A 72,089-nucleotide genomic window follows, 5' to 3' on the forward strand; every position below is an offset into this window, starting at 1 on the left:
AGACCACCACTACAGTATGTAAATTCTTGTTGGAAGAAATATTTTGCAGGTATGGATGTATAGGCAAGATTACAGCTGATCGTGGAGAGCTAGATGCAGATGAAGCTAGAGAATTTTTCTCATGGCTTGGGATTAAATTGGCTCTTACTACTGCCTATAATCCAGAGGGAAATGGCAAGAGTGAAAGAGGACATCCGCCGATAGTTAAAGCATTGGCAAAAGCTTGTAGAGGTCGGATTGGGGATTGGCCGAGATTACTACCTTTTACGTTGTGGGCTGATCGCTCTACACATAGCGTGACTACTGGATACATGCCTGCAGAGTTGATGAATGGGCAAAAACCTGTCATGCCTACAGAAATTTGTGCTCTCACTTGGAGTGTTCTTCCGTGGCATGAGAATTTATCAAGGAAAGAGCTTCTAGCTCTTCGGATTCGTCAACTAGAGAGAAGGATAGAAGATGTGCAGCTAGCAGTTGATCGTTTGAAGGCAACCCGACTCAGAAACAAGGACAGGTTTGATTTAAGGCATCGCTTGAGGCCTAGAGCCATAAAAGGAGATTGGGTTCTAGTCTACGATAGTAGTCTAGAGAATCAGCATAGTAGCATGAGAAAAATGGTTCAAAGATGGTTTGGACCGTATAGGTGAAACAGATTTTTGACAATGGTACCTATGAGTTGGCTGAATTAGATGGAACAGTATTGAGGGTGCCCATTGCTGGAAAACGAGTCAAGATTTTCAAGAGAAGAGAAGATGAAGAATATGCACTTGAAGAGTTGACAGAAGAAGAGCAAGTAGAAGAAAGACAAGCAGAAGAAGTAGAGAATATAGATGATGAAGCTGATGGAGGAACAGGTCTACTAGAAATAGAAGATGGACTTGACCTGTTTGTGGATTTGAATGATCTTGGATAGTTGGCACATCCGGAGGATGCGTAGGTTTAGAGGGGGTGGATGTCATGCTGTTGCGCATCCGAGTCGTATACACCCCCATTTCTTTTATTGTGCATTTGTGTTATTTTGTGCGTGTGACTCATTGTGTGTGTGATGCATTATGATAATCCGCATCCAATGTATATATTCCGTTAGTGCATGTATATGATTTTGTTTGGATGCATGATGTGTGTGTGTTAGAAAAATATGAAAAACTGATGCCAAAGGACATTATCAAGCTGATAATTTCAATGATGATCTCTAAGAAAAGTGCAGGGAATTATGGAATCAAAGGAAGGTTTGTGGAAGCGATCATCTAAGTTCAAAAGTTCCCATGACATAGAGTTGAAGGAAGTCTCTCAAAAGCTGCTTAAGCGAGCAAAGCGCTAGTGAAGCACCGAGGGAGTATTTTGCCATCCAATCTTCAAGGCCGAAGTCGAAGTTTATGCGCAGATTACTCATTGTAAAGCTGACTGACAAAGGGGCAATGCATGACTTCAAAGATAAACCTCAAAGTCTAAATCAATGCTGGTGCTTAAATCTTGTCCAGTATACGTTTGTAGAATCGGAGCGAGTAATGGCTTCATAGGCATAGGACTGGTTATGGCTACTGTGGGACAGCTTAAAGTGTTGTAATTATTGGTCTCTGTTTTGGATTTCATGGTTTGGGTCTCATGTGTATATGCAGTCACACATTCGAGAGATGGATGCACTTCACTATTTGTGTTTTACTCATTCATAAGAGGGGGAAACTAATTTGTGGGGTTTTGAATCGCTTTTGGAGGGAAAAAAGCAAGATAAAAGCAGGTTGTTTTGGGGGACAAGGAAGGACGGCATGACGGAAAAATTACAGGGGAATCAGTATTTTTGGGCTTTGATATGTCATTGGCCTCAGGGATTCATGGGAAAAAACCTATCGGGCCTGCCGGCTAATTTATGGAGAAAAGGTCTAAATGTTAAAGGATGGAGAGAAGATTCATGGGGGAAGGAGTTATCACCATCTGGACAATTCTGAAGCCTGAGCCTTAACAACCGAGCTGAATTTCGCCGCCTTATTAGGACCTGATGTGGATGCTGTGGAGGGCCATAACCGTGATAAATGGCCGATAAAAGAAGCTAGAACACTGACTTATCATGGTTGCCGCTGCATCTTCACGAACCATACAAAAGGGTTCAAGAGCTTTGACAGGCATTGACGGAAACGTAAGGAGAAGGATGGAAGCAAGAGTTTAGCTGGATGCGTGATAAAGCCAATAATATGTCTTCCAGTTTGCCCAGTGCTCAAGGTGTTCTTCCGCGGACCCACCAGTTATTCACAGAGATGTGAAGCCCAGCAATATTCTTGTGGATCAAAATCTAGTAGCAAAGGAATCGAACTTTGGATTGACGAAGGTTAGCCCTCGTTTTGAGATTCATCTTTCAACCGTTCTAGCTGGAATAGCAGGATACATTGATCCTGAATATTTTCTGAGGCGACAGTTGACTACAGCAAGACATCAATCGGTGAAAAAGGTAGTGCGAAAAATGGAGGATCATCATGTTAGACGGCACGAGTTGACGTAGAGCTGCAGTGCCGATGAAAATTGCGGACGATGAGATGACAAGGAAGCTACATTCGATGCTCTGATTATAAAGATGGAGAAGACGAAGGACAAGGACCAGACCAAGAAGAAGAAAATGACAACAAATAGGAGATAAGCGAGCTACTACTTGCCGGTGACGAAATCGATAGAAGACTTTAACGACAATGCAGAAGGCCTGATTATTACTTCTACTTGTGAAGGAAGGAAGGATCAACGAAAAGCCCACAGGCAGCGGCCTCTCTGGTAACTAGAAGCAGAAACGAAATTTGGGTGGCAGCTCCCATTTTCAGAATCACAGCCGATCACGATCTAATTCGGCTGAAAAGCATGGTTTTTTAGCATCCTTATTCCACTTCGGCAGCAGCTTCATCTTGGCATCTGTCAGTCAGACATTCATCACCAGTAACCTCCCAGGCAATAATGCCAGCAGCAGCTGAAGCAAGGAGGGGCCTTATGGATTATGGAAACCTTGTTTTGGTTCAGCCATGGATGCTTGGTGCACCATCCAGGCTGGGAAAAACAGAATGGAATAAAAGATGCCTCTGAACAGGGTTGCAGAATCATGCCTTGATTTCCCCATGTTAACAATTGCGGCTCAAAATTTGTACCTGTACTGGTTGTGTTGGATGAAGCATACATTGAATTTTCTGGAGAGCCTTCACGCTGTTGAATGAAGCATACATTGAATTTTTTGGAGAGCTTCACAAATTACATGCGTAAAGGAGCATGAAAATCTTATTGTGCTTCGCATTTTCATCAAACGTGCAGGATCAGAAGGCCTCCGTGTTTGTTATGGTGGCTTCTCGTTGAGCATTAACAATTACTTGTGGAGAGTTAAACAGCCATATAATGTTTCTGTAGCTGCAGAATTGGCTGCATGCGCTACTTTAAGCAATCCAGGCTACCTCAAGAATGTGAAAGAGGCTCTAGTTGCTGAAAGAGAGCGGTTATTTAAGCTGTTCAGACTTTTCCTGTTTTCACACCTTATCCAAGACATGCAAATTTCATCCTCTGTGGAGTTAAAGGTGGTCACAGTGCAGGACAGTTGAAGGCGGATCTTGCTAAGGAGGATGTAATGATACATCACAGACTAGTGGAGCTCAGATAGTGTGATTGCAAGGATAATGACAGTGAAAACTACAACAGATGATTCTCTGCACTAAGGGACATGTTTGTCTGGATTACTTGATAATGTCCATTCTTTTGTTCAATGTAACTGTCACCAGAATTTTCTGATCATAAATTTCTTGTAACACTCTTGACAAGAAATACAGTGAAATTTGGCATCAAATATTTGAATTCTTCTTGTTAGCCTCTTCTCTTGCTGTATCTTGAACCCTGTGTTCTGCAGCCTTTCCGTGAACTTTACGACAGCGTAGATAGATGCAGGCATAGACGTGTATTTAGCACTCTTGCGTTTTTATCATAAGTTTTTGTATTTAAGATAAGTTTTGATAGTAAGTTTTTATGTATTTATGATAAGTTTTGTGTATTTAAAATTGAATATGTTAGAATAATTAATACGCCTTGAAGTTTTTAAGTAAACATATAAATTACAAATTTGATGTTGTCATGAATTAGGTTTAATCATGTCATTGTCATCACCTAGTGTGGTGCATGCTGATGAGTCAACGAGCACATCCTCAAGTGAGGATGAAACATTACGTTTTCATAATCGAGATGCATGGCTACGATGAAAAATTAAATGCATGTGTGATCATTGTCGAGGGTGTATTTTTTTAGCACGTCGAGTTGCAATGCCACACCTCAGCACGTAAGGAGAATGGGACCGAGAAAAATCACCGGTATTCATTGTTTTTAACACTAAGATTGCTATTCTATGTTTGAAATATATATCAGCGTACATGTAACTCCCTTTTGTGGTTGAGCAGAATGCAGTGCCACATCCTCAGATGCTCCCTCCCCACTGTCGAGAGGTTGCAAAACGTCGACGTGAGGACGCAGAGTCTTCAAGAAGAGTGGAGACTGATGACCATGATAGTAGCCCTCATGAAATGCCCCATCAAGTTGTAGAGGATGAGATTTTGGACAAAATGGTGCACGATCTATTTTCGCAACTGGTTCGGGGAGAAGGTCACTCGATGAAGCCAGATGACCCACTATATGTAGCGTCATCTACTCCGTTGTATGAAGGTTGTATGTACTCCATTCTTCATGCGTCCCTCGAGATACTTAACTTGCAAACAATTTGTGGATGGAGTAATGTTAGTTTGAATGCGTTATTGAAGTAGGTATCAATTTAGTTTGGCTTATGAATCATAATATTAATTGTTCTATTTTGAAATCAGACACAAATATATGTTGGTGGTTTTTTAACTCACTTTTAAAAATATATGTAGGTTATTATCACAAATGCTTCTAAAAGGAAACAAATTGCCAACTAAGAGAGAGCAAGCAAGACATTACTTGACATCTTTGGGAGGCCTGTATTATGTCAAGATCCATGCATGTGTCAATGATTGTGTCTTATTTTGTGGGATTCATGAGTTCGCACGAGAGTGTCCTGTTTGTGGTGAATCAAGATACGAAGTGGAGATGAAGTCAATGGATGAAGTCTATTGGAAAGCTCATGTCATGGCATTCTAGTTATCATTTAAGTGATGGAAAATGGAGGATCCTTGTGAACACAACGGCATGGCAACATATAGACAATTTGTGGCCCATTTTCAAAGAAGAGCCAAGAAATTTAAGATTTGTATTAGGTATGGATGGAATCAATCCATTTGGCATCAAAAGCACATCATACAGTGTATGGCCAGTGGTATTGGTGAACTATAATATTCCTCCATCCATGGCAATTAAAAAGGGACATGTAATATTGTCCCTTCTGATTCTTGGAAAGCACAAGGTAAAAAACATGGACATTTACTTAGAGCCTTTGATTGAAGAGTTAGAAATGTTATGGGAAGGTATTGAGGTACAAGATACAAGCGCATTTGCATTATCTAGGGATTTCACTTTGAAGACTATGTTGTTGTGGACCATGCATGACTTTCTAGGATATGGAGAGTGTTCATGTACATGTATATAACTCTATATTTGAAATTCAAGACTTGAATCAATTGCATGTTATTCATTCACTTATTTGTTCAGGTTTAACCACATCAGGATATCATTCATGTCCTATTTGTGGTCCCTCTCTAGTTTCCTCAAGGTTGGCACGTTTAAAGAAGGTTATCTATGACAATCATCATCGATTTCTTCCTATTGACCATCCCAAATATGTTCTCCCTAATAATTGAATGACTCCACAATCTCTAACCTTTCGAGATTAGAAGGAGAGATGGATTAATGCCAATAACCACCCTCCACTCGGCATGAGTCAGTAAGAAGTATATTTCTCTCGATTGACTTTAAAGTATTTAGCATGATGAATTGTTTATATAATATATTATTTGTTTGTTAGGTTCTCTATATTTTTTCATCTTTCGTATTGGACTGAACTCAAGAACAATCACCTATTGGACCCCATGCACATATTCAAAAATGTTGTATCTACATTATGGGATCACTTGATAGGGGCTCGTGATTCAGTCAATGTAAGGGAGGATTTACATAACATTGGTCGCATGAGACGAGCCTGGCCAAGCATTGGACCCAGAGGAAAAATTGAGCTACCCCCCCATGCACCTTGGATGGTATCAAAGAACGAGGAAAAAATAGTGAAGGAACAGATATGTAGCTTTCGAACATGTACAGGATGTATGAGATGTCTCAAGGGAGCCTTCATAAAGAAAAAGAAAAGAGGTATAGAGCAACTATCTGGTTTGAAGTCCCATAATTGGCACAAAATGATTCAAGTAAGGGTATCTCTAACCATGAATATAGTAATTAGTGAAGTAACTATGTGTAAACTTTGGGGTATAATGAACTTTTCCTCAACTAATCATTTGATCTATGAATATTATTTACATTGAGTTCGTACTTCCTACTAGCATATCCCATTGTATATCAAAGATGTACGTGATATCATTTACAAGATGGGAGAGCTTTTGAGGTGTGTATACATTGTATTTTTTCATTATATATTGCATACATCATGTAGTGAATCTCTTTGAATTTCTACACAAAAATAAACAATTATCAAATACATCCTGACAGATACGTGAGCTCGAAGGAAATTGATCCTAACACATTGCAAGATACTTGAGTATTGTCTATTGAGGTGGTTTGTTCGGTGGATAAAATTTCTCCTTGCTCCATTTTGACTACTCAGTTACATTTACTCGTACATTTTATTGATGAGATCGCACTGTGTGGGGAAGTTCATGCAAAGCGGATGTTTTTTCTTGAGTGCTTCATGAAAACCTTGAAAGATTTTGTGAGGCAAAAAGCACGGCCTGAGGGAAGCATGGTTGAGGGTTGGTTAGTGCAATCACCCCTTGTTTATATATCTGAATATCTTACTAAAGTGGACCCCTCTCAACTACGACTATGGAAAAATGATGAAGACTTGAGGATGATCTCTATAATACCTCAAGGAAAAGGAAGGAGTAAAGTGCTAACAAAAGAAGAACTTCGTAAGTTAAATATTTTTTATGTGCTCAATAGTGATGTAATGAGCAAATGGGTGACACTATATAATGGAGCAAGGAAGAAAAAGCGAAAGACAAGTATTTTGCACCAGATATGGATGTAGTGTCTCATTTTCAGATCATCTAAATGCACTCCTACGTCATATTGATATAGATTGGTTACATGAGAAAATGGAGAGAATGGAAAAAGAGGAGGGAATTAATATATCTCAAGAAGAGTGGGAATATGTTGCTTATTAAAGGTGAGACACTATCAATTAAATTGTTTCTAGTTATATTTTATATAATAAATTGACATGTTTAATCTTAATCTTTTACTACTAGTCCACATTATTCAATGCTATTTGGTATGAGGGTAAACATCTTCGAACTCAACGTATAGATGAAAAGAGAAATACCCAAGATTGTGGTGTCCTTGCTCACTTCGAGGATGCCAATGGTACCATGGAAGGTTATTGTGGCTTGATCCAAGATATTCTGAAGCTTGACTTCAGACGATTATTTATATATATACTGGATGTGAAATGGTTTAAAGAAGTGGTAACAAATGGTGAGCATTGCACAATCAAACATCATCCAAGTGGTTTTGTAATCATTGACTCTACAAAATTTCACCAAAACAAGAATGACACATTAGTGCTACCTCAACAATGCGAGTAGGTATATATGTAAAAGCTAATTTTTTTATATGTATGCATGTGATACATATACACAATATAATAAGTATTTATGTCATCCCTATATCGAATCGTTCAAAACCAATATATGGTAACATTACCAACATAGAGATAGCAGATGGCAATCCAACAATTAATGATGATGTACATGATGACACCACAATGGATGTTATGTGTGATATAGTACAAGATGAACCTCGCCAGAATGTTCAAGGAAACCTGGAAGAGGACAATAATCTGATTGGTGATGATGAAGTTATTGGGCAATATAGCAATACATCTGATAGTGGGATAGACTTATTTGTTTTGTTACCTCTTGGTAACATAGACCTAGAAGTAGATAGTTTAGCAAGGGCTGATCTCATTGAAGATGAGATGGATCATTCACTCTAACATACTTAATTCGCTTAATGATTCAATGTGTATTCTTAATTCTATGGAAAATATCATACACACATGTGCATACTCAAGAATCAATAGTCAAATTTAAAGCTAAATTGAATTTTCCATAATAAAAAGGAAGTATTTTTTATCTTCTTCTGTAACGTGTCCCCTAGTATCATCCAGGACACGTCTTAGCAGTCCATCGGAAAGGATGTCTAGAAAGCTCTGCCCGGCACTCCCATGAAATGTTACGGGTTTTGCGATCTAGTTCTTCCCGCGTCTGCCACGTAGCGGAAGTATCCTGGCCGTTCCCACATAGGATCGACCGGAATTATCTCCAGATGAGAAGCAGGGTTTAGGGTGTCTTCTTACCCAGCACATTCCTAATTACACTAGGCCAACAACGTTTGGTCCTAGGAATTCCAACTCAATCCGAGTTTCATCATTTGAACGAGTGATTCTTAGGGTAGAAACCTTAGATTGTTTTATGCATGAGCGTCCAATTGTGCCCTACATTCCGTGAATGTGGGTAGGACCTTTGGTTTAAGGGTTCGTCTTGGTAACAGATGCGTGAAACTAGGTCAAGTCCTTAATGTGCTAAACCCTAGCTAGCACTTGGAGTATATTGTATCGATTTAACCATCCTAAATGAGTCCTTTGTGGTTTAGGTGTTTTGGGTAAACCCATTTACTTGTCTTACGACAAGGACGAGCCATTCCTAAAGATATTGTCTTGATCTAATTAAGAGGGGAAAAACTAGTTGCATTACGTCATAACTCACGTAAGCACGCGATTCATTTCCTCTAGATTCACAATCCCTAACTACTCTTGTTAAGACCAAGCACTTGCTAAAATTCACATAACTTCCATTGATCCTACTAGGACCTGGATTCACAATTCATGCTACTAAGCTTTTAGGGTTTTATGTCAAAATGAACCGTGCAGCCTTTCCCTAACTACATTTCTGAAAGAAATATTCGTACACTGAATGAATGAAATTCTTACGTGCGATGAGTGTGCAACATGCAATCCTTTCCTAACTACACGTAGTTAAATGAGATTTATGCCAATTGAAGCTAGAGTTAACCTATTAATGCATCCCTTAGAATTATTCCCATGCTTTGCTATTTCCTACGGGTGATAACGACTTCCTGAATGAATCATTACCAAGAAGATTTATCTAAAAATGTGACATGCCATTAATCTTTCCATGCCTAGTAAAAAAAAGTGTACCTCAATAATTTCAACCTTGTAATGAGGCAACAGTTGACCTAGGCTCGTCACTTTTGAATGCACAAAAGGAAACTTATTGGTAAGGTCCTAAAAATGCATAGACACCTTATGTTCTTTTCATTCATTCCATTGAATGTACCAATGACCAATTTTCATATTTTGAGCTAATCCTAGTAAATTGTTCAAATAGCCAATTCATTTTCCAATTGCATTTAACTTGACTAGGTGAATTCAAACATGCATGGGTGCTTCCTGGAATTGATTGTGCTTGTAACAGTTTAGAAAGCACTGTTTGCATTGTTTGCTCAAAGAACTAAAGGATGAAATGATATCTAATGCTTCAGGTTGAAGGCCTGAAGGGAGAGGCAGCTTCAGTTACCCCCGACTGCCTGCCTGACCCTAACCAAGGGGGTTGTTGACCGCGCCGGGAACGTGGACCGAACCCGCCGCGAGAGGTCTTTTCGTTGAGCTCTACTTGGAGCAGGAGGATGCTTGGGTGCCACGGGGGGCTCTAGCCATAAATCCCTCGCCTTCCGGGTCCTGCACAAGAGGCTAACGTGACTCGGGATTGGATCTCGAGGCCCGCATACTAGTCTACGGGCGGAAGCTTGGAATAGTGATCCCTGGCGGATTGCTGGATAGCCTTCGGGCAGATTATGGACAAGCCTATGGGCGGAACTCCTTGTATTTCAAAGATAAAATGATGAAATGATAATAAAGAATTTGTCTGATATTGTTTTTCTATGTCATGTGATAAGATTACGTGAAGGAACCTGTGCTTAACAAGATTAATTAAAGAAGCTGATTGTTATATGTCAAATTAATGTGTTAGTTAATTAGATAATTAAAACAAACCAAGGAAAGTGCGGAGGATGGACCATGGGTCCGTCCTATGGTTGGGTGGTCCCGGTTAGCCGAGAACTTTTCTCAAAAATCTCGAAGAACAGCGGGAGGATCATCGAAAGCAATGACCTAGAGTTATGTTTTACGCTGTTTTAGGGGAACGGAATGGGACTATGCCTTATGGCAGAGAGGTTGAGTTTTACATCCCTCTCGTTTCCCATTCTCCTTGAACCAAGTGCAGCGTGAATCTGCTTCGGACATGGCATTTCTGCGTAAAGTAGTTCGCTCGGGTCTGACGCTAGTTGCTGTTAGCTAATGACCAAACAGGAAAACCCAAATTCAGGTCGATCCTAAGTGGGAACGGCCAGGATACTTCCGCTACGTGGCAGACGCGGGAAGACCTAGATCGCAAGCCCCGTAACATTCCATGGGAATGCCGGGCGGAGCTTTCTAGACATCCTTTCCGATGGACTGCTAAGACGTGTCCTGGATGATTCTAGTGGACACGTTACATCTTCAAGTAGAGAAATTACGAGATACATGCAATGCTTGCTACTAATTGTATAATTATATCAGGCTTGTCAACTGGAGGAGTTGCCATTCATTAGAGAGCAATGCAAAAATAATTATTAACTCTGGTTTTTTTATTATATTAAGTCCAATTTTAGGTGGTTTAATAATTACGCATCTGAAATTGCCTCTATATTCGCGTCTATGTTTGTGTTTATCTGCATGGATATATAGATGCAAAATTCGTGTCTATTTACATGCTCTTTTACACGCGCATATAGACGCAATGATAGACGCGCCCAACTTTGCGCATCTATGACTTGTTTCCCCCTTCTCTTCTTCTCTTCTCTTCTCTTTTCTTTCTCATGCACAGCTGTGGTGGATGGAGCTTGAAGGAGGAGCCTTGAGGATGCTTGAGCTAGCATTTAGGATCGTGGAGCTACCGGTGTGTGTGAGGAAGGAGGCAACTCATTTCTGCATTGAGGTAAGCTCACTACATTCATAGGTTTGGAGGTGCGTCGGCTAGGTGAGAGGTAGCCATTAGAGCTTGCTTGGAACGCTTAAAACAATAAGCGGTCTGGGGGTCTTGGCAGTCCAGCGAGAGCTCCCACAATTACTTTCTTGAGTGCATGCCTACCTTAATAGTCTAGGAAATATGGAAAATTTTTATCTTGAGCTTCACTTCAGTGGTCACATTAACCACTCCACTAGATGACTAATGATGAGCAAACAAATCCTCCAATTGATGTTTTCCAAACTAGGTGACTTAATGGATGAGAATTTGATAAACTAGAAAAGGAGCTTAAATAGGCCTTCTATTCTTGTAATAGCTTTATTTCTTAATATTCTAGTCTATCTTGTGTCTAAAGCCAAGCAAAGGGTTTCTTTATCAACATTCAAAGAATAACACTAATGCCTCAGTCATTACATTTTCTATACTCACTCTTTAGAAGCTGAAGTCGCTTCCTTAAGTTTCTGTCCTTAACCAATCTCTAGATATTAATATTGAAAAAATAATGACTATATCCAAGGAACTTGGGAATGAATAGCCATATGATAAGCCACTATTTGCCTAGTTTCGAGGAAGGGACTAGCAATGGCTCTCTTTATTTCAATCACCTACTTAGAAGCATTCAATTCACATCATACATAGTAAGATTACTTATCTTTGGGGGTAGCTATTTATTAACCAAAAAAATTGTGAATTTAGATATATATTATCATGGAAAGTATGACCATAGGCTATTGCTATCAAATATGTTTAGCTTGTTACAATACCTTCATTCTCAAAACTCCAAAGACTATGAATAGTGTTGCATCATTAACTTGCCACCACAGATAAAACTAAAAAAATCCAAAGAAATAAAACAAAAGGAATTAGATCCTGTATGATTGCTAGAGTGGGACCTATTTCATCTAGAGGGCCCAAGATTAGAATACATCCACATCACCCTAAATGTCAACATGTGAAGAATCAACACAACCACCTTGATAGTCCTTGCACATAACCTTTTGCAGGACCAATACACTTTAGTATGGTGACTACTTTTTCGATGTTTGTAAGAAATATTCAATTAAATTTTTTTGTCCTAATTGGCCTAGTAATTGCACATGTAAGATTTTTTTTTCATCGAGAACACCATGTTGGGGAATATGGGAATTTCGCATAAGTTTTGGACACGTGGTCAAATCTTTGGATTTGTCATAACTTGAACACTATAACTCCAAATCGATCGCTCTATAGCTCAATAGATTCCATTTTTCAAGCACTTTCCAATGGTAGGCACATCATATGGTTTTTAGAAACCTATGGGTATGTTATTCGGGTGCCACCTTTTTAGTATTCAAGGAATGGGAATTGGGAGATTCCCAAACTCACTAATATTGTGTCCGAGGATAGTGGCAGTCAGTATGATTGATAAGAAACATCCTAATCAAGAGGGGTGTTGATTGCGACTACACCTACGGGTTACCATGAAATGTACTAGGAATCTTTGTAACACATGTATCACGTTATTTGTTGTGCCTCTCTTACATCTATGAGATTCTAGCTCGGCAATTCCTATGCCTTTTGTTAGATGTTGTACCATTCTATGTAGTGATTTGAAATAGGAAGAAAATGAATGTAAGATGGACTCAAGAGATGTGAAACTTGCAAAGCAAAGCCAATAGCTATAAATGCAACAAGTTTTTAGTGTAAAGGCTTCTTTTATCACAACAATGAGTTAGTGGGATGGCCTATTTTTTCCCCATTCTGATCGGTGCATTCGATGGTTGATACACTCTTGAAATAATTGCATGTATTAGGGCCACTAAAATAAAATTTTCCCTTGCTCATGTTTCAATGCATGTGTAGGATGTACTTGCATTTATCATACCTTTGGAAGTGCTCAAAAAAATTTCCAATGCAAGCTTCTAGCTACTACAAACTCCATTCAAAGGTCATTCACTTGCTTTACTAGGTGTGCAATGGTAAATCACAACTAAAGGATTATGCTTTTGTTCGCATGAGACTTTTTTGCTTTGCAAAGCTCAAAGAGAATATTGAATAACATAGTTATCTATCTAATGTAGCTTCCAGAATGTCTTTTCTAGCTGAACTATTAATAAGAGTTAATGAAAAGTATTTTTTCACAATTTTTTTAAGCTAAACCAGTAAAAGGAGGTGGAGTCTGAACAGAGCACTATTCGTGAGATCTGCTCACCCATGAAGACTCGCCTCTTCCACTTCGGCCTGTAGGAAAAAGAAGGCAACTGAAAACATCTATGACAATGCATGCCACCATGGTTTGTTCAAGCCACCTAATACCTTCTTTGCCAAGTAAGTTCCTTTCATCCCATATGACCCTGTCGACGAGGGGTATTTGTTGGACAATGTCATTTACAAAATCAAGGATGGTTTACTTCTTGATTTTGAGCATGATATGGAGGCCCTCAGGAAGATGATGTGAATTACTTGAACTCTGTTTGATTTCTATGTTAGTAAAACTACTTGGCCGTTTTAGATCAAGTGCTTGGAATAAGAAAAGGTGTGTATACTTCCTGAGATGGACAATGATGATATTGTAAATGCTTTCCAAGGGAATTCGAATTTGTTCCATGCATAGCAATTTGAAAATGAGATGTTGAATTTGAATGACTTGTGGGTGAAGTGGTGTGGTATCAGTCACATGGGGAGCTTTAAGAATCTTGGCATGACAGTCTTGTTGAGTCAAGAGAAGAGGTAAAGGAAAATGAATAAGCCTCTCATTGATGTCAACTGTGCATCAACCATTGATACATCTGTAACACTTTCAACTTACTTTGCTACAACTAGAATTCCTCCTATTGTGTTTTTGCTAGCAAACAAAATCTAAATTGCCCAGTTGGTGCAACAAATTGCCAATGGGGTATTCTTATTGAGCCTCGACACCAATTTTGATAGGTGCATGCATCGAATTTGAGAAGTGATAGAAGCAATCCCCATATACTTGGCTAATTCTTTATAAAACCTTCACTTGGAAGGCCAGAAAACTATAGCCATAGAGATTTTGATTGGGACATTCCTCACTGGGTTATTGTACCTCGAAGCAATCATGGGAAGATCTATGCTTTCTGTTAGGGATTTGTTATGTGCAAAGAACTTGGCTTGACTAATTAGATTCCCAGGCTAGTTGGTGCGCAAGCTGCAACAACAAATGCCAATATAGTGCATCCATATTATAAGACCAGGTGGAATAACTATACACCTATGAAGGCCAACCCCACTTTTGTATCTGCTATTCAAACTAGTGATTTAGTATCCATTGATCATGTAGTTTATGCGCTTTGAAATTTGGACGAGATTGTAAGAGGTTATAAAAGAAGAACTAATGGATGCTTGTGCTTTGGCTAATAGGACTTAACTGTTTACTTTCCCACACACTTGCATGGCACTATGTGCCTTGATGAAGTTGCGAGAGAAGAATGTAATTGGGCCCAACCAATCATACTATTGTTATGAGTGTAGATCATGGTCTCATGTTTAGTCATTCCAAAATTGCTTACTAATTGAAGGAGATACTAGAGTTGCAGTCAAATTATGCTACCCTCCCAATTGAAATAAAGGTTAATTTAAAGTCTCTCTCATAGGCACATTTGTGAGAATGAAACTAACCTAGAGTGTCAATATCTTTGAGGTTATTTGCACATTTCATATTGACAAGTGGAATGAGCAACAACTATTTCTATGGTAAATCACATCTCTCATTTTGATAAGAGCATGGTGTTTCGGATTTATCTTTATGGTGCAAAAAAAAAAACACTCCATGGGTTGGAATTTAGCATATCTCTGACGTTGTGTAATAAGGACAGATTGATCATGGAATTTTGCATATCTCTGACATTATGTAATAAGGACAAATTGATCATTATGATATCCATAAGTTTGTTATTATGTCTCCTATTACAAGCTTTGTACTTCTTTATTATATTTTACTAATTCTTGACCTTCTGAGTTAGACCGTGATTGTATCTCTGATGTTCTGAGCTTTAGAGGTTTCAGTGCCAAGTCAGCTACTACTCTAGATGTTGAATGAGCCAGATCTAGCACATGGCAGTTAGTTATGGTGGATGAAAGAAGAAGAGTAAACTCATGATGTAGAAGACAAAGACACTATTTGTTACACAAGTGAATTAGGTTCCAAGATTAAGACTTGGACTCATAAACACAATCTTGTGTATGTGGACAATGACACTGACACTTTACTGATAAGAAAAGAGTACTATCATTGCATTAAGAAAAGGAAGCAAGTACAATGCTTTATAGGAAAGTAGGAAATTGCAATAGGCACCACTGTGCATATGGGATAGGTAAGCCTGCATGTCCTTGGCCTTGAAGCTCCATACAAAGAGGCTGTTAGTGAGTGTGATTGCTGAATCTCAACACCCCTCCTCAATCACAATTAGAAAGGCACAAAGTGTGTAGAGGCTGTAATGAGAACCACCTGCAAAGTGTGGGCACACCACAAACATGTTAGACACCAGAGGTTGTCGCAGAAAAGGCTAAGTGTGGGCACCAAAACATGATGGACATCCGGAGGTTGTAACAGGGGCCTCACAAAGTGTACAAGGAATGTAGTGACAAGTTACATGAGGAGTTTACAAAGCTTATGGCAAGAAGGATTAGGGCAAGGAAATACAAGGCTTTTAAAACTATCTATCAGAGTAATGAGAGTAGAAGGACTGATGAGTCTTGTCCTTCTGATCGTGGTGGTCTTCATCTTCATCTTCATCTTCATCTTTTGGTCTATGGTCTTCTTCTTGTTTCACAGCTGCAAGATAGGCCTTTTGGGACCTCTTCCTAGCATGACAGAACTTCTCAGTGTGTGTAGTCCTTTTGCAGAAGTCATAGAAGAGTGGTTCCTTTTTACATTTGTATCTATTGTTTACATATAACATTTGTTCATCCTTTGAAGTGCTAGGCTCTTCTTTTCTTTTAAGTTTCTTTTCTTCCTCTAGCAGAGAGGCTTTAATATCAACAAGTTGAGGGTCAGGCATATTGGTTAGAGTGGTTGATACATTATCATAGGCAGGAGGTAGACTTTTTAACAAGACACCAATGCAAACATCTTTATCCATTTTTAGCTTTATCCCTGCAAGATGAGTAAACAAGCTTTCCATGTAGTTGAGATGGGATGCCAGGGATGTATGAGGCTTCATATCAAGTCGAAAAAATTCAATCAATAGACCATACTTAGACGACTTTGACTGTGCACCAAATAAGGTATCCAATTTGTCCCAAGTGTCATGGGACGTGTCACAGGCATCCACATGATGGATGTAGCTGTCATCCAATTCCAGCTTAATGATGGCTTTTGCCTTGTCATCATTCTTCTACCAAGTAACTGCAAGGTCCACATCCCGAGGTTTCTTCTCTTTGCCATTGGTAATGGCCCAAAGACCCTTCTTTATCAGAATGAGCTTGATACGGGTTTGCCAGGTGTGAAACCCGACTCCCTTGAACCGAGCATTTGGAGAGTCTTTTCCCATGTTGGATAGTTGAAGCAGCAGCAAATCAGTACCAATATTCTCAGATGTTATAGGTGAAGGAGCAGATTACAATGTGTCTAGAGACACAAGTAATGGTAGTGTGAAAACACACTATGTAGAAACTTGATGTTGAGCTTGAATCTTCCTTGCTCGGGGTCATTGATCCTTCTTCAATCTTCTCAGGTCCTTCCCCTCCTTGATTTGGTGCTGGGACAGTAGATCAGAGTGGGCTTTAGCTTGGTTTAGAGGCATGAGTGAGAAAATGAGAGAAAAATGAGCTTGGGAGATTTTGGCTATGGTGGAATTAGGGTTTCTAGGACAAGGGCCTAGTTTTTCAGTCTGTGTGGGCTATAGCCTTGATAATTTTCCAAAATTTTTTTATGGATAGAGAGCTTATAACATGGGATTACAAAGCCCTAAGGTCATGGACTAGATTGCACTGCGTGGGAGATGAACATCTGTACGAATCGGGACTGGCACAGATCTGGATAGCGAGAACTAAAATTCGCAATGCCAGGGCTATCGGTTGCCAATGTGCCTCTGTGATGTGCCAGGAAGGAGCGCAGGGAGTCAAGGAATGATCCTCCAAAAGAGAGCTTCGGGAGATATTTTTTGGTTCAAGAGATCTAAGAGCTCCAAGGAGACAGGGTCCTGTAGGCTATGGTAGCCATTGGAGCTTTATTGAAGGTAGAGTCAGAATTGAGCTGGGAGTGAAGTCATGAACTCAAGCTGAGCATAGGAAAGATAAAGAAGAGCTGGAAGAGCAGAGATGAGGCTGGGCCATGCCCAACTGAGCTCTGATACCATGTCGAATGAGCCGGATCTAGGACATGGCAGTTAGTTATGGTGGATGAAAGAAGAAGAGTAACTCATGATGTAGAAAACAAAGACACTATTTGTTACACAAGTGAAATAGGTTCCAAGATTGAGACTTGGACTCATAAACACAATCTTGTGTATGTGGACAATGACACTGACACTTTACTGATAAGAAAAGAGTACTATCATTGCATTAAGAAAAGGAAGCAAGTACAATGCTTTATAGGAAAGTAGGAAACTGCAGAAGGCACCACTATGCATATGGGATAGGTAAGCCTTCATGTCCTTGGCCCTGAAGCTCCATACAAAGAGGCTGTTAGTGAGTGTGATTGCTGAATCTCAACAATGGAGCTTATCGGATACCTATGAAATGGGCGCTAATGGACTATGGCATAGGTACATTTTTTAGTAGCAAACTAACCCAAAGTGCTACTGTCTCTAAGGTCACATGCACATTTCATTTTGATAGGTGCAATGTGCAACCTCACTGTTTTTTTGGTAAAAAACATCTTCCATATTTTGACAAGTGGCACATTTTTCTTTGGAGTTATCTTTATGCTACACAAGAATTAAGCTTTATGGGTTGGAATTTTTCAGATCTCTAATCTTATGTACTAGTAATAGTGAAAGTAGTAGGCACTTTTGTTTTAGAACAAAACACTAGACATCATCTCCTATTGCCATGCCTTGTGAGGGATGTGTGAATTGTAGTAAGGTCAAATTGATCATTAAGGTACCCACAATTTTTTTCATATGTCTCATATAATAGGTTTTGGCCACAATGAAAATTATTGTGATGATGAAGGCCTTGATTGATGCCCTTTTTTAGTGGTCATTGAATGCAATAGAGAGTATCAAAACTATTACTCACATTTGGAGCTTACTTAAATATTTAGAATATGTATGGAAGATGGTCATGTAGATATTCTATGCAATATGTCCTCAATTTGTATGCTTTTATTCAGATGTAACTTATTAATGTTATGCAAGGCGAAGTAGAGAAAATCTCTTTGAAGAAACCTAAATCTCAAAGACTCACAATGAAGGTTTTGTGGAGTATCTCCAAGATACAATTGGTTCTAATTAATACGTGTAAAAGATTCAAGAAGCTACCAAATAGTTTGTGACTTTTTTGAGACTTTTGTTTTACTCGCTAAAGTATCCTTGAAATCTTTGTCCTTGTAGCATTGGTGTTTTTCTTTTCTTCTAAAGTGGTATAACACAAACATAAAGAGTGAATAAACATGGAGACCGCGGTGCTCATACCGAGCGTGAGAATTGTAGCTACTCACCAACTACTGGATCGCTTTTGGGAAAACCCCTAAGTCAAATTCCTTGTTTTGCCTGCAGTCTAAGCTTTCTTCTGACATGGTTGTGTTCTCGTGCTCCACCAAACTGTCGATAAGCTTAAGGAGGTCGGGTAGATCCACATCTCTGTTATTATTCGCTTAGTCCTACGCTCGGCTCTAATTTTCCATCTATGTCTTGGGATCTTCTCTTATTGGTTGATTCCTTCACGTTCTTTTATCTGAATGAGTTCCTTAATTGCCACACACAATCCTCAAGTTAGCTCCACTTAGCGAGCGCGTTCTTCTCCATGCACTTGTGTACTCAATCGGGCTTTTGGGTGTTCTTAAGTGTACTTCAATTGTTGGAAGTCAAGGTGAGTGTGGAGAGCAACTGTCTAAGCGGCATGCACACTCTCGTCTCGTCTTAGGCATGATAGGCTCGTTCGATCAATTTTTTGTCGTCTTGGTAGGTTTTAGGATTTCTTGCTGCGCCGACTTACTCGGTTTAGGTTCGTTTGGGATCTATGCCTCCACTAGCTGCCATCAAGGCGCTAACTCTCTCGACAACCTACTCAAGCTGCTAAGCAGCCGCATCTTTTGAATTTGCCTATTCCTTGCACCAAAATCAAGTTATGGGCATCGGGATGGCTCAAAAAGTTTGGCGCCGTTGAGATCTAGCTAGGTCTTGTGCAAACTTCCACAAAATTTGCAAAATTCTAACTCGGCCCAACTCGTCCGAATTGTAGGGGCCGAGTGGCAAATTCAAATGGGGACTCAGGACCAAATAGGAACACGGGTCGAACTTGCAACTCAGATAATCGAATAGATGTGGTTGAGGGCCGAGTGGTCCGAGGGCCAAGTCACATTAGTGGATCAATTCCATTGTTCAAACGGGCCGAGTCAAGTATGCCAAGAGCCGAATATTAGTTTTGTCCGAATGGTTGACTTGAACGGGCCGAGCAATACGTGTCTGAGTCGAGTGGGCCGAGTGGTCCGACTGGTCCGAGGGCCAAGTGGTGCGATTCTGGGACTGAACCCAAATCCAAGCCACTCGGACGGGCCGAGTTGTGCAAGATGACGGCCGCACTGAGAATGACCTCGTTGAATATGATGATACATGCAATCACCAAGCACACCGACTTCAAGATCACAACAAATATCTAGTAAGAAGGTTCTGATATACCTAAATTGTGTGAAAAACTCCTCGATGGCAAGATCAAACCAAATCAGTAATGAAAACTCTCTCCCTCTCTCACTCTCTCTCTCTCTCTCTCATTGCTAGGGTGAAAGATGAGCTCTTTTATGGTCTCATGGCCCTTAAACCCCTTCCTGAGCAAGATCTTGCTATCCCCAATCACTCCCTTTCCTGCATTAATCATTCCAACCACTCTTTTCTCCCATTTAACCCAATTTGTGTTTGTTTTACCCTATTTTACAATAGTAAACCCTACACCTCTCTAATCTGACTTCTTAATCCTAACCTACGGTAAATGCAACAAGAATCAAAAGCAAATAACTGAAATGATTTCCCCTTCTTATCCAATAATTAAACAACCAAAATAACCAAAATACTTGTATCGAAGATCAAAATTCCCAACTTCTTACCTATCTCAAGCTCCGGTTTGGGGATGAATCCCTTACTTCGATGCTCGATATGAGGTGCGCAAGTGTTCAAGATTGAATCCGATGGTCCCGGCAATGGAACCAAAATGTGGGAGCTCTCGCTTGACCGCTAAGACCCAGGGACCGCTTATTACTTCAAGGCTTCCAAGTGAACTGTAATGGCTACAACTCACCTAGGTGAGGAACCTCCAAATCTATGAATCTACTCAGCTTACCTCGATGTGGAAATGAGTTGCCTCCTCCTTCACACACATCAGTAGCTCCACGACCCTAGATGCTAGCTCAAGCATCCTCAAGCCTCAACCTTCAAGCTCCATCCACCATAGCGGTGCACAAGTGAGAAAAGAGAAAAAAAGAGAAGAAGAGAAGGGGGAACGGTGAAGAGCTTCACCCTCTTGATCCCTCACTCCCATGTGCTCAGTCCCTCACCCTCTCAAATCTCCCTCTCTTTATATCACACACACACACACACAAACAAGGGAAGCGAAGAAGACAAGGAGAGAGAGGTCTCTTGTTAGTCACACATCAAAGAATGAGCTTCCATTCACTTTTTGAACTTTATATAAAAGCCCTAAAATCCCATGGGCACCCATCCCTTTTTACATGGCCGGCCTTTGTGGCAAGGTCCTTTTTCCTATTTTCCTTTACTTGCCTCATGCCTTAAGCTTACACCCATCTATTATTTTACAAATGGCAGAAGAGGGAGCCTGGTGCTCTTTTACAAGAGTTTTTAGAGTTTTTTAAGGTGCCTTCTATTTAAAATTGTGCTTTTGCCTTAGCTTAGCTTTTAGGGGCCACCTCTGCGCCTTTGCACTTTTTGTATTCTTTTTCCACTTTTTGCTTCATATTTTTTCCATCTTGAGCTGAGGTTAATAGTAATATAACATCATAGTTATGACTTTCTCCTTATTATGTTGCAACCTATGTATATGAGATTGAACTCTAGCACACTATATAAGACTAAACTCTAGCATGTGAACTTCTATCATCTTTTTCTTTTGTAAGAAATTTTCAATGCATTACAATCACTAGCTTTCAATGCTCTCATTGTACTCCTTCATATTGCTTATGAACAATTACAAATACCACATGCTCTCTCATTGAAATAAATATGATCAAGCCTAGTTTTCCCTCCATGACTAATTAGAGCGTAGGTTTTTCCATGTCAGTTTTGCCAAATAATATTACTTGTGTCCACATCTCATGTATTAGTTCAAAACATCAAGAAAAGTTATCATATTGAAATCACCTCTACAAATATGACTTCCATATCAAGTTTGAACTAAACCATCTTAAGCCAATACTAGTCCTAATCTGAGTTGGCAAAAGGTAAGCAAAATCCCAATATAATCCAATATAGCCAAATGAGAGTGTCTATAGAGGAAACATGCTTTCTTGGGAACCAGTTAAGCAAAAACACAAAGACCATGAATAGGCGTGGACCAGAGTGGGCTATATAATGCTAAAAATGCCTCTCAAATTAGGGGTGGAAAGTACAAAACTATATGCAATGAAATGGGAAATATTCTTAGATGTCCACCATCTGCCATGCATCTGCCCCAACACCCTAGAAGAACCTCAAGATGACCACAATGTACCCTTGCCACCATAGACACCAAATAAGCTTTATCATCACCATATTGCCAACACTTAGAAGAGACTCTAGAAAGCTACTTGGGATAGCTACTTTCACTCTAGACACCATCTTCAAAGAAGCACCAATGTCAATGTAGCTCAAAGGCATACCTTAGAGGTCCACCATCTGCTAGCAACACTAGAAGAACCTCAAGATGATCACAATGTGACCTTACCACCATAGCCACCAAAGAATCTTTATCATTACCATATTGCCAACATCTCAGAAGAACCTCTAGAAAGCTTGTTGGGATAGCCACTTCCACTCTAGATATCATCTCCAAAGAAGCACAAATGTCAATGTATCTCATAGACATACCTTGATCATAGAAAAGGAACATAGAACCATCTCTATCTCACATGCAATCTGCTCTAATTCAAGCATAGCACACCATGGAATCCTTGGTAGTGAAAGCTTGCTTTCCTGGCTATTTACCCACAATTAGATTGACATATACAACTATCTTTATTTCAACATTACTATAATTATAGTTCTCAACATTGACTTGGAGAGTAAACATTGTACTTTGGTAGTCTATTGCTTGAAATTTTTGGATAGCTCTATACTTTAGTATTCCCTCCTATTTTTCCCTTATTTTGGCTGAGTATTTGGGGGCTGATTTGTAATCATTTACAGCAGTCCATTCGATTGGATTTTATAGTGGTATACTGTCATTATAGCTGGTTCTTCGAATGATAGTACTATTTTTATTCTTGAAAATCTTGATGGCACAAAATTTCACCGATTCAAAGATGCAAATATAGCAGGTATTGGTTCAAAAGATGCAAGTTGGGCCTTTGAAAACCAAGAGTGTAAATCTTGAAGGCATTAATTAGGATACTTGGGATGATTTGAATGTGGTATGTAAATCCACTCTTATATTGTTATTGTCTAAAGAGTTGTACTTCAATGTTGTGGCACCTAAGGATAATGCTTGGTAGTTATGGACCCACTTATATGAAGGAAGGGGCTAGTGTATCTACACATTTGAATGAGTTTTATTCAATTTTCAAACATTTGGCTTCACAAGGCATTGAATTTAATGATAATTTCCCTCCCTTGTTCTTGTATGTGACACTTCGTGAGTCATGGGACACTTTCCATAGGGTCATGTGTACTAATATGCCTAAGGATGATTTGAAACTTTAGGATGTTAAGGGTGCCTTACTCACAGTGGAGATAAACAAGAATAATATAGATGGAACCCGTACTTCTCATGCATTGATTGTTAGGACTGACATGATGGTAAGAATAGTAATGACTATTGTGGTAGGGACAGACATAATAGTAAGAATAGTAATGACTATTGTGGTAGGGATAGACATAATAATAAGAATAGTAATGACTATTGTAGTAGTGATTCACAAAGGTCTCGGTCTCATAGACATGCCATAGTAAGTCATGTGGTTGTAAGCCCTCTCTCTACATATCAGTAGTACTATGGAAAGTAGGGTCATATTCATCCGTAGTGCGATAAGATGTGCGATGATACGTGCAAAAACAAAGGAAAGGGCAAAGTGTAGAAAAATTCTAATGATCACAACATTGTCCCTACCAAGTGCAATGTAAAGATTGAAGAGAGAAATGTAGTGCAGAGCCTAAGTTAAATGATGATTCCATCTTGGCAACTTCTTCTCTTAATGCTAGTTAGTGGGTTGATGCCTCATCTACTTTTTCTCAATGTTTCCTACTTGATTCAAGGGCTTTTTTCTATGTTATGTCATATAGGGATTAATTTCCTTCATAATGAAACACGACAAGCTCTATGAGACTAGGAAATGACTAGCATAGGATATTATTAGCATTGATGATGTTAGACTGTAATTTGAGACTGCACTTTGCTTCATGTAGCACTTTTGTTTTGCATGATGTATACCATGTTCCAAATTTGACCAAAAGCCTAATCTTTGTTGGGCATTGGATGATATATGATATCATGTATCTTTTCGTGAATTTTCATGGAATATTACTAATGGAAATCTTGTCTTTGCTTGAGGTGCCAAGGTAGCACCCTATATCCCTTACTTGTTTATATGTAGGTCTATTGACCATGTTTTGGTTGTGGTTGAATGGTTCCACATTGATGTATGCATCCGATAGTATGCTTGCAGCCATATACATAACCTCCCATATGAAGATTTGGAGATTGTAATATATTTTTTACACATATATAGAGTCTCATATCCTCTCCATTACAATTTTCTAACCCATGTTATAAGTTTCTTATTTCTTTTTTTTTGGGGACAAAAACATCCAATCAAGGATGGATTGTAATGGAGGTAAATACCTAGTGTCACATTGACCTAGGTATAAAAGGTGTGAAGGACATTGGCATGGTACCAATTTATGAATTTACATCTGTCCTTTCACCTTCTTCACCTTCTCTCCTGTCCTCTTCCCTTCTTTCTCTCTCTACTCCTAGTCTTTCTCTCTCCTCATCACCCTCTTTCTCTCCTCTCCTCTCTACAGTCTTTCTCTCTCTTCTTGGACCTCTTCTCTCTCTTCTGTAGTCTCTCTTTCTCTTCTTCCTCTCTCTCCTATCCTCTCCCTTACATTTGTTGAGACTTTTATTTTACTTGCTAAATTATCCTTGAAATCTTTATCCTTGTAGCATTGGTGTTTTTATTTTCTTGTAAAGTGGTATAACACAAATATGAAGAGTGAATAAACATGGAGATTAACAATTTGAAAAGGTTCATTGTCTTGTGTGTAGGGTACATACCTTATTACATCTATGCCTCCATATCTCATGTGTGTTTGTAGACTGATGTGTAGTGTGTTTCACAAGACTGTGTAAACATAAGGAGCATTTGCAACTAGTAACTTTCATTTTATGCATGTGTGCAAACATGAATTAGTCTATTCATTCTATATCCTGATGCTCATGTTGATGGATTATGCATAAGGTTTTATACCTATTATAAATTTTTTCCAGGATGTCACTAGATTCAAGGCATGGATAAGATTTAAAACTGGATGAAGGTGTTTTAGGAAAAATTGAATATCTAAGCCTACATCTCTTTCAGAAAACTTCAATTTTATATCTTCCTAGTTGAGAGGACAAGAACTTAATACAACATATGTGATGTATGCTAGTGTATATACTTATTTATCTCATGTCTTTTTCATGTTCCTCATATCTTGTTGTCAACTTAATTTTGTGGGGAAGATACTAGTGTGAAGACTGACAAATCATAGGAAGAATGGATTGTTATTGCAAACAAAAAATGGGAGACATTTGTAAAGTCTTGAGAGCTTCTATAGGAGACATGATGCTTGGATTGTTGATTACAAAGATATAATGCTACATGGAGAAGGAGATTTTGCAGCTTGGATTCCACACTAAGCTTGCTCAGACAAAAATTCATGGGGCATTGTATGGACTATGCAAAATGGTGACCTATCTCACCATGAATTCTTAAGTAGTAGATTAGATTTGTAAAGATTTAGATCTAAGTTAATTCTTAAAAGTTTTTGCAGTCAAATGTCTGACTATTTCTCGAGTAAGTCACTCATGAATATATGTGTGTATCACATAGGTTCAAAATAAGGTAAGTTTAAAATACCATTTTTATATATTTTTTACATACATAGGGATATAATATAAAGGGGTTATTTATAGATTGAATAGAAAAAGGTTATGTTTTGCTCAAGAAAATTTCATAGATAAGGATATTTATAAGTAGGCCTTGAACGCACGTGATGTAGAGAATATGCATATACTAACTTCCCCGAGGACTATTTGCAGGATTCTTTGCAGCAGTCAAATGTCAAATGTCTTAATGTAGGTGGTTGTTCAATGCTAGTTGTTGCCAATAATCACAAACTTGGTTTTCAAGTTTTGATACTAGCTATATATTAGCTGTACAAAAAGATGCATCTCCATGTTCAACATCATGGGCCTGCAAATTGTGATAGGACAAGAAGTAACATTTGTCCCGATAAGCAAAAGGAGTTGGAACAATTATCTTTTTAGTCAAACCACATGATGAGTCAACATGTATATGGATTTTCCTTAAGATTTCAAATTTGTAAGGCTAGATGTTTTAAACATGTCATGGATAGATTTAGGTCCTTGGAGCTACTTTAGTGGAGCTTGTAGCTTGATGGATACCCTATACAATAACAACATTAATTTTAGCATCACATGCATCTTACTTTACATTTATAGAGCATGAGATCATTTCTATAATTTCCCTCTCTTTTCATGTTGTATGGAACCAAAGGCTCTTGCCATACTAAACAAAGGAAACCTCACATGCAAGCATGTGAGTGGGCTTACTAAACCGCTATGTAGTGGAAAGGTCATTTGTGAGCTCACAATCATCATCATCATTAGCATTGTTATCAAACTATTGTGCCTTCTCCTCATGCTATTTTTCAAGAAGGAATATGTGCGAGGACCATAATTAGGAATGTGAAAACTAGGAAAAATGTAACATTTCCAATTAGAGAGAAACTAGAGTAATATAAAAAATTTACTATGTAGGAAAACTATCAGATGTAGGGAAATTTCCCTATGTAGGGAAACATAGGAAAATTCCCTATGTATGAAAATTTCTACACATGGGAAAATTTCAACACACATTATATAGATGATTTTTTATAGTTGCACCCCCTCGGAATAAAACACAACCCTTATTTATTCAAACTATAAGTAACTCCTTTACATGACACCCTTCTTTATGTAAAAAATTTGTAAAAATAGTATTTTTAAAATCACTTATTTTGAACCCATGTGATACACACATATATTCAAGAGTATTTGCCTCGAGAGGATGAGCAATACATGTGCAAGCTACACATGGATACGTATTTGTAATTGTGTGTAACATGCCTATGTATGCATGTTAAAGATATAACCTTTCCAAATACCTCTCCATATAGGGATATGTACTCATGCATGTGTACTAACAAAATAGTGATCAAGGATGTTTAACAAAAGTTTAAAATATTTCTATAGCTAAGTTTTAACACTTACAAGCAAGCATTTTCTTAAATAGTGGAGTAGTTATCGGTTATAATGCAACTCTATTACACTGCGCACACAAGGTTATTTGAAAACAAATGAGTAGGCATTTAGCTTTTGTGAACATCAACCATATGTGCATATGGGAAAGTGAAATAAGCTTAATGAACTCATTTTATAGAGACCTTTATGGTGTAGAGCAATTAGGCATCTTTTACTTTGAAGATGATGTGATAGAATGATGGTAACGATGAAATTTTCTTTTTAATCTCATCTTTATGAGTGAACAAGAAAAGTAGCACCACATCAGCATATACTAATGAGATCCTTTAAGAGATGTCTTAGTTGTCCTTATGCGTTTCTCTCGTTAGTCGGGTTTCACTTCCTAGCTTGAATGCAAGAACCAAAAGCTTAATACCCATACACTAATGGAAGTATTTTTACCGCTTGTATGTGGCTTCTACGTCATTGGTTGGATTTTCTAGAAGAATTTGTAGATAAGACTAACAATGGTAGCCCCCTTTGGATGTTTTAACATCACATATAGTTGTTAGGCTCCTTGTATCAACAAATACCACTATGCAACTCATGGTCCTAGTAGTTACGACACTTGCATGTTTAGCTAGATGGACAAAGCCCCATCAATGTAGACTACTATGGTAATCTATATGTTCTACTATGGACATAAGCATCCTCTGTCAGAAAATCCTTGTATCCACAAAGAATGAAGTCGCACTTAGATGATAGTGCACAAATCAGATATTGTATGTGCGCATAGTGAACGTCGGAAGGTTCCCAAGAATAAAGAACTCTACTAAAACTCATAAAACTCATAAAATAAGAAGAAGGTTTTGGACAACATGAAGTAAAAAGAAAAATTGGATACAATCTCTCCCTATGCCTTGTGTGAGCGCTCCACAAGGCATGTATGGTGCACAGATCAGATTGTGTATGCTCACGTAGTGAGCGCCGGAAGGTTCCCAAGAACAAAAGAACTCTACTTTTTGCACAAAACTCAAGGTAGAAAGCATGCACGACATGAACAGGAGACCAATTGGGTGCAATCTCCCCCCATGCCTTGTGTGAGCGCTTCACAAAGCATGTATTTCTATGTATTAATCATCTTCAAGCTCAAATAATAGCCCGAATTACAAAATAGCACGCTTTTGGCTTTTGAGTTTTCTTAGCACAAAATAGAAATAAAGCTAATGGGCGGGCGCCCAAAGAGTCAGGCATACCCAATACAATGTCCAAATACAAATATCACAATCGTGCGCCCATGTGCATACAAAATAATAAATAAATATCCAACACCTTAATAAATAGGCACGACAAAATATAGGCGCCATGCCTAAGGTATGTGCCCATCAAAATATAATTGATAACTCGAATATACGCTATCCTCCAATGCTTTCCTCCGCCACTGTTGCTATCTCTACACATCAACTGAAGCATTCACAATTGTTAGTAAAATAATACAATTAAACCGACAAAAGTGAATACCTAGCAGCAGTCTTCAATTACATAAATAAATCAACTAGTTAGAAATCAATCCTAATCTTAATTTATCACGAGTGCGCACTCTAAACTCATAAACGTTTATTAATTTAATATGTATTTTGCGGAATCACCCGCTATGGAATCACCCATGTACACACTAAATTAATGAAACGCCCGAAAAGAATAGGCATCCCCATCAACTTCTCGCACAAAGAATCCACTTTGTGTATGAGCCCCGGTCAACAAAGTTTACGGAATCCATCGTAAAACCTCACGGAATCCACCGTGGCATGGAATCCACTGTGAAATATGCCTCCTGGGATCATACCTCGGGGTGGGATAGCAATTGTCCTCAATTGCTATTAGCTCATAGTGGATCTAACAGAGTGGGGAAAGCATTTAAATCTCTAGTGTGCATCCATTGGGCCTCTTCAACAACAGGATGGTTTTTAAACTTGACCAAATATCTAGAATATCTACAGCCAGTTCTAGTGGTCATAAAGTTAGTATCTATGATAGCTTCAGGCTCAAGGATTTCAGTCCCTTCATCTAAGAAAGGTGGGTTTTCATAAACAGGGTGTACATGTAATTGGCTCTAAAGGGTCATAATAAACTAATGTGGAAGGTGTTGTGAATTTTCCAATATGGTGATAGTTTTAACTTAAATGCATTGTCGTTGATTTTATGAATGATCTTAAATGGTCCATAGATTCTAGGTGCTAATTTCACAACTGGGTGTTTATCTACACTTTGTAATCTACGTTTTTCTATTCTTAACCAAACATAGTCATCAACTTTGAAATTCATGGCCTATCTTTTCTTATTGGCTTGTTTTGTATATGATTGTTGGGCTTTGGCAATCATGTCTTTAACCTCATAAAAAATAGTAGCGTGCATGTTAGCAATATCATAAGCACTTTGAATTCTATTTGATAAAGATGCAACAGGATAACCATAAATCACTTCAAATGGCACTTTCTTTGTAGCGGTGTGTGGTGTATTGTTATATGCAAACTGCAGTAAATGCAAATGTGTATCCCATGTTTGTGGTTTAGAAATAGTGTAAGCACGTAAAAGATCTAAAATAGTATTGTTAGTGGCTTCTATTTGTCCATTAGTTTCAGGATGAAATGCAGATGAGAAATCAATCTTTGTTCCTAGGTTAGCAAACAAAGTAATCCAAAAGTTATTACAAAATCTAGAATCACGGTTAGAAATAATAACTATTGGTAATCCATGATTAGTGAAAACAGTTTTCAAAAACAATTGTGCTGCCTGAGATGCTGTTAAAGTTTTCTTGCATGGAATGAAATATGCTTGTTTACTAAACCTGTCTACAATAGTCCAAATCATATCATGGTTAGCTTTAGTGTTAGATAAACCAGTAATAAAGTCCATAGAAATCTGTTGATCCCATGGTCTTGATGGAATAGATAAAGGCACAAGTAAACCATATTGTTTACCATGATGTCTCTTAACTCTTTGACAAACCAAACATTCAGAAACAAAGTTAGATACATCAATGTCCATATGTGGCCAATAAAAATCTTCAGTCAATATACACAAAGTAGATATAATACCTCTATGACCTTGATATGGAGGACAATGAATCTCATTCAAAACAAAAGATCTAAATGGAACTGTAACACATAATCTCTATACATAAAACATGAATCCATCATTGTAAGACAGTGAATCAATAGGAATCCAGTTATTTTCAACTAATTTATTCCAATCAGCATGAAAAGTAATGTCCTGATGATAAATATCTTTCATAGGGGTTAGTGAATCAAATGATATGATAAAGATATTATGAATAGTCGGTCTTCTACTTAAAGCATCAGCTACTACATTTTCTTTACCTGGTTGATATTGGATAAGGGGATGAAAACTCTAAATAAAAGGTGCCCATTTGATATGTCGGTCAGATATTTGGGGTTGACTAAGGAGATGTCTAATACTTTGTTGGTCTGTCTTAATTATAAACTCAGAACCCATTAAGTAATGTGTCCATTGTCTTAAATCTTGTACCACAACTAACAATTCTTTATCATATGTGGAATATTTAAGCTCGGATGGTTTCAGTTTACAACTAGAATAGGCTATGGGATGATTATCTTGCATAAGTACGGCTCCTATTCCGAATCTGCTAGCATCAGTAACTACTAAAAAGAATGGTCTATTGAAATCAGGTAGTTGTAATACAGGAGTATGGGTTAATGCATGTTTCAATAAATCAAAAGATTTATGTCGATTATCAGACCAATGATAAACAATACCTTTCTTTAAAAGTTTAGTCAAAGGCAAAGCAAGTAATGAAAAATTTCGCACAAACTTCTTGTAAAAACTAGCAAGACCTAGAAAAGAACGTAACTCATGCATATTTTTGGGTATAGGCCAGTTCAATATTGCTTTTATCTTCTTAGGGTCAACCTTAATACCTTCTGATGACACAATATGACCTAAATATTCAATTTCTGTTTGAAAGAACTCACTCTTTTTAGGATTAGCATACAATTGATTATCTTTCAACAACTTGAAAACCAAAGACAGATGTTCGTAATGTTCTTTCTCATTTTTACTGAATACCAAGATATCATCAAAGAATACTATAACACAATGCTGATATTTCAAAAATATGCGATTCATCATTCTACTAAATATAGCAGATGCGTTAGTCAATCGAAAAAGCATCACTAGAAATTCATAATGACCAAATTGTGTTCTAAATGTAGTTTTGAATATATCAGATTTATCTAATCTCACTTGATGATAACCAGATTTAAGATCTATTTTACTAAATATGGCAGAACCTTGTAGTTTATCTATAAGATAATCTACCTTAGGAATTTGATATCTATTCTTTACAGTAGTCTTATTTAGGGTACGATAATCAATGCACATGTGATAAGTATTATTATTCTTCTTTACCAACAAAACAAGTGCGCCAAATGGAGAACTACTAGGTCTAATTAATCCTCTGTTTAATAATTTCTCAACTTGATTTTGAATTTCTTTCTGTTGAATCTGGTTATGCCTATATGGTGCTTTACAGGGTGGTTGTGTACCGGAAATTAAATCTATTTTGTGGTCTTTAGGACGTGAAGGAGGTAGTCGCGGTGGTAAATCTTCAGCAAAACAATCTTTAAATTGTGCAAGGAATTCTTTATGCCTAGGGTGGATATGTTTTTCTTTAGCTTGAAGTTCATTCACCCAAATTAGATTAGATTTACTACTTTTGAGTAATGCACGTTTAGCTTGAGTATGAGTAAGTAGTGGAAAATTATTGGATGCGTGCATACCATACAATGTAATGTATTTTCCTTGAAAATGAATTTTAATTGAATGCGTGGAATAATCTATGTCAGGATTATGCTGATGACGCGAAGGCATACCTAAGATAATATCACTAGACTGTAATGGTACAACTAGAAAATTCCTTCTTTTAGTGTATTCACCAATTTGAATTTCTAAATCATGCACCTCTTTTGTTCCATTATATCTTATGCCTAAGAATGATGCTTTAATGCAATAATGTGTAGAAACAGTTTATAATTTCAATTCTTTCACTAACTTTGCAGAAATAAAATCATGTGTACTACCATCATCATGCAAAATAATCTTTTCTTTTCCATGCACTAAACATTTCATTGTCAACAAAGAATGTGGAGTTGGCATACCTGGTAAAGTATCCGAAGGAGTATTAATGTCGTCCTCATCTTCCGTAAAGTCAGGCATTTCCTCATGTTCTTCATCTTCCATTGCTCCAAGATAGTTAATATGGACAGGTGGCTTCTTCGATTGGCAATTGGCTGCTACATGTCCAAGTTGATGGCATTTGTAACACACTATAGGTTTGGCTTTAGATACATTGTTTGCAATGGCAGGAAGTCTAGGAATATTAGGATTTGGCTGTGAAGATGGCTTAGGGTTTTGATTAGTATTTGATGGCAAAGAAGGTGGTTTTGTCCAAGACTTATGGAAAGATGATGAAGAAAATCGACTTTGATTGAATCTTCTAAAATTTGAATTGAATTGCTTTGAACCATAGTTACCATTTGCTTGAAATTATTGTGGACGCTTGTCTCTTTCTCGAAGCTTGTCTTCAGTATCATGAGCTAAAGAAATTGCATCTTCAAGAGTTGCAAGCTTGAACATATTGACTTCAGCGTAGTAATGCCCAAGTAATCTAGACATAAACTTGCGCTTGTGAGTTGCTTCAAGTACGTCTTCAAGCATGCGTAGTTGGAGTAAAGCATTCCAAAAGCGTTCGGTATACTGGAAAATAGGCTCACGATCTCTTTGCTAAAGAAGGTCCCATTACTTTATGGCTTTTTCATGGAATTGTGAAGAAAGGAAATTCTGCATAAACTTCTTTTTGAAACTCTCCCAGGTAGTGGGACAATCTATGCTCTTACGAACCACGGTCCATCAAAGAGATGCTCGATCCACTAAATGATTAGTGACACACTTAATTTTATTTTTTTCAGCATATGTCTCTTCATGGAAATAATCATCAAGTTGACTGATGAATGCAAGAACAGTCTTTCCATCTCGAGTTCCATTGAAAGTACGGAATTTGAAATTTCTTTTATTTATCTTTGTTTCTTTGCAGATGGATTGAGCTTCGAGAGTCACATCAATAGTTCGTCGGATAAGATCTTCGGGTTGTGGTCTATCTTTGTCGGTAGTCGATCATTGTAAATTGGCCAATTGAATTTACAAGGCTTGCCGAGCTCTTCATTCTTCATCTAGCTGCATCATAATTAAATCCAACTTTTGTTCCATCGTAGGTTTAGGAAGATCACCTTCAGCCATTAAATCATCCATATTTTGCTCCATTATCCTGTAAAAATTAAAAAGACCTCACACTCTCAAAATCCAATTAGCGAGATGAGTGTAGCTCAAAGTCAGGTGTACAAGGCTTATAGATTTTTGTGTTTGGCTTTCACGGTCTTCGACTTTTACGGTTGCAGGATTTAAAGTCTTCGTAAAATGTGCGTATGACCTTCTGCGTGTGCTGAAACTGGTTCAGTAAGTCTGTGTATGCGAACAGAGTCTTCCAAGGAACAACTTTGTAGTTCAGTGCTTCTGCGTAGGAATAGTCCTTATGGGAGTTTTTGGCATAAGTCAGTTTGACCTCGCTGACTTGCAGAACTTGCAGAGTTGCAGAACTTAATGAACTTGTCCAACTTGAAGATTTTTGTGACTTGAGACTTGGTGGACTAAGCTTAGAGCTTAGTCTGTGATCACGACGAATTTTTAGGGGGGGAGGGGCCGTTTTTCAGCGCCGAAAATCACGGCGTGAAGATACTGATGCCGCGGATTTTGAAATTTGGATTGCTAAGCTTTTAAAAAGCTTAGTTTAGAAGCTTTTAAGCTTTATGAAGAAGATGAAACTTATCTGTTGTCTCTAAGAAAAAAATGACTTGAGTAGGGAGATATTGACATGGTCCTCCACTTCCCAAGGCCGGTCCTTCACGATCAGAGGCTCTAGATAGAGGTTCTTGACTGCCAGGAATCCACCCGTATCGACTGTTCATGATGAGACTGATTATAGAGCTCGATCGTTCTAGGAGCTCCACCTTCGCACAAGATGGGTAGCGATTGGAAGCTCTTGATCTCAGCTTCGCTCTGATACCACTGGTGCACAGATCGAATTCTGTATGCTCACGTAGTGAGCGCCGAAAGGTTCCCAAGAATAAAATAACTCTACTTTTTACACAAAACTCAACGTAGAAAGCATGCACGATATGAATAAGAGACCAATTGGGTGCAATCTTCCCCCATTCCTTGTGTGAGTGCTCCACACAACATGTATTTCTATGTATTAATCATCTTCAAGCTCAAATAATAGTCCAAATTACAAAATAGCACGCTTTTGGCTTTTGAGTTTGCTTAGCACAAAATATAAATAAAGCTAATGGGCGGACGCCCAAAGAGTCAGGCATACCCAATAGAATATCCAAATATAAATATCATAATCGTGCACCCATGCGCATACAAAATAATAAATAAATATCCAACGCCTTACTAAATAGGCACGACGAAATATAGGCGCCATGCCTAAGGTATGTGCCCATCAAAATATAATTGATAACTCGAATACACGCTATCCTCCAATGCTTTCCTCCCCCACTGCTGCTATCTCTAAACATCAACTGAAGCATTCACAATCGTTAGTAAAATAATACAATTAAACCGACAAAAGTGAATACCTAGTAGTCTTCAGCTACATAAATAAATCAACTGGTTAGAAATCAATCCTAACCTTAATTTATCACGAGTGCGCACTCTAAACTCATAAACGTTTATTGATTTAATATGTATTTTGCGGAATCACCCGCTATGGAATCATCCATGTACACACTAAATTAATGAAACACTCGAAAAGGATAGGCGTTCCCATCAACTTCTCGCATAAAGAATCCACTTTGTGTATGAGCCCCGGTCAACAAAGTTTAGAGAATCCACCGTGAAATATGCCTCCTGGCATCAATGTATTTATAAATTAAAAAATAATCCAATTTACAATTAGCATGCTTTGGTTTTTGTCATAATAAAGAATGAAGCGGTTGGGTATCCCAAAAGTAGGGTTGTGTACAAATACAATGTCCAATAATGAAATATGTAAACTAAGCGTCTATGAGCATACAAAATAATCAATATTTGTTGAGCAATTCAATAAATAAGTGGGCCTAAATACATATTAGTGCCACGCCTTTAATGATAAGGTTCACACCCATCAAAAATGATAATTTCTTCTAGGTAATTTGAATACACGCCATTACCTAGTGTTTCCCAACGCCACTGTTGCCTGCTCTACACATCAGTTGGAGCATTCACTATTGCTAGAAAATAATAAAATTAAACCAACAAAAGTGAATACCTAACACTCTTCAACTACAAAATAAATAAATAGGTTGGAACTTTTTCCTAACCTTAATTCAATACGAGTGCACTCTAAACTCATAAATGTCCATTAATTTAAATATGTATTTTGCAAAATCACCTGATGTGAAATCACCCATATGCACATTAAATTAATTTGACGCCTAAAAAGGATGGGCAACCCTGTCAACTTTTTGTACAAGGAATCCACCTTGTATACGAGCCCCGAAAAATATAGTTTTATGGAATCCACTGCAAAATCTCATGGAATCCAACGTGGAATAAAAACCTCACAGAATCCACCATGCAATATGGCTCCTAGCATCATACCCTTGGGATGGGATAGTAATTGTCCTCAATTGCTATTAGCTCAATGTGGAGTGAATAGTAAGGGGTAAGAACTTAGGTCGCAGGTGTGCATTTATTGGGCCTCTTCAACAAAATGATTTTTAAACTTAACAAAATATCTAGAATATCTACTGCTACTTCTAATAGTCATAAAAATAAAGTCTAGAATAGTTTCAGGTTCAAGAATTTCATTTTCTTCTTCTAATAAAGGAAGGTTTTCATAGACAAGGTGGACATGTAATTGGCCTCTAAAGGTCGTAGTAAACTGATATGAAAAGTATTATGGATTTTCCAATGTGGGGATAGTTCTAATTTAAATGTCTTGTCATTGATTTTGTGAATGATTTTGAAAGGTCCATAAAATCTAGGTGCTAATTTAACAACATGATGTTTTTCAACACTTTACAATCTTCCCTTATCAATACATAACAAAAAAATCTGCAAAACTGACGAAAGTGGTATTTGACCACACAGTCGCTTCCTAGTGACGATTTTGCATCAACAAGCAACAAGGATGATTCTGTAACTCCCAATGTCTCTATGCACAATACGATGCAATTTCTACAGTAACTTTTCACCGACCTGTAGAACAGTGGTGGCACAGCAAAAAACAGGGCCTTTTCCTGAGTGTGTGTGGAAAAATTCCGCCTCCAAAACAGGCACTGAAATGGCCTCGAATAAAAAAAATAGGGCAACCGAGGGCTAAATCCCTCGCCCGCAGCATATATTGCCCTCTTACTACACCGCGAAGGGTCTCTCAATCTGAGACAATGCACTCATGCACTTTCGAGCTGTGCTACCTGCAGAGACTTGCTCCCAAACTCAAAAAATGAAAGCAACACTGGTCCTCTTACTAGAACACCATGAACTTGGTTTGCTTTCTTGAGCTCCTTACCACGAACCAGGCTCTGATACCATGTCAAGATTGTGGGAGAGAAGGAAGGAGTCTCACTTGTAGCTTTCTCATTTACATACTGGGGAAATACACACAAAGGTGGAGGCTGAAGACAGTTTTCCTCTTCTTAGTTGTGTAAGCCAAAAAGAACTCTAGTACAAAGAAATAGAAGAACCCTATATATGGGTCTCAAACCAAACTCAACTAACTAAGGTGGCATACTAACTAAGCCACGAACTAGAGTAGATAAGGATAGCTGTCATCTAGCTATTATTCATGGGCAGTGTAGTAACCGTATCTGCAGCTAACAAATCGGTGACATAAATGCACAACGGTCACCCTGGCATATCACGAGTGGAGCTCGATATCTCAACACTCGAGAGATGTGAAACTTGCAAAGCAAAACAAGTAGCTATAAATGCAAGAAGTTTTTAGTGTAAAGGCTTCTTTTATCACAATAATGAGTTAGTGGGATGGTGTATTTTTTCCCCATTCAGATGGATGCATTCGATGGTTGATACACTCTTGAAATAATTTCATGCATTAGGACCACTAAAATAAAATTTTCCCTTGCTCATGTTTCAATGCATGTGTAGGATGTACTTGCATTTAGCACGTCCAATGGCCTCGATCGGTCGGCTCAGGTCCTAACCCCCTAACCCTTTTACCTCCCCACTTCATGCTTAGGGCACCCCAAGGGCAGGACATACCTAAGGAGATAAGACTCGCCTATGGTTAGGCCTGTCAACCTAAGCTATATACACCGCACCTCCCTTTTACACAAAATGGGTCCTCAAGTGTGGGACATCACCTAGGCTTACCTAGGGTTAGACCCAACTCCCTGTTCCACCAGCATGAGCACAGAGCACCGCACGGAAAGGTAGACACTTCCCTTAGGTCGAGCACTTTCTCCTTCCAGGTACAACATGAGGCTAAAAACCACCAACTTCGGAGGCCCTTATCATCCAGTTGACACACCTTGGGTTCTCTATCCAAATCATTACCAAATCATCCCAATCAAATGAGTCCACATGCGGCCCCATCACCCCCCCAACCACTGGCCCAGACCCCACCCTTCCACAACAAAGACCGCGAACTGCCATGGGACTTGCACCCGTCTCGAAGGGGGGTAATGTTAACCTCAGTTCAAATGGTAGAAATATGAAGCAAAAAGGAAAAAAAGAAAAGAAAAATAGAAAAGGTGTAGAGGCGGCAAATAAAATCTAAGCTAAGGGAAAAGCACAATTTTAAATAGAAGGTGTCTCAAAAAACTCAAAAAACTCTTGTAAAAGAGCACCAAGCTCCCTTTTGTGCCATTTGTAAAAGAATAGATAGGTGTAGCTTAAGGCATGAGGCAAGAAAAGGGAAATAGGAAAAATGACCTTGCCACAAAGCCCAGCCATGTAAAAAGAAATGGGTGCCCATGGGATTTTAGGGCTTGTATATAAAATTCAAAAAGTGAATGGAAGGTCATTCTTTGGTGTGTGGCTAACAAGAGACCTCTCTCCTTGTCTTCTTCTCTTCTTTTATTTGTGTGTGTGTGTGTGTGATATAGAGATAGGTATAGAGAGAGGGAGATTGAGAGGGTGAGGGAGTGAGCATGTGGGAGTGAGGAATCAAGAGGTAGAAACTCTTCACCATTCCCCCTTCTTTTCTTCTCTTCTCTTCTCTTTTCTTGCTCACACACGGCTATGGTTGATGGAGCTTGAAGGAGGAGGCTTGAGGATGCTTGAGCTAGCATCTAGGATCATGGAGCTACCGGTGTGTATGAAGGAGGAAGCAACTCATTTTTGCATCAAGGAAAGCTCACTACATTCATAGGTTTGGAGGCATGTCAGCTAGGTGAGAGGTAGCCACTAGAGCTTGCTTGGAATGCTTAAACAATAAGTAGTCCGTGGGTCTTGGCAGTCAAGCGAGAGCTCTCACAATCACTTTCTTGAGTGAATGCCTTCCTTAATAGGCCATCATTTGAGGAGGAGATAATGGAAATGGTATTCCTTATGAATAAAAAACAAGATACTTGGTGCTCATAGTCTAGGAAATATGGAAATTTATTATCTTAAGCTTCACTTTAGTGGTCACATTCATTACCACTCCACTAGATAACTAATGATGAGCAAACAAATCCTCCAATGGAGGTCTCCCAAACTAGGTGACTTAATGGATGAGAATTTGATAAACTAGAAAATGATCTTAAATAGGCCTTTTATTCTTGTAATAGCTTTACTTCTTAATATTCTAGTATATCTTGTGTCTAAAGCCAAGCGAAGGGTTTCTTTATTGACATTCAAAGAATAACACTAGTGCCTCAGTTATGACATTTTCTGTACTCATTCTCTAGAAGTCAAAGTCGCTTCCTTAAGTTTAGGTCCATAGTTACTAATCTCTAGATATTAATATTGAAAAAATAATGACTATATCCAAGGAACTTCAGAATCAATAGTCATATGATAAGCCACTATTTGCCTAGTTTCGAGGAAGGGACTAGCAATGGCTTTGTTTATTTCAACCACCCACATAGAATCATTCAATTCACATCATAAATAGTAAGCTTTTTTATATTTGGTTGTACCTATTTATTTAACAAATAAATTGTGAAGCTAGATATATATTATCATGGAAAGTATGACCATAGGCTATTGCTTTCAAATATATTTAGCTTGTTACAATACCTTCATTCTCAAAAATCCAAAGCCAATGAATAGTGTTGCATCATTAACTTGCCACCATAGATTAAACTAAAAATATATCAAGAAATAAAACAAAAGAAATTAGATCCTCTGTGATTGCTAGAGTGGGGCCTATTTGATCTAGAGGGCCCAAGATTAGAATACATCCACATCACCCTAAATCTCAACATGTGAAGAATAAACACAACCACCTTGATGGTCCTTGCACATAACCTTTTGCAGGACCAAAACACCTTAGCATGGTGACTACTTTTTTTATGTTTGTAAGAAATTTCAATTAAATTTTTTAGTCCTAATTGGCCTAATAATTGCACATGTATGATTTTGTTTCATTGAGGATAGTGGCAGTCAGTGTGATTGATAAGAACATCCTAATCAAGAGGGGTTCTTATTGAGACTACACCTACGGTTTACCATGAAATGTACTAGGCATGCCACTAGGAATCTTTGCAACACATGTATCATGTTATTTTTTGTGCCTCTCTCACATCTATGAGATTCTAGCTCGTCAATTCCTATGCATTTTGTTAGATGTTGTATCATTGTATGTAGTGATTTGAAATAAGAAGAAAATGAATGTAAGATGGACTCGATGTTAAGATTGTGGGAGAGAAGGAAGGAGTCTCACTTGTAGCTTTCTCACATACACAATGGGGGAATACACACAAAGGTGGAGGCTGGAAACAATTTTTCTCTTCTTAGTTGTGTAAGCCAAAAAGAACTCTAGTACAAAGAAATAGAAGAATCCTATATATGGGTCTTACACCAAACTCAACTAAGGTGGCATACTAACTGAGCCACGAACTAGAGTAGATAAGGATAGCTGTCATCTAGCTATTATTCATGGGCGGTGTACCAACCACATCTTTATCTAACAAGTCGGTGACATAAATGCACAATGGTCACCCTGGCATATCACGAGTGGAACTCGATATTTCAACACTCCCCCTTGAGCTTAATCCCAATTCCTGCACATCAAGCAAATCTCTAAACTTGCGCAGCTTCTCTGTGCCCAATGCCTTCGTGAATATGTCAGCTACCTGATCCTCTGTGCTAACATAAACTAGATCAATAAGACCTAGTAAAACCCTCTCCCCCACATAGTGATAATGCACCTCAATGTGCTTTGTTCTAGCATGATAGATCAGGCTATTTGCCAAGTGTATTCTACTCATGTTGTCACAATAAATGACAACTTGCCCATCTGTAGGCTGAGGCATATCATAAAGTAGCTTATGCAACCAAGCTACCTCACATGCAACCATTGCTGCATCCGTGTACTCAGCCTCTGTGCTCGACAAGGCAACTGTAGGCTGTTTCTTGCTGCTCCAAGTGATTGCAGCACTCCCAAAAGAGAACACATATCCAATGGTAGATTGTCTATCAGAAATACTACCAGCCCAATTAGCATCAGTGTATCCATGCAACTGTGTCTGAACCCCAATCTCATAAAGTAGTCAATATTGCAATGTGGACTTCACATACCTGAGTATGCGTCTAGCCGCATCCAAATGCGATTTTTTTGGAGCCTGCATAAACTGACTTACCAATCCAATAACATAGCTCAAATATGGCCTGGTAATAGTCATATAAATCAAACTTCCTACTATGCGTCTGTACATAGTAGGGTCTTCCAGAAGCTCACCTGCATCTATGCTCAGCTTCACATTCTGCTCCAAAGGAACTGAAATAGGCTTACAGCCTGTTATCCCATATTTGGACAGCATGTCCAATCCATACTACCTCTGCAAGAGCCGTATCCCACTTGGTGATCTAATCACCTCAATGCCCAAGAAATAACGCAGCTCTCCCAAATCCTTCATCTCAAACTTCTGCTTCAATAGCATTTTCACATGAAGGATATCTTCATCACTATCACCTGTCATAATCAAATCATTAACATAAATGACAAGTAGCATAATACATTTCTCTGTTTTTCTCACATAAAGTGAGAAATCTGCCTTGGAAATTTGAAAGTCAATAGTGACAAGATACTTTCCTATCTTGTCAACCATACTCTAGGTGCTTGCTTCAAGCCATACAAGGCTTTCTTCAACGTGCAAACAAACTCATGATGAACAGCATGCACATAACCTGGTGGCTTCTCCATATAGACCTCTTCTTGCAAATCACCATGCAAGAAGCCATTCGTTACATCCATCTGATGTAAAGACCATCCCTTTGATGCAGCCATAGCAAAGACTGCTCTTACGGTTTCCATCCTTGCAACCGGACTGAATGTTTCTTCATAATCAATGCCATATGTTTGTGCATACCCCTTGACTACTAATCTTTCTTTGTATCTATTCAGAGAACCATATGCATTGTGTTTTACCTTATAAACCCACTTACAACCAATTGCATTCTTATCTTTAGCCAAAGGTACCAATTTCCATGTAGCATTTGCTTCCAAGGCATCCATTTCTTCATCCATGGCTTTCTCCCATTTTTCTTTTTCCATGGCTTGCTAAAAAAAAAGTGGGTTCTAGTCCGGGGGACGAGGGACGGGGGACGGGGATGGGGGACTAGGACAACGGGGATGGGGATGGGGATGGGGATGGGGATGGGCACCTAAAAAATATATGTTTTCTAGACATAATAGAAATATCTATGAAGAAACTAGACAAATACAATAGCTTAACTCAAAAACCTGTCCCTGCAATCATGATCATTAACCGCAGCATGAACATGAGGATATGGAAGAAGAAGAGGTAGAAGATGAAGACATTGACATGGTGAGGATACTTCTTCTGACACTACGGATCCATAAGACTTTGGCACATGCTAGAGGATGTGCAGGTTAGGAGGGGGTGGATGTCCTGCCGCTACGTGCACATCATGTGAAAAACTCTAAAGTGCGACTTTCTTATTGATCTAGAGAGCCAATGCCATTTTGGACATTAGTGTTAGTGTCCGTGGTTCAAACATATTAGTTTTTTAGACCAGTGTAGCGAATTTATGATATTTAAGATATTATCTCTTGTTTTAAAAAAATCCAAAAATTGTAGAAAACTTCTAGATTAGGATGACATGCAAAAGAAAGAATGTAGCTTTCAGTCATTTGTGAGGATTTTATGTAAAAAGAGCGATGGATGAAGAATCGTCTCAAGTCAAGCTTCAGAATATCTTGGATCAAGCCACAATAAACTTCCATGGTATCATTGGCATCCTCGAAGTGAGCAAGGACACCACAATCTTGGGTATTTCTCTTTTCATCTATACATTGATTTCGAAGATGTTTACCCTCACACCAAAGTGCATTGAAAAATGTGCACTAGTAGTAAAAGATAAAAGATCAAACATGTCAATTATTTATATAAAATAAAACTTATAGAAACAAATTAATTGATAGTATGTCTCACCTTTGATACGCAACCTCATGCGTATTCCCACTCTTCTTGAGATATATTAATTTCCTCATCTTTTTCCATTCTCTCAATTTCCTCATATAACCAATCTATATCAATATGACGTGGGAGCGCATTTAGATGATCTGAAAATGAGACATTACGTCTATATCTAGTGCGAAATTCTTGTCTTTCACTTTTTCTTCTTGCCCTTGCTTCATTATATAGTGTCACCCATTTTCTTATTACATCACTATTGAGCACACAAAAACTATTTAACTTACGAAGTTCTTCTTTTGTTAGCACTTTACTCATTCCTTTTCCTTGAGGTACTATAGAGGTCATCCTCAAGTCTTCATCATCTTTCCATAGTCGTGGTTGAGAGGGATCCACTTCAACAAGATATTCAGAGATATAAACAAGGGATGATTGCACTAACCAACCCTCAGCCATGCTTCCTCATGCCGTGCTTTTTGCCTCACAAAATCTTTCAAGGTTTTCATGAAGCACTCAAGAAAAAACATCCACCTTACATGAACTGCCCCACAAAGTGCGATCTCATCAATCAAATGTACGAGTAAATGTAATTGAGTAGTCAAAATGGATCGAGGAAAATTTTCCTCCACCAAACAAACTACCTCAACAGATAATACTCGAGCATCTTGCAATGTGTTTGGATCAATTTCCTTTGAGCTCACGTATCTCTCAAGATGTATTTGAGAATTGTTTATTTTTGTGTAGAAATTCAAATATATATAGTGAAAAAATACAATGTATACACACCTCACAAGCTCTCCCATCTTGTAAATGATATCATATACATCTTTGGATACACAATGGGATATGCTAGTAGGAAGTACGAACTGAATGTAAACAATATTCATAGATCAAATGATTAGTTGAGGAAAAAGTCATCATACCCCAAAGTTTACACATAGTTACTCCACTAATTACTATATTCATGGTTAGAGATACCCTTACTTGAATCATTTTGTGCCAATCGTGGGACTTCAAACCACATAGTTGCTCCACACCTCTTTTCTTTTTCTTTATGAAGGCTCCCTTGAGACATCTCATACATCCTATGGGTGTTTGAAAGCTATATATTTGCTCGTTCACTATTTTTTCCTCGTTCTTTGACAACATCCAAGGTGCATGGGGTAGCTCAATCTTTCCTCTGGGTCCAATGCGTGGCCACGCTCGTCTCATGCGATCAATGTTACGTAAATCCTCCCTTACATTAGCTGAATCACGAGCCTCTATCAAGTGATCACATAATGTAGATACAACATTTTTGAATATGTGCATGGGGTCCAACAGGTGATTGATCTTGAGTTCAGTCCAGTACGGAAGACGAAAAAATATAGAGAATCTAACAAACAAACAATATATTATGTAAACAATTCATCATGCTAAATACTTTAAAGTCAATCGAGAGAAATGCACTTCTTACCAACGCATGCCGAGTGGAGGGTGACTGTCGGCATTAATCCATCTCTCCTTCCAATCTCGAATGGTTAGAGATTGTGGATTCATTCCATTATTAGGGAGAACATATTTGGGATGGTCAATACGAAGAAATTGATGATGATTATTGTAGATAACCTTCTTTAAACGTGCCGGCCTAGAGGAAACTAGAGAGGGACCGCAAATAGGACATGCATAATATCCTGATGTGGTTAAACCTGAAAAAACAAGTGAATTAATAAAATGCAATTGATTCAAGTCTTGAATTTTAAATATAGAGTTATGTACATGTACCTGAACACTCTTCGTATCCTGAAAAGTCATGCATGGTCCACAACAACATGGCCTTCAATGCGAAATCTCTAGAGGATGCAAATGCACTTGTATCTTGCACCTCAATACCTTCCCATAACATTTCTAACTCTTCAATAAAAGGTTCTAAGTAAATGTCCATGTTTTTTACCTTGTGCTTTCTAGGAATCAGAAGGGACAACATTACATGTCCCTTTTTAATTGCCATGGATGGAGGAATATTATAGTTCACCAATACTACTGGCCATACACTGTATGATGTGCTTTTGATGCCAAATGGATTGATTCCATCCATACCTAAACCAAATCTCAAATTTATTGGCTCTTCTTTGAAAACGGGCCACAAATTATCTATATGTTGCCATGTCGGTGTGTCTGCAGGGATCCTCCATTTTCCATCACTTGAACGATGACTAGCATGCCATGACATGAGCTTTCCAATAGACTTATACTTGAACATAAGTTTTATACATGGAACAATCGGAAAATGTCGCAAAACCTTACGAGGCACATCCATTGACTTCATCTCCACTTCGTATCTTGATTCACCACAAACAGGACACTCTCGTGCGAACTCATGAATCCCACAAAATAAGACACAATCATTGACACATGCATGGATCTTGACATAATCGAGGCCTCCCAGAGATGTCAAGTAATGTCTTGCTTGCTCTCTCTTAGTTGGAAATTTGTTTCTTTTTGGAAGCATTTGTAATAATAACCTACATATATTTTTAAAAGTGAGTTAAAAAACCACCAACATATATTTTTGTCTGATTTCAAAATAGAACAATTAATATTATGATTCATAAGCCAAACTGAATTGATACCTACTTCAATAATGCATCCAAACTGACATTACTCAATCCATAAATTGTTTGCAAGTTAAGTATCTCGAGGGGTGGACGAAGAACGGAGTACATACAACCTTCATACAACGGAGTAGATGATGCTACATATAGTGGATCATCTGGCTTCGTAGAGTGACCTTCTCCCTGAACCAGTTGCAAAAATACATTGTGTACCATGTTGTCCAAAATCTCATTCTCTACGACTTGATGGGGCATTTCATGAGGGCTACTATCATGGTCGTCAGTCTCTACTCTTCTTGAAGACTCTGCCTCTTCGCGTCGACGTTTTGCAGCCTCTCGACGCCCGAGAGGGAGTATCTAAGGATGTTGCACCGCATCCTGCTCAACCATAAAAGGGAGTTTCATGTACATTGATGTATAATTCCCGTAACATAGACTAGCAATCTTAGTGGTAAAAAAAAACAATGAATACCGGTGATTTTTCTCAGTCCCATTCTCCATACAAGCTGAGGTGTGACATTGCAATTCGATGTGCTCGAAAAATACACCCTCGACAACGATCACACATGCATTTAATTTTTCATCGTAGCCATGCATCTCGATTATGAAGATGCAATGTTTCATTCTCACTTGAGAATGTGCTCATTGACTCATCAGCATGCACCGCACTAGGTGATGACGACGACATGATTAAACCTAATTCATAACAACATCAAAATATTTGTCATTCATATGTTTACATAAAAACTTAAAGCTAGCGTATTAATATTCTAAGATCTCAATTTTAAATACACAAAAATCATCATAAATACATTAAAACTTATAATAAGAATTTACTATCAAAACTTATCTTAAAGACAAAAAATTATGATAAAGCCTAAATGCGCGTTTACGTACACGTCTATATTAGCGTCTACTTGCGCGTCTATATCATTAGGGCCAAAAACGCTTCAAAAATGGCACTTGTAAGAAAGTGATTAAGTTGCTAATTAGTTGAGGTTTAGGAAGAATAAAACCTCTAAATTTGGTTGTCCAGATGTGATTAATGAGAGAATATTTGGTTCATTGAAGAGGTCGGCCATTAATTGCCCTCATCTTTTAATCCAGGTCAGGGTTGATTCTTGAGCATGCACATGTGCGTATGATAAAAACCATAGAATTAAGAATACACATTGAATCATTGAATTAAAAAAATAGAGTTAATAATTACTTTTTTATTGCTCTCTAATGAATGGCAGTTCCTCCAATTGACAAGCATGATATAAGTAATTAGTGCCAAGCGACAAAAACCTTACAATTAGTAGCAAGCATTGCAATATGTATCTCGTAATTTCTCTACTTGAAGAGATAAAAAATACTTCCTTTTTATTATGAAAAATTCAATTTAGCTTTAAACTTGACTATTGATTCTTGAGTATACACGTGTGCACATGATAAAAACCATAGAATTAGGAATACACATTGAATCATTAAGCAAATTAAGTATGTTACAGTGAATGATCCATCTCATCTTCAATGAGATCAGCCCTTGCTAAACTATCTACTTCTAGGTCTATGTTACAAAGAGGTAATGAAACAAATAAGTCTATCCCACTATAAGATGTGTTGCTATATTGCTCAATAACTTCATCAATATCATGAACAATTACATTATTGTCTTCTTCTGCGTTTCCTTGAACATCCTCGCGAGGTTCATCTTGTACTATATCACGTATATCATCCATTATGGTGTCATCATGCACATCATCATTAATTGTTGGATTGTCATCTGCTATCTCCATGTCCGTAATATTACCATATATTGGTTTTGAACGATTAGATATAGGGATGACATACCACCATTGGTTATTGTTTACCATTGGATGATACACCACTTGTATTTGAAAAACAAAAGCAAGAAACTTAAATACTTACTATATTGTGTATATGTATCACATGTATACATATTAAAAAATTAGCCTTTGCATATATACCTGCTTGCATTGTTGAGGTAGTACTAATGTGACATTCTTGTTTTGATGAAATTTTGTAGAGTCAATGATTACAAAACCACTTGGATGACGTCTGATTGTGCAATGCTCACCATTTGTTACCATTTCTTTAAACCACTTCACATCCAGTACATATATAAAGAATCGTCTCAAGTCAAGCTTCAGAATATCTTGGATCAAGCCACAATAAACTTCCATGGTATCATTGGCATCCTCGAAGTGAGCAAGGACACCACAATCTTGGGTATTTCTCTTTTCATCTATACATTGATTTCGAAGATGTTTACCCTCACACCAAAGTGCATTGAAAAATGTGCACTAGTAGTAAAAGATAAAAGATCAAACATGTCAATTATTTATATAAAATAAAACTTATAGAAACAAATTAATTGATAGTATGTCTCACCTTTGATACGCAACCTCATGCGTATTCCCACTCTTCTTGAGATATATTAATTTCCTCATCTTTTTCCATTCTCTCAATTTCCTCATATAACCAATCTATATCAATATGACGTGGGAGCGCATTTAGATGATCTGAAAATGAGACATTACGTCTATATCTAGTGCGAAATTCTTGTCTTTCACTTTTTCTTCTTGCCCTTGCTTCATTATATAGTGTCACCCATTTTCTTATTACATCACTATTGAGCACACAAAAACTATTTAACTTACGAAGTTCTTCTTTTGTTAGCACTTTACTCATTCCTTTTCCTTGAGGTACTATAGAGGTCATCCTCAAGTCTTCATCATCTTTCCATAGTCGTGGTTGAGAGGGATCCACTTCAACAAGATATTCAGAGATATAAACAAGGGATGATTGCACTAACCAACCCTCAGCCATGCTTCCTCATGCCGTGCTTTTTGCCTCACAAAATCTTTCAAGGTTTTCATGAAGCACTCAAGAAAAAACATCCACCTTACATGAACTGCCCCACAAAGTGCGATCTCATCAATCAAATGTACGAGTAAATGTAATTGAGTAGTCAAAATGGATCGAGGAAAATTTTCCTCCACCAAACAAACTACCTCAACAGATAATACTCGAGCATCTTGCAATGTGTTTGGATCAATTTCCTTTGAGCTCACGTATCTCTCAAGATGTATTTGAGAATTGTTTATTTTTGTGTAGAAATTCAAATATATATAGTGAAAAAATACAATGTATACACACCTCACAAGCTCTCCCATCTTGTAAATGATATCATATACATCTTTGGATACACAATGGGATATGCTAGTAGGAAGTACGAACTGAATGTAAACAATATTCATAGATCAAATGATTAGTTGAGGAAAAAGTCATCATACCCCAAAGTTTACACATAGTTACTCCACTAATTACTATATTCATGGTTAGAGATACCCTTACTTGAATCATTTTGTGCCAATCGTGGGACTTCAAACCACATAGTTGCTCCACACCTCTTTTCTTTTTCTTTATGAAGGCTCCCTTGAGACATCTCATACATCCTATGGGTGTTTGAAAGCTATATATTTGCTCGTTCACTATTTTTTCCTCGTTCTTTGACAACATCCAAGGTGCATGGGGTAGCTCAATCTTTCCTCTGGGTCCAATGCGTGGCCACGCTCGTCTCATGCGATCAATGTTACGTAAATCCTCCCTTACATTAACTGAATCACGAGCCTCTATCAAGTGATCACATAATGTAGATACAACATTTTTGAATATGTGCATGGGGTCCAACAGGTGATTGATCTTGAGTTCAGTCCAGTACGGAAGACGAAAAAATATAGAGAACCTAACAAACAAACAATATATTATGTAAACAATTCATCATGCTAAATACTTTAAAGTCAATCGAGAGAAATGCACTTCTTACCAACGCATGCCGAGTGGAGGGTGACTGTCGGCATTAATCCATCTCTCCTTCCAATCTCGAATGGTTAGAGATTGTGGATTCATTCCATTATTAGGGAGAACATATTTGGGATGGTCAATACGAAGAAATTGATGATGATTATTGTAGATAACCTTCTTTAAACGTGCCGGCCTAGAGGAAACTAGAGAGGGACCGCAAATAGGACATGCATAATATCCTGATGTGGTTAAACCTGAAAAAACAAGTGAATTAATAAAATGCAATTGATTCAAGTCTTGAATTTTAAATATAGAGTTATGTACATGTACCTGAACACTCTTCGTATCCTGAAAAGTCATGCATGGTCCACAACAACATGGCCTTCAATGCGAAATCTCTAGAGGATGCAAATGCACTTGTATCTTGCACCTCAATACCTTCCCATAACATTTCTAACTCTTCAATAAAAGGTTCTAAGTAAATGTCCATGTTTTTTACCTTGTGCTTTCTAGGAATCAGAAGGGACAACATTACATGTCCCTTTTTAATTGCCATGGATGGAGGAATATTATAGTTCACCAATACTACTGGCCATACACTGTATGATGTGCTTTTGATGCCAAATGGATTGATTCCATCCATACCTAAACCAAATCTCAAATTTATTGGCTCTTCTTTGAAAACGGGCCACAAATTATCTATATGTTGCCATGTCGGTGTGTCTGCAGGGATCCTCCATTTTCCATCACTTGAACGATGACTAGCATGCCATGACATGAGCTTTCCAATAGACTTATACTTGAACATAAGTTTTATACATGGAACAATCGGAAAATGTCGCAAAACCTTACGAGGCACATCCATTGACTTCATCTCCACTTCGTATCTTGATTCGCCACAAACAGGACACTCTCGTGCGAACTCATGAATCCCACAAAATAAGACACAATCATTGACACATGCATGGATCTTGACATAATCGAGGCCTCCCAGAGATGTCAAGTAATGTCTTGCTTGCTCTCTCTTAGTTGGAAATTTGTTTCTTTTTGGAAGCATTTGTAATAATAACCTACATATATTTTTAAAAGTGAGTTAAAAAACCACCAACATATATTTTTGTCTGATTTCAAAATAGAACAATTAATATTATGATTCATAAGCCAAACTGAATTGATACCTACTTCAATAACGCATCCAAACTGACATTACTCAATCCATAAATTGTTTGCAAGTTAAGTATCTCGAGGGGTGGACGAAGAACGGAGTACATACAACCTTCATACAACGGAGTAGATGATGCTACATATAGTGGATCATCTGGCTTCGTAGAGTGACCTTCTCCCTGAACCAGTTGCAAAAATACATTGTGTACCATGTTGTCCAAAATCTCATTCTCTACGACTTGATGGGGCATTTCATGAGGGCTACTATCATGGTCGTCAGTCTCTACTCTTCTTGAAGACTCTGCCTCTTCGCGTCGACGTTTTGCAGCCTCTCGACGCCCGAGAGGGAGTATCTAAGGATGTTGCACCGCATCCTGCTCAACCATAAAAGGGAGTTTCATGTACATTGATGTATAATTCCCGTAACATAGACTAGCAATCTTAGTGGTAAAAAAAACAATGAATACCGGTGATTTTTCTCAGTCCCATTCTCCATACAAGCTGAGGTGTGACATTGCAATTCGATGTGCTCGAAAAATACACCCTCGACAACGATCACACATGCATTTAATTTTTCATCGTAGCCATGCATCTCGATTATGAAGATGCAATGTTTCATTCTCACTTGAGAATGTGCTCATTGACTCATCAGCATGCACCGCACTAGGTGATGACGACGACATGATTAAACCTAATTCATAACAACATCAAAATATTTGTCATTCATATGTTTACATAAAAACTTAAAGCTAGCGTATTAATATTCTAAGATCTCAATTTTAAATACACAAAAATCATCATAAATACATTAAAACTTATAATAAGAATTTACTATCAAAACTTATCTTAAAGACAAAAAATTATGATAAAGCCTAAATGCGCGTTTACGTACACGTCTATATTAGCGTCTACTTGCGCGTCTATATCATTAGGGCCAAAAACGCTTCAAAAATGGCACTTGTAAGAAAGTGATTAAGTTGCTAATTAGTTGAGGTTTAGGAAGAATAAAACCTCTAAATTTGGTTGTCCAGATGTGATTAATGAGAGAATATTTGGTTCATTGAAGAGGTCGGCCATTAATTGCCCTCATCTTTTAATCCAGGTCAGGGTCACCTTTTCGGCCGTTTATTGTCTTGGAACTCGAGAGATTTTGTATTTTCGAGATTTTCGTACGAACTTCGCATTTGTTTGCTCCCGCGTTTTCTTTCTATACACTATTCTCTTTTACCATTCCTTTTGCTGCACTTGCTTTCTATCACTGTGAGATTCTTGCTCGGTTCATTTGCTAGAATGTCTAGCAATACTACTTCAAATAACACAGGCGCAAGCACACGTAAATACAAGCTATCTATTCAGCTAGATCCGACTTACACATCTTGGAGAAGTATACATCATCGAGTATTGATAGATGAGATTGAAGCCAACAGGTTGCGAACACAAGGAATGAAGCATATAGATTTGTGGGTGGATGGAAATATCTATCCCAGGGATCCTTCTACAGGTAAACCACCTCCTTTTTTGAATGTCCATGACTATATAAGATATGCTGGAGAAGGTTACAATGGAATGCTTGGCTACTGTATGAGGTTATACTCTGCATCTTACACATATATAGCTCAAGTGCACGAAATGAAAAAAGCACTAGAAACTACACAAACAAAAATTTTAGAGTTGACAAGTCAGATTGATATTTTGAAAAATATTAACAATTCATTGCAGAATAAGCTAATACGCTTGAGAGAAACTCCAGTAGGATTTAGAGAGAGGAAGAGACCGTTAAAAAATATAACCAGCTTGTGTGAGAGAGCAAAGAAAAGGAGACTAAATCTTACAAAGAAATATGTCTCTAACATATTAGGCATAAATATCCGAGAGAATGAGGAAAGAATCAAACTTTTGAAGGAAACCATGAATAAGAAAGACATTTTGAGGATTCTTAAGTCACCAGAAAATGTGGATTTGAGAGGTCCAACTCTGAGAGAGTTAGTGAAGGATTTAAAAGGCACAGTGAAAGCAAATGAAATCGTAGAGACATGCGATACTGTGGGTATAAGTCGAAAAGGTTACCGTGCTATCTCTGGATTATGGTTTAAAAATCTTAAACGCAATAGGGTAACTATATTTGGATTGCCCCGAGCCCTTGCAGTTTCTACTGCAAGAATTTCCATGAATCGCAAGATTCCACATGTTTTTGGAGATTACTTTCACATCGAAAGGTCTATGTCCTATGAAAAACAAAAAAAACAGGCAATTTTTGATTACAATGAGTTTAACAATATATGGGTTGATCTAAAAAAGGTGCAAATTGCAATGGTTCACATGTATAAAATCACAGTAGAAGAAAGTTATGGTGTTCTAAAGTTTGCCTTGAAGTTGGATGAAGCACAGATTCAAAAGGGACAAAAGACGGAAAGAATTAACATTTGCCTCATGAACATGGCATTGGACCATGGCAATGGCGAGGGCAAAGCTCCATTGCATAAGATCCAATCCGAGATGGAGATTTGGTGGATTGGTGCAGCCCACGTACCAATTGAAAATCATCAAACGTTGAAATGGTTGTTCAACCATACAGGTATTCCAAATATCATTAAGTCTCAAAGTGAAGGCGAAATGTTGGTAGTTGATGGGGTTGGTAAATTTAATGTGGAATGGCATATGAGTGCTGATTTGAAAACTATCAAATGTATGCTTGGAATATGTAATGGTGCAAATGCAAAATATCCTTGCATTTATTGCATGGAAAGTATTGGATCCAAAGATTGGAGTAGTTTGCAACCAGTAAGAAGAGCCCCAAATAGAGACTCTATAGATTTGAGTAAATTTAAAAACATAGAAGACATCTGGGATCCCATTCTTTCCATCTCTCTTAAGAATGTTCATATTTGTACTTTGCATGTAGAGATTAGAATAATCGATAAGCTTCTCAGGTTGCATCTTGACTACGCATATTCCACTAAGCCATTATCTTTATCAGATGAGTGTATTGATAAATGCGAGGCATTGCTATCGAAAATGGGATTTCATGGGGGCCAAGTTCACTTGAGAAAGGATCCAATACTTTCAGGAAAAACAAGGGATATCTTGGCCGATGTCTCTATGGGAGGCTCAAAAGCTAGACGATTCTTAGGAAACCATTCAAGAAAGCAAGTGAATGCGGCTTGGGAGTGTTGGAGAGAGCTATGTGAGATCACAATAAATGTTGCAAGCACGCCGAGGCTTGCGTTTCTTAGAATGGAGGTCTGGATACACCTTGATGTTTTTCTGAAACTCCTCAGGCAACATAAGACAACATATACATATGCGGAAGAGTTCAAAAGATCAATCACAAAAGCTTGTTCAGGCGATAAAAGAGGCATGGGAGAGAAAAAGATATCACTTTTTATCTGGTAAAGTAATAATTATTTAATATCGGCTTATTTTGACAGGTTTTTCAATTGGTATAAAATTTGTGTTACTTTGTATTGCAGCATATTCTTCATATTCATGGACCTTTCTTTGTGGAGGAGCATGGCCCCTTAGCAAATTATAGCAACCAAGGCATGGAAAAATCCCACTATCAAGCACGCACAAGTTATTTTCGAAGCACAAGGCATGGGGGAGGAGTTACAAAAAGCAATGCTTTGGAGGAGCTATTCAACTGGTTTTTTCGACGACAACTTCAAAGAATGCAAATAAAAGACGGCAATGATACATGAGCAATCGCACTTTTATATATAAGAAAGAATATATACAAAGCTAGTTTTCCAAAACTCTCACATTCTCTTCCTCCTCAGGAATCTTTCCTCTATAACGTAGAAATTTTTTTCTCTTGTAGCCAGCTATAGATTTTACATCAAATCTGTCTGCAGCTAAGGCGTAGGATGAAAACGCCAAAAAGTATCCTACTCTAGAAGCAGAGCAACCTGGACCATAGCCAAAAATCCTAATTGCTGCAGTCTTTTCCAAAAACATTATTTTGTGGGCATTATATTGTAATCCTGAGAAACCTAGAAGCCTTGTAAGAGCTTTAATACAAAGTATCGGCCATGCTGCGTCCTCTGAGAAACTACTATGAAGTACAAAAAAGGATTCAAGGTCAATCCTAGCCAAGTAGTGGCCGAGTGCAATGTCTTTGGTGGTGTTACTAGCAGCTCTCGATCCTTTGCCACGCCCCAAGAAGTTATCTGTATCGGCAATCTCCAACTGCAAATAAAACCCATACTGAATGAGCATGAAATGTAAACCTACCAATGTGTAAAAGCAAATTCAAAATTATCTTACCACTTGATTTTCATCGTACTCCAATTTAAATGGATTCCATAAATTAATTGATGATGCTGTCTCATTGGTGTTAGTCAATTCTTTAACATATTCAGACTCCTCTCTTCCAAAATTGGAAATGCCGAGCTCGCTTTGAATGCGATCAAAGTCCTCATCAGTAATACTCAACTCTTTTTCAGCTTCTTTGGCCTTTTCAAAACAAAGAGAGAATGCCTCACCAGCATCAATAAACTTATCATCTAGAGTTTCTTTATCAAGTTTCAGAATCTCTTTCTTTGATTCATTTTCTGTGTCAATTATCCCATTAGTAGCATCAGAAGCCTCTGCAATAATTGCAAGACAATAATCTTCCCTGAGATTAAAAAGTTTTTGAATATCTGATAGTAAAATGTACTCCTTGTCCTTGAAAGGTATACATGGCAGGGAAGGAACAATATGGTGAGAACTCTCATCAGGTTGAGGGTTTGTATCTCCTTGGATCTCCTCAATGATAGTCTTAGCTTTGAAGTGAGCAACATCCAAATTCTCTGCAATGGAAGCCTCAAAATCTGTATCTACAACCTCCTCTGTTTCCCTTTCATCTGCCGGATCATCCAACATGCAAAAGCTGGCAGTCTTTGCTCCTTCCAACTGTTGCTCCTCAGCTTTCATAGGGTATTTGACAAGGATGAATATAATAAAAGCAGCAGATTTTCTCATCATCTTGCAGTTTTTGGAATGAGTGCAGCAAAATATGTCTGTTGAATGAAACCTCTCCAGAGAGTGGGCCCTGCACTTTCTAGTAAATACTGCCTTTTCATTTCCTGTTGACCCAATGGGAACATGGACATATTCAATTGTGCCAACTTCAACAGAAGGACCTGCAAGAGTTTCAAACTCCAAAAAGTCCTCCACAATATATTTTTCACAAGATTTCAGAACTTTGTCAAGTTCCCAATCAGGATTAAAAATATTTTTCACAACTCCATAGAATGAGAGATCCATTCCATTCTGAAGCATAAAATCAAGTAGCCTCTCTGATGGAGTGATATCAATGAGCTCTGATACTCCTTGACCTCTCACTACTGGCGTTCGCTTCCCTAGAGATGTACTTGGCTTTCTCACACTGGTGGTAGAGGATGGAGAGGAAAAAGAATGCACAGGCTGATCAGCTGTTGATGCACTTGAGCCTTTTGAAAGCCTTCTTCTTTTACCAGTTCCTGAAGAAACCTTGGATTGTATGGGTTTAGACATGTTTCCAACTTCTGACGATACGGCGCGATAAGAGAGAAATGATTCAGACGGAAAGGCACCCTCGCGCCGTATCGGTGATCCTAGTAAGAAGCGCTAGAGCCACAACAAAGGTGGTCACACGAGCTTCAGGAACGCTGAAAGAAGACTAGATCTACAGAACCTCCAAAACGAAGCGAAGAGAGGAAAGCGAAGAAAACCAACAGTCGCTCTCGCGCCGTATCAGCAATACAAACAAAGGTCAGAAACCGAAAAAAGCCGTACAGATAAGAAACACACCCTTATGTAGGCGCGGATTATGCCACCTGGCAGTATCCGTTAGTCTCATACACGTGGCAGTAGCCGTTGGGCAACACGTGGCCGAAAACCACGTGGCGAACAAGTGGACCGGTCATTACTTGACACGTAGCATATAGACCATAAATGCAGATACGTGGCACAATCAGTATCGGACACGTGTCTGACACGTGTCATGATTTACCTGGGTATATAAGTGGTCATTTGTCCGACGTGTACACTTTTCATTTCTCGAGCTCTTCCCGCCTTGCTTGCCGATACGGTGCGATACAAGTCCTTTTTTTGCTAGCAAAAAGAGGTGTGCCGAAACGGAGCGAGGGCGTCCAAACGGTGTGGTCGTTTTCTCCTAATCGCGCCGTATCGGCTTCTCATCTCCAATACGGAGCGAGGGCGTCCAAACGGTGCGGTCGTTTTCTCCTAATCGCGCCGTATCGGCTTCTCATCTCCAATACGGAGCGAGGGCGTCCAAACGGTGTGGTCGTTTTCTCCTAATCGCGCCGTATCTTCTTCTCATCTCCAATACGGAGCGAGGGCGTCCAAACGGTGTGGTCGTTTTCTCCTAATCGCGCCATATCAGCTTCTCATCTCCAATACGGAGCGAGGGCGTCCAAACGGTGTGGTCGTTTTCTCCTTATCGTGCCGTATCGGCTTCTCATCTCCAATACGGAGCGAGGGCGTCCAAACCGTGTGCTCGTTTTCTCCCTATCGCGCCGTATCAGCTTCTAATCTCCAATACGGAGCGAGGGCGCTGTTCCATTCTGCTCGCTTTGTTCATATCGCACTGTATCGGAATTGCTCATTTCGTCACTTTCCTCGCCAGTTTGTCTTTTAGTTATTGTCCTTCTGGTTGTTATTTTTCCTTTTCTGGATGGCAAGGACAAAGCAAACTGCAAGAAGAGTGTATCTAGATGGGAAGGACAGTGGGGGTAGAAGAAAGTTAAAATTTGATGAATCTAAGGGGGTAGAAGAAGCTGGTCCATCACAGGCTCCAGAGCATTTTACAACAGAAATCCCTCCTACACCAGGTGTTGTCCTTACATCTTCCATAAATGTTTCTTCACCTGAAGTTGAGGAAGCAAAGGACGAGGCTAACCCTGTGAAAGATTCATTCCCTACAATGGTACCTGAGCCCACATCTGCTGAAGCCACTGAACACCCCAAGCCACAAAAGAGAAAGAGGAAGTCCAGGTTCTTCTATATGCAAAGATGTTTCAGTGAGATCAGGAAAGCCCAGAGAGCTACACAGCATGTCATTCCAAAAGCTGCTTTTATAAGGGTGGTTAAAGAGATCTTTGATAGATTGTCTCAAGTGGCAACTGTCTCTGGTCTAAATAAGAAGTGGCAACTCTCAGCCATTCTTGCCCTGCAAGAGGCCGCAGAAGATTTTGTTATTGATTTCATGAACGACGCTTACATTGCTGCCGCCCATGCTCATAGGATCACCCTTATGAATAAAGATTTCAGCATCATTAGCAGAGTGAGGTATAGGTTTGACAAAGTCTTGAGGCCCTTGCCTTCCAATGATCAAAAAGCCTTTGAAATCCTTAACGTTCCCCCAAAATTGTCCAGGAAAGAGAAAAAGCTAAATGTTGAAGATGTTAGTGACCTTTACCCTACAAGGGGTGCCACCCAGCAGGAGGCTTTCTTGAGTGAAGAAAATCAGGAGGTGTTTGAAACTGAAGACGATGTTTACAAGAGGAAAGCCGCATCACTTGCTCCCGTCAACAGCGAGAGGATGGGCAAAGTGTATGGGCAGATTCTTGTGAATGTTGCTGGGGAATCTGAGGAGGAATATCTTAGTATATCTCCCGAGGACAAGCCCATGTTGGAAAAAAGGGATGTCCAACTATCTGACTCTGTGGTATTTTGTTGCATAAGGTAAGGTTTTTTGTTGCATAAGTTAAGTCTTTTCAATTATATTTTGGATGAAATTGGTATTGAATAGCTTTTGCTATTATCTGTAGGGCATTGGTATCCTCTCTCACTCTCGATATCCGAAGAACCATATACATTGTTGATCCACTTCTCTCTGTGGGACTTTTTGCAAAATCTGGTTCTAATATTTCACCATTTTTTCGTAGCTTCGATAGTGTGAGAAATTACCACATCTTTTTCCCTTATGTAGAAATGTATTTTTCTTTTTCTGTAGAGGAGAATTTATGTTCATTTGCTTTCACCCTTCTACTCACCTCTTTTATGAATTTGCAGAGGGCATTGGAGTCTCATCTACATTAATTGTCTTTCAAGGGAAATTATCTTTATGAATTCTCTCAGCGGTGTTCACGGTCAAGCACGAATGTATGTTGGAAGAAAATTACTTACTTTGATTTCTTTTATAAATAATATTTTGAACTTACAAAGCTTCCTTTTGCAGTGCTGGTAGACTCGTTTCTACATTTGTGGATACAACATACAAGGATCTTGCTGATCCTCAAAGGCCGTATACTTTTCTTCTACAAGAAGTTCCATTGCAAAGCGATGCGCATTCTTGTGGATGGAGAGTTATCTCAAACATTTGCAGAACAGTGGATTCAAAGCTGTTACAAATAGAAGGAGTGAATGTAAGTTTATTTCATTTGATGTTTGTGTAACCCTTATCATGATGTCTTTTCACTAACTTATAACATTTATTCTTATAGTGTAGAGACTATCCTGAATCATATGTTTGGTGGATAAGGGAGAGATGCATCGAGCTGATTCTAGACAAAGCAATCACACCGTATGACCCTGACTCCCCTCTTCCTCCCAAAACTTCAATGGCCAAGGGCACAAGCAAGGGAAAGGTCAAGGGAAAGGGTAAGGACAATGGCAATGGTAAAGACAAGGGCAAGGGAAAAGGCAATGGGACCACTGCTGCAGAGTCTAAGAAAAAAGGAATGCCAATGCTCTCTCCTCTTAAATTTGATCCATCCCCTCTTAAGCCCCAAGAAAGGAGACTACCTGTAAAGGTCAAATTTTTTCAACAATCAAAGAAAGGCCGTGTGAGAAAAAATATCTTTGAAGAAATTGATAAAGAATGAAAATAGCAAACATAAGCATACACGAGCCATTTTATTTTGGCTTTGTACATTTTTATGCAATTTTTGTACCTCATTGTGTAATGAAAATTTTCACTTGTAAATCGAATGTAATGTACATTTTATACACGAGCCTTATTATTTTGGCCTTGTACATTTTTATGCAATTTTTGTACCTCATTGTGTAATGAAAATTTTCACTTGTAAATCGGATGCAATGTACATTTTATTTATACACATTCGAAAGGCGACTTGCTTCACGATAGCTTATGAAGTTCCCATTAAAAAATATCTTAAGGACAGTCTATTAAGATAAATTGCTGCCAAGTTTTCATTCTTAAGGCCCCAAACTCACAATTGTGGGAGACAAACAACTCGTACAAAAGAAAGAGCGCTCGGCTCTTTTACCAATTGTTACACCATTCACTTTGAACTTATATCTAGGGGATGTATTGTCTAGCAATTCCAAGGTATCCCTCACATCTTTCAGACTCCAATTGGAAGTAACACTCACCTTCTTTACTTCTTCATGCGGAAAAACGTGCACCACAAGTTTATATGGTGTGTTCTCTGTATCAGAATCCAAGGGAACCCAAATACCCAATCTTAGTTTGTATCACCTGTACTCAAAAGCCAAAGCAAGATTTTGGCGAGGGATACTGTAAGCCAAAGCCAAGGATTGAGGGCATGCACTGCACCTCAAGATATCACCTTTATGATCGCACTCTCTAGATTTCCAATGCGTCCCTATAGTGTTGTCCAAATCCTCTTCCGAAAAGTTTCTACTTAACCAGGATACCTTCGTTCTTTGTAAATTTGCTGTTTTGAAGCAAGCCACGAAGATATGGAGGGGTACAAACCATGATAAACGTATTCTTCTTGAGATCCTTCCAGCTGTCATGGACTTTTTAATATCCTGAGATATTTTGAATTTGAAACTCTACACTGTTACCTTGTCAGGAATCTCCCAATTTAGAGATGAAAGACTTGGCAATGGCAAATCTTCGATATTCCCATACCTATCCGCTTTAGAGGGAACCACATACTGTGCATAATATATAAAAACCTTGCATTCACTATAAAAAGACACAGTTTGATTGGCATAAATAATGTCTCCCAATACCTTATGAATGGCATGGAAAGTCCCACTTAGGCTTTCCACAGGTTGCCATTCAATACTTGTCGACGGAAAGATATCTACAATGACGAACCGTTTGTTAGAACTTGCATAAATGGAAAAGAATTATATACGTTATTCAACTTATAACTTACAATGTGTTTGTTGGGGAACACGTTTGTTTGGAGGCAAGTGCATATCCTTGGCCATGTAAACATGTTGCACCTTGACAAACCAGCCTTCGGGCATAATTTTGAAGGCAATGATACGCCCCTTCCAGTGATGTTTTATATCTTCTCGTTTTCTTCTTTTCACCTTATGGGAGCCCTTGCAAGATGGCAGCATGGTAACCCAATCATTTACAGCAAAGGTTTTGGGCTCAAAATTTCCATCTACTCCCTGGCTATAGACTATGCAAGAGTGTATTAAACGAGAAGGGCGCCTGGAGGAAGCCATGAAAAGAATGAAAGCGCAGAGAAAGAAGCTCAAAGAGGGGTGAATGAACTAAAAAGTAGCTCCAAGAACCCAAATGAGTATGTATTGGGTGCCAAAAACAATATTGAAAGATCTCCCGACTTTCAAAAAACTCATTATTAATTTCATCACATCTCTGTCATGTATTTTGTCAGATTTGTAAGTAAATAACGTCTTTGGGACTCCAAAACATGTCAGACTTTAGGGGTTTTGGCTAAAAAAGAAAAGAGAATCAGGAAATGGACTCCACTATCTCTAAAAAAGAGGAGACAAGAATACCATATTCTTGCACACGTGGCGAACTCTCTTTGGCCCTTTCCTTAATCCCGTGATTAACAAAAGTGCATTTTTTGAAGCGTTTTTGGCCCTAATGTTCGCGTCTATAGTCGCGTCTACATGAACAATAGATGTGCATATACATGCAAAAATTAGACGCACACGTCAAAATTCAAACCATACTTAAATCATTTCTTTTCAAACTGCATCTTCTCTTTCCTGCGTTTTTTGCGGTTCTGAAGCTTGAGTTTAGCCGACATGCAGTCTCTTCATACCTCACCTAGTCTCTTCATGCCTCACCTCCTCATGACTCACCTCTTGTTTCATTTCAAACACAAAATAAGGGAAAAAGGAAAGCCAAGGAGAGGAAGAAAGAGAGAATAAGAGAGAGGAGAACAAGAAGAAGCAACAAGCAAGCATCAAGGGAGGGTAACTTACCAAGGAGAGGAAGAAGGAGAAGGAAGAAGCGCCACCACCCGCCACACCAAACACCCAAGGTGAGTCTCTCTCTCTCTCTCTCTCTCTCTCTTTGTTTCTCTCTTTCTCTCTCTTCTCTGTCTATGTATTTAGGATTTTTTATTCCATTATGTATTGCATTTTGTAAATCATCGATGGCGGTCGTCGGCCTAAAATGAGCCGATTGAGCGCGTCTACATTTCAATGTAGACGCAGGTATAGACACGAAAAAATGTTTCCTCTCATTGCGTCTGAGGGCGCGTCTTAGAGCGTGTGTGCTGGTCAATCTACACGCGATGATACACGCGTACGCAGATTGACCTAGAATTTGTGTCTGACAGTGCATCAGTACTGCATCTCAGATGTGTATTTAGGATTTTTTATTCCATTATGTATTGCATTTTGTAAATCATCGATGGCGGTCGTCGGCCTAAAATGAGCCGATTGAGCGCGTCTGATAGCGCGTCTACATTTCAATGTAGACGCAGGTATAGACACGAAAAAATGTTTCCTCTCATTGCGTCTGAGGGCGCGTCTTAGAGCGTGTGTGCTGGTCAATCTACACGCGATGATACACGCGTACGCAGATTGACCTAGAATTTGTGTCTGACAGCGCATCAGTACTGCATCTCAGATGTGAATATAGACGCGCTGAACAGAAGGTTGAATTTGGGAGCGCGTCTAACCTGTAATTTAGACGCGGTTATACACGCGCCAGCTCTCCCAGCTCTGATAAAAAACAATATATTTTTGCAATGATGAATGTGACCAATCCCATGTTTGTGTTTATTAGTTTTCTTGTTTATGAGAAGCATTAGCACTTAAGTTTTATGCTCAATGTCTAAAAAAAGCTCTTTGAAAATGTAGGTAATATATGATTTTTTGTATGCAAACAAATTTGTCTTTTTTCTGTGTTTTTTTTGCAGATGTCGTATCTTGGTTCATCTAGCAATGACCCGGATTTGGATCGCATGAATGATACATTGGCCTCGTTTGGCAGGGGGGTCAATGCATTTTTTAGAGGTTTTCTTAGTAGGGAAGACTTCATGGGAGAGATGACCAGACACCTTGGCCGCTCTCCCACAGCGGACGAGGTGTTCAGTGTCATGTCTAGAACGCCTGTGACGTCTTTGCCTGGCACTACTTTCCAAACTCCACATGCAGGTACTCCACATGCAGGTACTCCATATGCACGTACTCCACGTGCAGCACCTGTACGTGCATCGGCTAAAGCACAAGCATCTGTAGAAGCACGTGCATCCAACGAGACAGAGGGTAGTCGACAGAGAGGGAGGAGGGAGAGTTGAGGGGGAGGACAAGGCTTGTGTGGGGGTTTCCTAGGAGGTGGCGAGCGATCACCCTCACCAGTAGATCACGTAGAGGAGCTTGTACACAAGTACTATAGAGTTACAGATGGTGGTGGCATCTTTCATGATGATGAAGGAAGGGATGTAATGGCGTACATGAGGAGCGTCGTGCATGCGACATATAAAATTGTTTCATTGCCTTCAAAAATCAGAAAAGCGGCTTGTGGCAGGAGGTGTTGAGGGCAGTCCATAGGAGGTACCCAAATCTTGAGGGTCAGCGATTCTCGGATGATTGGGGATGCACAAAAGTGAGGGATATGCTTCACAACAAAAGATCCCACCTCATGACACGTGCCAGGGACTCACTACGGAGGCAGGAGGAGGGGCATGGAGCCTATAGCCAACCACCTATGTGCCACCGCATAGAGTGGAAGAAAGCCAAGAAGAAAGCAGCAGAGAAAGTGAAGAGTCGCCAGCATGTAGAGGCGCGACGGATCCAAATGGAAACCATGGGATTATCGCATTACGGATCGGGCGACAAAGAGTCGTGTAGAGTTTGTAAGTATATTTTGATTTCTAGTTTTTTAAAATTTATATTTCTTTCAATGCTTTATATAATTTGTTCTAATATATTGTGACTCATAATTATTTGTATATATCATAATTGTTTTGCAGACTACTATCGTTGGTAGGATACCTACTCCTAGAGAGGTACGTTACCATGGAGGCCATAACCGCGCAGCCACATGGCTTCACTTCTATGAGGAGGGTCTCATCACTGAGGACCAATACAACCGGGCCATGAGGATTCAACAGCCAGAGGAGGTATGTTTTTCTTACTTTCCTATTAAAAGTATAGCTAATTATAACTTTTTCTCCACCATGTGTATGTAAGCAACCTTGATCTTTTCTGTGTGTAGGCGAACCCAAATGTGGAGCATAGCGAGGAGGGGGATAGTGACGCTAGTAGCCATGGTGGTACTAGCGAAGATGTTTCTTCTTTAGATTCGTAGAGGAGCACCATACCTCCTCACGAGGCCTTGTTTTCTTGTATATGTATGATCCATCTTTGAGCCTATTGCTTGAGGCCACGCTTTAGATCGCAAGCACTTAAACTTCCCATGTAGATGCTTTTGATCTATAATGAATACATGGACTTTTATTTTCAATTCTCGTGCCCGTAAGATACATTGTCTTTTTCCCAAATGCACAATCTGATGTATGGGAGGGGAAAAAAAAAAATCAGAGAGCATCTTTGCAACCACATGCTCTCTGGGTTTTTTTTTCAGTTCTGTTTTGCATGTCTATCCGCGCGTCTAAATTGCTGAAAATGCGTGTTTATACGCGCGTCTACAGTGTAGAGTACACACGCTCCATAATTCAAATTTAAAAAAGAAATTAAATATATTTTTTAAAAAAATGAGATTTTTTGTTTTCCGTTCGCATCTACTGGTGCTTGTAAAAGTGCGTCTATAAGCCTGTCTATATGCCCATCTAACTGCCAAATAGACGCGTAAAATGAATTAAATAAATAGCAATTTTGGTTTATTATGCGCATAAATTCACGTGTGTATATGTGCGTCTATTGCCCGTCTATTTTTGCGTGTGAATTCGTTCATACATGCGATTATAGACGCGAAACGGTAGATGCGCAAATAGACGGGAGGATTGACGTGCCCGTAAGATTTTCTCTATATTCAAAAATCGCGTCTAAAAGTGCATCTATGAGGCCTTTTTGTTGTAGTGAAATCAGTCCCCAAAAACTCAAACCAAACAAGGGAAAAATAGGAGGGAATACTAAAGTGTAGAGCTATCGACAGACTACAAGCAATAGACTTTCAAAGTATAATGTTTACTCACCAAATCAATGTTGAGAATTGTAGTTATAGTAATGCTGAAATAAAGATAGTTGTATATGTCAATCCAATTGTGGGTAAATAGCCAGGAAAGCAAGCTTCCATTACCAAGGATTCTATGGCATGATATGCTTCGATTAGAGCAAATTGCATGTGAGATAGAGATGATTCTATGTTCCTTTTCTACGATCAAGGTATGTCTATGAGATACATTAACATTTGTGCTTCTTTGGAGATGGTATCTAGAGTGAGAGTGGCTATCCCAACTAGATTTCTAGAGGTTCTTTTGAGTTGTTGGCAATATGGTAATGATAAAGATTCTTTGGTGGCTATGGTGCTAAGGTCACATTGTGGTCATCTTGAGGTTATTCTAGGGTCTTCTAAGATGTTGGCAATATGGTGATGATAAAGTTTATTGGGTGGCTATGGTGGCAAGGGTACATTGTGGTCATCTTGAGGTTTTCCAGGGTGTTAGGGCAGATGGCAGATGGTGGACATCTAAGAATATTTTCCATTTCTTTGCATACAGTTTTTACTTTCCACCCCTAATTTGAGAGATGGTGTTAGCATTATACATCCCACCGTGGTCCATGCATATTCATGGTCTTTGTGTTTTGGCTTAACTGGTTTCCAAGAAATCATGTTTCCTCTTTAGACACTCTCATTTGGCTATATTGGATTATATTGTGCTTTTGCTTACTTTTAGCCAACTTATATTAGGATTGGTATTGGCTTAAGATGTTTTAGTTCAAACTTGATATGGAAGTCATATTTGTAGAGGTGATTTCAATATGGTAACTTTGCTTGATGTTTTCACTACAAGGATATGGAGTTATAGTGATGCCACTTTGTGACGAAAAATAGTGGAGTCGCTATATGCGTCACTATTAGCGTCGCAAATGCGATGCAAATAGCGACGGTACTCAAAGGAAAAAAACGCGAGCCAAAACCCGAGCACGTTATTTTGCGTGCATACACGAAAAAGAGAGCGAGAGGGAGAGCGAAAGAGAGAGTGAACATGTTGCATTTGAGAGGGAGAGGGAGAGAAAGAGAGAAAGAGGGAGAAAGAAATATTTTCACCACCGCCGGTGCTGTTCGTGAAGAAGAGGAGGAGGCATATGGAGGGCGAAGAGAAGCCGCCATCGCGAAGAAGAGGAGGAAGCGTACGGAGGGCAAAGAGGAGCCACCAAAGCCTTCTTCGAGCCTTTACAGTGAGTGCATTGTTCCTTCTTACTTTGTTTTTGTGTTTTCTCTTTCTCTTTTACTTGTTTTTGTTAAAATTCATGTGTATTGAGAGAGGGAGAGGAAATGAGAGAGAAAGAGAGGGAGAGGGAGGGAGAGGAAATAAGAGAGGGAGAGGAGGAGGAAGAGGGAGGGAGAGGAAAGAGAGGAAGAGGGAGAGGAAGAGAGGGTAACATTAAACATAATAGGGAAAGAGAGAGGGAGAGGGAGAGGGAGGGAGAGGAAAGAGAGAAAAACATTAAACATAATAGGGAAAGAGAGAAAGAGAGGGAGAGGGAGGAAGAGGAAATGAGAGAGGAAGAGAAAGAGAGAAAAAACATTAAACATAATAGGGAAATGAAGAAAGAGAGGGAGAGGGAGAGGGAGGAAGAGGAAATGAGGGAGGGAGAGGAAGAGAGAATAGGAAATGAGAGAGGGAGAGAAAGATAGAAAAAGAAAGAAGGAACGAGAGAAAGAGGAAAAAAACATTAAACATAATAGGGAAATAGAGAAAGAGAGGAAGAGGGAGAGGGAGGGAGAGGAAATGAGAGAGGGAGAGGAAGAGAGAAAAGGAAATGCGAGAAGGAGAGGAGACAAGAGAAAAAACATTAAACATAATAGGGAAAGAGAGAAACAGAGGGAGAGAGAGGAAATGAGAGAGGGAGAGGAAGAGAGAAAAGGAAAGAAAGAACGAGAGAGAGAGGGAGAAAACATAATAGGGAATGAGAGAAAGAGAGGGAGAAAACATAATAGGGAAAGAGAGAAAGAGGGAGAGGGAGGGAGAGAGAGAAGGAGGGAGAGGTTAATGTTGTTTTCTTGTTCATAGTAGTAGTAGTAGTAGTTTTTTCTTATTTTCTTGTTCATTGTAGTAGTAGTAGTTATTGTTGTTGTTGTTTTTTCTTTTCTTGTTTATTATAGTGATAGTGGTAGTGGTAGTGGTAGTGGTAGTCGTGGTCTCGTAGTCATAGTCATGGACGTGGTCGTAGTCATAGTCATAGTCGTGGTCATAGTCGTAGTCATCGTAGTCTTGGTTATAGTAGTAGTGGTGGTTTTCTTGTTTGTTGTTGTTGTTGTAGTAGTAGTAGTAATAGTTTTTTTTGTTTTCTTGTTTATTGTTGTCTAGTTTTCTTATTTGGTGTTGTTGTTGTAGTAGTAGTAGTAGTAGTAGTAGTAGTTTTTTCTTATTTTCTTATTTATTATAGTGGTAGTAGTAGTGGTAGTGGTAGTGGTAGTGGTAGTGATAGTGGCAGTGGCAGTGGCAGTGGCAGTGACAGTGGCAGTGGCAGTGGCAGTGGCAGTGGCAGTGGTCATGGTCGTGGTCGTGGTCGTGGTCGTGATCGTGGTCGTGGTCATAGTTGTAGTCGTAGTTATAGTCGTAGTCAGAGTCATAGTTGTAGTCATGGTCGTGATCATGGTTGTAGTCATAGTCGTAGTCGTGGTTATAGTAGTAGTAGTGGTTTTCTTGTTTGTTGTTGTTGTAGTAGTAGTAGTAGTAATAGTTTTTTTTGTTTTCTTGTTTATTGTTGTCTAGTTTTCTTATTTGTTATTATTGTTGTAGTAGTGGTAGTAATAGTAGTTTTTCTTTTCTTTTCTTATTTGTTATTATAGTAATAGTAGTAGTAGTAGTAGTAGTAGGAGTAGCAGTAGCAGTAGCAGTAGCAGTAGTAGTAGTAGTAGCAGTAGCAGTAGCAGTAGCAGTAGCAGTTGTTGTTGTTGTTGGAAACTGCGAGGAAGATGAGAGAGACGAAAGGAAGAGAGGAGAGAAGAGAGATATGAGACACTGGAAGTGGAAGCCCCAGAAGTGTGTCTACTGAGCACACATGATAGGAATATATAGAGGGGACCTGGGGCGCTATATATAGACAGACTATATGTAGCTACTGGGGCACTATATATAGACAAACTATCTATAGCTAATACCCTTGCTCAAATAAAGGTCCCTTACTATGGATGAAAAAACCCTTGGGGGCTCAAGGGAAAAACCCACAGCTCTATATAGGCCTATCGTTATATTAATATTCAAAATATAAAATTACAAAGTTGAACTTACAAGAGCCTATTCATAGGCATCAAAAGAGCTACATCACTCATGAATTATAACATCAACGGAGAAGGAGCTACATCACCCAGGAGCTATATCACTCTTGAATTACAACAGCCTACTCAGAGGCATCAAAAGAGCTTCATCACTCCTAAATATACAACATGTAAAATAAGGATAAGCGATATCACTGCAAAAGATAAAATCTCCAAGAAATTCCTTCAATAAGCGACATCACTACAAAATATAAAATCTCCAAGAAATTCCTTCAATAAGCGACATCACTGCAAAAGATAAAATCTCCAAGAAATTCCTTCAATAAGTAACATCACTGCAAAATATACAATCTGCAAGAAATTCCTTGAACTGAACTTGAGATGTAAGCAGTATATCTGTCACATCAAAACTTAAAGAAAAACATTACAGTGACATTAGAACAACACAAGGTCTATAGAGACGGTTCGTGATGTCGTTCTATAGACAACATAACACATGTGGGGCCCCATGAACAGAATATAAATAAAAAAATTTGTCATCAGCTAGAATATAGATGCTCATGAGCTGGAAAGAATATAAACGAAACAATGATACTCATCAGCTAGAATATAGACGCTCATCAATGGAATAACGAATGAGGACGATCATCATGAAGCATGGCAATATCAATATCCAAAAATAATGTTGATGTTAAAATGTAAAGAGAGAGAGAGAGAGAGAGAGAGAGAGAGAGAGAGAGAAAGCTTATCGAGAGGAAACTTATCTACTAAGTGGCTCTCATAAGCTACCAGGTTTCTAAACAACCTCTCTGTATCATCTCCCACTCATATTTTGGGCAAATACAGAATGGCCTTCTTAGCATCGAAACTAATTGAGTTCATGTAACCTGGTGCTACAGGTTGGATTTTGATATCACAATTTTAATTCCCTGTTTCAAATTGTGCCCTGTAGCAGAATCACCTAAGTTGTAATCTGTACCTTGCAAATCAGTCATATGTACATTAATCCCTGAATCTTCCACTTTGTCTCCTTTCCTATCAAGCTTGTCTTCTTTCTTGTCAAGCTCACTACTTCTATGGGCAGAGATTCCTTTTTCCCTTGGACTACGTCTCAAATCATTTCGCCAGTCATCCAAAACTGTATCACTTTCACATTCCTCATCCAAAAAGGAATTAGGAAGAACAACAGGCTTTCTAGCCTTGTTTTTCTTGAGAGAAAATTGTATTTCGCGTTTGAACATGGGGTAGTCATTCTTCTTCTGGCCATCGCATGCTTTAGTGGGATTTGAAACTGGTTCTTTGATTGAATTTTTCATTTGTAATTCAGAATCTTTATCTAGTGATACAAAGAGAGATGTGGTGGGAGAATTAACCTTTGTAGGAGTTCCTTCAGACAATCTTTTACCTCCTTTTGAAGGACTGGTATTATTCTTGCAGAGTTCCTTCAGACAATCTTTTACCTCCTTTTGATGGACTGCTATGATTCCTGCCCTGATTACTATGCTCCATAGATGGTCTTATTTTCCCCTCTTCTGAGAAATTATCAATATAATCATTACTATGCCTTACGAAATCTGAGAAATTATCAATATAATAGTTGCTCTGCCTTGCTTTCGTAATGCCAGGACTACCACTTTCCATTTTCCCAAGACTAATACTCGCACTACTTTGTGAAGGACTTCTTGCTCTCTCTCTGGATGCTGATCGTCTGATTGCCATGTTCCTTTTATTTTGATCCCTTTCCTGCTTTGGAGAATCATTTCTCTCTCTTCGATGGTTAGGATATGGAGAGTGAGATCTCCTCTTGGGGAACGTAGAAACAGTGTGGGACCTCCTACCTCTGCTCTTGCTCCGCACAGGAGATCTAGAGTTGGTTCTTGACCATATTCTTGGCCTACTCCTACTCCACCTGCAGTAGTAAAAATCTCTGTCCCTTCCATATTTGTAGCAGGCATAATCAAAATGACTTCCCCTATACTGCCAGGACGTTTTGCTTCTTTGCACACAAGATGCACTTCTTTGAATCCAATGAAAGGGAGAAATACATGAGCTACTTCTCTACGTGTGCAATTTGCAGGTAACCCTTCCACAAACTGTGTATTGGATGCTTCTAAAGGTAGCAGCCCAGCAGCTATAGACCGTGGCACTTGACTATCTTGCCTTGTTAGAAAATCAGTTCTTTCACCACTCAGAGCAGGCTTCCCAATGTCAGCGTCAAGTCCTAACATTCTTCCACCGCCAGTTCAAGCCATGAAAATTTATAGGGTGAGGAGTCCCACGGCCCGCACAAGCATGCGTCGAGCATGCCCTTGATGGAGAGCATCGATTCCTTCTCCTCCAGATTGGGTGTATTTGTGTGCTCTGATACCATGTTGGAAACTGTGAAGAAGATGAGAGAGACGAAAGGAAGAGAGGAGAGAAGAGAGATATGAGACATCGGAAGTGGAACTCCAGAAGTGTGTCTATTGAGCACACATGATAGGAATATATAGAGGGGACCTGGGGCGCTATATATAGACAGACTATATATAGCTAACGGTTGTAGTAGTAGAGAGAGATATATATTTTTTTAAAGAAAATGAGAGAGGGGGAGGAAGAGAAAAAGGAAGAAGAAACTAGAGAGAGGGAATAAAAATACAACATAATAAAGAAAGAGAAAAAGAGAGAGAGATGGAAGGAGAGGAGATAATGAATGGATAAAAAACAAAGAGAGAGTGGTGGCGAGGTCCAGTGCAACACTACGAGATGGGAAACACTCCACCGACATACGTTAATTTGTGGGTGGGTGGGTGGAGACTTTACATACGTTAATTTTTGCTGAGTTACAAGAGAAGAAATCCCTTCTCAAACAATTTAAGAAAGAAAAAAAGAATGATAACAAAAAAAAATTATTTGTCGTAATGTAGACAAAATGGAAAACGATGAAGGTCTTGATGTTCAAGATCGCGACGCATATCTTAATCAGCATGTCTCATGTCCTTGCTCTTAATGTAAGCTGGCAATTAGACAAAAACGTCGATTGTCTATAGAACACATACAATACTTCGGCAAGTTTCAATATGAGATCATTGATCAAGAAATCTTAGATTTTCAATAAAAGGTAATAAAAGTTAATATCAATCATTCATTGTACTTGCAAGCTAATTGAATACCATATATAAAAAGGTGTGGTTGGCAAATTTTCTATCCAGGGAGGTGACGTCTCGTCCCAAAGAGGAGTGCACCCTTTGTGGCCAATTAGAAGAGTTCATGGGCGTGTGATGGATGAAGTGCCTGAGCCAATCCACCACTTGGAAGGTACTACCAAATCTATACCATCAATACCAGAGAAGACAGACAGCCTTCGAGACTTACCTACAATCTTGGAGCCTAAGATGAAGGCAATGATCGATGCATTTATTAATTCCCATAGATGTTGAGACTTCTGATCCACTTAGAGAGGAAGTATTCATACCATTATATGATGGGTTCCGAGTATCTTGCCTGAAGACACTTCTTGCACTCCTAAGTGTGCAAATAAAATACGAGTGGAGCGATGTGAGTGTGATCGAGTTGATCAGATACCTTGTACATACGCTTCGTTGATTTCTTTTCGGCACTATCATTAAAAACATTTGTGCTTTTTCAAGGTGTTTTATGATTTTTTTCACATTACTGAAGTATCATATATTACCACTTGCAAATACCATGCCTGAGTCTCATGATAATGCACGACATGTTTAACGAAAGCTTGGCATGGACCACAATAGCATCCATGTATGTATCAACGATTGTATACTGTTTCGAGGAGAATACGAGACTATGGAGACATGTTCAAAGTGTGGTTCTCATAGGTATGGATAGGAATTGCAAGGGCAAACCATCCCTCAAAAAGTTCTTAGACACTTTCCACTTCTCCCTCGCATAAACCACATGTTTCGTACATCCAGCAGCATGGAAAGCTTGACAACATGGCATGCGCAGAATAGGTCCACAGATGGAGTTCAACGAATATCAATGGATTCACGCGCATGGAGCCACATTGACTCTACCTTCCTAGGCTTTGCCAAAGAGCCAAGGAATCTTCGGCTTAGTCTTACAATGGATGGCGTGAACCCATTCGGTCTGCGCTCAACTTCTTACAGTTGTGGCCTATAGTCGTTGTCAACTACAATATCCCTCCATAGATTTCTACGAAGAAAGGACATATCATCCTTAGCTTACTCGTCCCCGATCGCTACAAAGTCAAAAATATGGA

General features: G+C 38.8%; 1 pseudogene; it reads left to right on the top strand.

The window, feature by feature from the left end:
• Positions 1 to 7,909: 7,909 nt before the first annotated feature.
• LOC148009373 (threonine synthase 2, chloroplastic-like) lies at positions 7,910 to 14,746 on the top strand (annotated as a pseudogene).
• The last annotated feature ends 57,343 nt before the right edge of the window (positions 14,747 to 72,089 follow it).

The sequence above is a fragment of the Lygodium microphyllum genome, unplaced genomic scaffold (genome assembly GCF_053477565.2).
Source record: "Lygodium microphyllum isolate KBCC unplaced genomic scaffold, Lygodium_microphyllum_v1.1.10 scaffold_31, whole genome shotgun sequence".
NCBI lineage: Eukaryota > Viridiplantae > Streptophyta > Polypodiopsida > Schizaeales > Lygodiaceae > Lygodium > Lygodium microphyllum.